Here is a 72,089-nt window from a genome sequence, read left to right on the forward strand (position 1 = left end):
TTGTTCGTTCTCAGCGAAATCGTCAACAGGATTGTGGCATTCCTCACCTCATGAAGACGGTCATCCAGTTTTTGCCAGTTATACGAAAGGCATCAGAGCTTGAAGACCCTCTACTGCACATACATGTATGCATTCGCATACCAATACACAAACATAACCACATAAACCGAAATACGCACACTGACATGTACACAATTTGTTTGCGTAATATATGTGTAGTACACACAACCCCAAAATACGCAAACACACAAAAACCCACGAACCCTTGTAAGCACACCCATTACCACAATTCCTCATCATACTGTGAATACAGAGTAAACGAAGCTGATATAGAGCTGGTGCAATACAATTGACAAACAATAGCCGTGAAACACATCTCGTGACGAGATAATCTGTCGAAATCACGAGTTGGAGAGATACTCAGAGGAGAGGAAGACAAATCGATGATATGGTAGAGCACAACACTGGTGTAGGGCAAACAAGTGATGACGTGCATGTAGACTGCAGGCCATCAGTTTCTTATGACTAAACATTGTGGGTGAATTTGCAATGACGCTCATAGCAGCATAATTATCAAGAAAGATAATGTGAACGAAGAAGGACGTGGACATGACGATGATGGACAGAGGGAAGGTATGACGTGTGAAGAAATGGCATCGCATGCAATGGGTTTGGATGAACAAAAAGCAGACTCCACGCCGAAAGGATTGATGTACAGCTTGTGCGTAGATGCCGAGTGAGTACAAACAGACGCAGTGTGTATGTTTATGCATTTGTGTGTGTTTTGGCATGTATATGTGTGTGTATGTGTGCGTGGGTGTGTGCGTCTGCGTGAAATGTGAAAGAGAGAATAGAGAGAAGAGCAGGACCTGTAAGCGTTGTGAGGGCCAATGCTAGGTGCTTTGTTCTAAGTAATAGGAGGAAATCATCGTTAGACAGAAGATCATAACGTTTACGTGTCACTGCTGTACCTAAAGCCAGACGAACCTTGCATTCCCCACCGATATATGCAATTGAGAATCATTTAGTTGACGTGTCATAACCTCAAAATGAATATATGCAAATTTCTCCATGTCCGCTTCATCGGAGTAAAACCCTAGGTCGCACTCTAGGCTGATAATCATAATACCATCGTCGTCTGGATCGGGATACGTCTTGACAAGACCAGGCTGAAGATCAATATGGAGTCCCGCCTCTTGGCCTTGAAATATCTCCTTCACCTGTGTCATTGTTAAACACTCATAAATATCACAAGGGTTGGCAAGGTTGCCAGCCGTGACGAACGCAAGTAAGAATCCAGGAAGAAAACGAGGAACTCCCCAGAACACATCTTGAGCATTGTCCAACCTTTCAGCGGGACCAATGGGTGCGTTGCCTGTCAAATCTTGTAACGATAATTGTCTTAGAGATTGCCAGAAAAGGTGCGCAAACATGCCTGCTTGCTCGAAGGTTGGCAAAGTCTGGGTGAAGCCATTTTGATGTACCTCCATTATCGCCAGGCGCTTCCAAAGCCTATTGCGTACACGACCAGAACGTAAAACTGAGAGCTAATCTCGTTAGGCGCATCAAGAAATGAAAGAACCTCTATCAGTTTTCTACGCTTAGAGCGCTTCTCTGGTGTTGAAATTTGGTGAAATATTACCACTTACACTACGAAATTGTGCAGTGAGCTTATAATTTATTCAATCATGTCCTTTGTGCTGTTACCTCTTCAGTAGTCTTTAACAATCAAGAATTCATCAAGTCAACCTATCCGTACACAGTGATAACATTATCAAATCCGCTGTACAGTGTAACTATTAAAGTGATTGTGCATTTGTGCTAGCAGTCGTCGGACAAATGCTGGGAAAATCAGCCGCTCACTCACACTATTACTCGCTACTTCTCCTGGTGCGAAAATTGTTATGTTAGCGGCCTGTGTGCGGTCTCTAGGGAGATGAACTACATGCCCAAGCACATGAACATAATAACAAAAACTGAAGACGGACACGGGTGTAGTTCCCGAACCCTATTAAATTTTAGAGGAATTCAAAAATAGCTCTACCACTTTCTGATGGAGAATGAAATTGAAGACACCACTGCAGCTGTACTTATGGTTGATAAATATGGTGGTAAAGACACACCTGGCAATATGGCGGTAAACACACGCCTGCCTACACGCGCTCTCTAGGCTGCAAAGTTCTGGCAGAGAGCTCTCCTTCTCACCACCACCACCATCAGTTCGCGCCTGGCGTCTGGTCGATGCATGGCTGGCGTTATCCGGCATAGCAGGCTGGTACATCAAGTAGCGCATGGCACATAGATGATGACACAGCAATATGGCAGTAAACACACGCCTGCCCACACACGCTCTCTAGGCTGCCACTGATGGTAGTGGTGGTGGTGAGAAGGAGAGCTCTGTGCCAGAACTTTGCAGCCTAAAGAGCGTGTGTGGGCAGGCGTGTTTTTACCGCCATATTGTCAGGTGTGTCTTTACCACCATATTTATCAACCATAAGTACAGCTGCAGTGGTGGCTTCAACTTCATTCTCCTGAGTCAAGCTCCGTATGAAGACATCCAAGAAGAAGATTGCCCGATGAGTCCAGCGGGGCAAAACGTACGTCGCAATCGAGGTATGTCGTTACTGTTTAATCATCTATGTGCCATGCGGTACTTGATGTACCAGCCTGCTATTCCGGATACCGCCAGCCATGCATCGACCAGGCGCCAGGCGCGAACTGATGGTGGTGGTGGTGAGAAGGAGAGCTCTGTGCCACAACTTTGCAGCCTAGAGAGCGTGTGTGGGCAAGCGTGTGCTTACCGCCATATTGCCAGGTGTGTCTTAAAGGGGCACTCCGGCTTCATTTTCGACGCCGAGTTTTCGATGCCAAGACGAAGGTAGGTGAAAGAGAAGACCCCTCGAACAAGAACGAGTCTTCAGAAGCGATCGAGTCGAGCAGGAAGACAAATTTTGAATTTCGCCGAGCGAGCGCTGATGACGTAATGAGGGATTAGCTTGCCAGTGGAAATGCATCTGCGCACATACATTTCACACACTTTTTGGCCAATTTTCAATCGAAGGGGAGGTTGTTTTATATGTTCTCCCAACGTCGTGAGCGATCCCGTCTTCTATACCCTTCCAGGTTCCCTGAAGGTCCTCTAGACGAGAATTTATCTCCAGCAAAGCGTTGTTGATCCGCTAAATTCGTCTCGAGACATATTCAACCAGTGCAGTGCTGATAAATGTAGAATATTGAATCTGTGATAATTGTCGACGATCGGGAGAGAGGTTGATAGCCGCTGTCGCGGGAAAATGAAGCTGCTGGAAGTAACGACGGGGAGCTTGTTAGTATCACATGAGCATCCAGACTTCAAAGCAGCTTGACGGAATCGGGGAGTACTGACTTTTTTTCTCGCCCTCAGTTTAGTGAATGTTATGACCAGAAAATTATTCGATCAGGATCCCTTCTACAAGATGTGTAATGGTATATACAGAAGCCTTGCTTCGTAGTTTAACATGTTTTTCGATTTTTGACAGCATGTTACAAGGCGAGGACGCGTAGTGCTCCTGACTACAACCATAACCCGGTTGGCAGAGTCCCGGTCTTGCGACCATTTGAACCGTATTGGGAAAACCCAGGTTCGGACCCTCGTTACTCTACGGTTGGTAGGAATTCTATAATTTTCGTTTTTGTGTTGTAGAAGTCGTCGTGTTGCCGCCGTAGTATTGTTCACGTTGCTGCCGCTGCAGGGATCACGTCTGGAAGGATTTGTGTTGTTATTTTCTTGTCTTCCTCTGTAATTAAATTATTTGTAATTTATATTTCTTTTTTCTTTTGTTCTTTTGTTCTTTTTCTTTTTTCTTGTCTTTTTCCAACTTCTGCCCATGGCGTCCTTCTCTTATGACTGTTACAGCTGACGAGCTGAGAGAAGGACGCCATGGGCAGAAGTTGGAAAAAGACAAGAAAAAAGAAAAAGAACAAAAGAACAAAAGAAAAAAGAAATATAAATTACAAATAATTTAATTACAGAGGAAGACAAGAAAATAACAACACAAATCCTTCCAGACGTGATCCCTGCAGCGGCAGCAACGTGAACAATACTACGGCGGCAACACGACGACTTCTACAACACAAAAACGAAAATTATAGAAATCCTACCAACCCGTAGAGTAACGAGGGTCCGAACCTGGATTTTCCCAATACGGTTCAAATGGTCGCAAGACCGGGACTCTGCCAACCGGGTTATGGTTGTAGTCAGGAGCACTACGCGTCCTCGCCTTGTAACATGCTGTCAAAATCGAAAAAGATGTGTAATGTAGTACAGGTGATTTCTGAACTTGACGATATGGAGACGGACCAGTAGGCCTACCAACAACGTGTACCTGCAGGAAATTTACCCAAGGCTATTTGCTATCCTCTTCAGTGGCTGTTGTTTTTTAGTAAAAATATGTTCACTTCTCTAAACATACTCCTGCATGGCAGCAAGAAGGTGCGCTATGGAATTCAACACCACAATCTTCGCCCATGGCTGTGGATGAAGCACGGTCAAGTCATGGCAGTACATATACTTGAAACAGATGAGAAATTGAAGTTCATTTGTGATGGGAAGTTTGACAGCCCCAGTGACCGAGTCGAGCGTTGTCTTTTGCCGTGGCACAAATTGCTGAAGAATCCGAGATGGTCTTGGAACTATGCACATGGATACTACCAGAAATGATGGTGGCATGAACCATTGTGGAATGGGACAGCTCACGGAGAATACTGGAATAGCTCAAGTATCTCTAGGTGATTGTAAATCCTGTTCTGGCTGATAGCTTCGGCCTGCTGCGCCAGTCCATGTACAATGATGGGAACATGCATTTCTGCTTTCTACATATTTGCCGGCTACTATACTGTGGTATTACAGTTGCAGGTCCCTTATATAGAAATATGTTCAACCCCCCCCCTTCTACATACCCACATTATAAATATGAACTAACTATTTCACTGTTGGACCCGCCGGTGGCTAGAGAGCAAAGGATTAATTTATAGCAAAGAAAAGAACCAGGGAGCTACAAGTTACGCTATAATGTCCACGAACAATTTCACTGTATTTGAACTAATTTTGTTTGATACCCTGAGAACTCTGAAACTTTGCAGCACTATGGATTATATGTGGATACAACATTCATGGAAGGAAAAGTGGAATAATTTCTAACACATTGTTCAAATAATTATAGCACTGAATTGTTGAGATTATGAGCACATTCCAATCAGCACTCTACATATTTATAAGCGGTGGCAATCGTTAGGAATAGGTCGGGAGTTGTCAAAGTGCTCTAGTATTATGAGAGAATGTTTTGTTTGTCTAATCCACGGCTCGTTTGAAGCCAGAGTTGATTGAACTTGTTTCAGTCGACTTTATTCTAGACAGTAGTTGAAGGAGTACTATGAAGTATACACCAGACGTAATCCGTAAGGTATCTCGTGAGAATTCTGTTGGTACACATCAGGTATCAGCTTGCAAAGATGGCTCCTCTCTGTTTCTTGAAAGCCTGTCCAGTTGGACTGTGGCTCCAGCGATTCCCTTCTCAGAGCAGATACCATGCCCAATACGGTCAATGCATATTGGACAGACCTGTGTGCACAACAGAAATAGTGGAGAGAAATCTCTCAGCTCATAAACACATCAGTGAAGTTTGAACTGCCGTTGTTAGTAGCCATCAGTATAAACCTATCGACTATAAGAATAATGTGCAAAAAACCTCTGTAACTACAGCTGGGGCCGTGGAATGATAAAGCATCTAACTTAAGGAACTGCCAATTCTGGTCTGAGTTGCGTTCGAGGCCTGCAATTCATGATGGCTATCGTATGTTGCATTGACCAGAGATCATATAACTTCCAAATGCCACATTGAAACACGCACCACTTTCGAGTACTTTGGTATCCCCCACTAAATGGGCTTTCGTTCCCGGGGTCACAGGCGTCACTATTCGTTATGCCTGAATCAGATTTCATTGACCCCAACTGTCATGAAGAATCATTTTTATTTTGACTGGATTTCAGTACAAGTTGTAGAACTGCAGAATCAATTTTGTTGTATTTGGGCGACCATTTCTCTACAAACGCTCTATTTGGAAAATAGAATTTTTTTATAAAATACATATCCTTGATCAAGTATTCAGTACTACACGGAATGTTTAGAAAGCGCCAGGGAATAGGAATTTGCTAACGAGAACTCCAGGCCAGGGTACTAGCATACGAACAAAACAAGATAAAAACTCACCAGTATACTTGTAATTGTAGTAATTCATGTCGGTGTAATATTCACGATAAGCAACGAGGCACCCTCCGATTTGGTCAAGCTGCTTTGAAGTCTGGTTGTTCAGGTGATACAAACGGGCTCCCCGTCGTTACTTCCAGCAGCTTCACTTTCCCTGCGACAGCGGCTATCAACCTCTCTCTCAATCGTCGACAATTATCAAAGATTCAATATTCTACATTTATCAGCACTGCACTGGTTGAATATGTCTCGAGACGAATTTAGCGGATCAACAACGCTTTGCTGGAGATAAATTCTCCTCTGGAGGACCTTCAGGGCACCTGGAAGGGTATAGAAGACGGGATCGCTCACGACGTTGAGAGAACATAGAAAACAACCTCCTCTTCGATTGAAAACTGGCCAAAAAGTGTGTGAAATGTATGTGCGCAGATGCATTTCCACTGGCAAGCTAATCCCTCATTACGTCATCAGCGCTCGCTCGGCGAAATTCAAAAGTCGTCTTCCTGCTCGACTCGATCGCTTCTGGAGACTCGTTCTTGTTCGAGGGGTCTTCTCTCTCACCTACCTTCGTCTTGGCATCGAAAACTTGGCGTCGAAAATGAAGCCGGAGTGCCCCTTTAACTGTAACAGGTAGCGGAGTGGTAGGCGCAGTGTAATCAACAAGAGTTAGTTTTATTCTACTTCTTTCAGGTACACACCTGAGATCTAATTATTAGTGAAAGAAGAAGCAGCAAAATAAATAACTTTCTCTCCGGTGCTCACCTATAGGTTGACTACTTCTTCTTCGAGTTAGCTTTCGTTGCTATCTAATCTAATCTAATTAAAACAGAAATGCGCAGACGCTTTAATGCAGCAGACGCCGTACGCTTACATACGGAGATACACTAAAATTTAATATACATCAGGCAAAGCTCCGTATTAGTTCCGTACTACTTCCGTATTGGTCGGGCAGGGATACTGCACCCTTTCTTCCAACAGATAATCACGCCCTCGTGATTTTCAAAAAATTAGTGAAGAGTTATGAACACAGCGTCAACCGGAAGATGGCAAATTAGATCGGAAATGATAACGTTTAGAGTAGACAGAAGAAATGAACTGATAACAAATCATAACATAGAAGTAAAAGCACACCAGGTTCACACGATCTCTCGGGGTCAAAAGGGAAAGAATAGTCCTCCAAACAGGACGTGAAAGACAGCCAAATTTCTGCACATCGCGGGCTCAAACTGCCAGGAAATTCACAATTTCAAAAAATGCACTGCATCGTGGGAACTTACTCCGGTACACACCTGGAGTGTAAAAGGGGATTCTCTCACACTTCTCTCACCAGGTTACTTAGGTAAGCCGTGGCTCACCATGATCAGACGCCTGTCAAACTAAACTGGATTCACACACTCGCATAAAGGAAGACTGAAGAGAACAGGGAGACTGAAGGAAGACAGGAAAGAAAATACCATACCTGGAATCAGCGTTAGTAACCACGGCGGCGGCTGGAGCTACGGCGGAGGGCAAGCCAGGTTTTTTCTTCATCTTGGTTGAGCCGGTCACTCAGAGCGGCTAGCTCGGCGTCAGACAAATGACCTCCCTCCTCGTCTTGAATCATGGTCTTCACATTGTCTATAGCATTGGTTTGCGCGACGTAAAGAGTGATGGTATAGCCAGGAAGAGTGTTGACGAAAATCTGCATCCCACCACGGAGACGAAGCACCAAGTGAAGAGTGGGCTCCTGCTTCTGACTGCGTGCCGGCGAAAATCAAACGCTGCTGGTCCTGGGGAATACCCTCCTTGCCTTTGGGCAGCAGCCTGCCTGTTGTCGTCCTCATCAGCTTCGCCATCACCACCGGTAGTATACATGTAGGTAGCGGGTCGCTTGGAATCGCCATCGGAGTCTCCAGTGAGTGTCGTGCGGAGAGAAGGGTGATCCACGCTAGCACCCTGACTGTGCTGCAAGCTAATGAGCAGGGCTAAGCCCAGGAAGGCAAGAAACATGATTCTTAATTCGTCGCACGGAGCTGCAGCGGGTTGAGCCATGGGGGTCTGGGGTCGAATCACGTTGTTTTATTAATTTTTTAAACACACCGCTGCCACCAATGTAACAGGTTAGCCAGGAAGAGTGTATATTTATCAACTTTCCCATGGCACTAATATTTTGTTTTTATCACAACTGCAGCACATGTTCAATATTGAATGTAGGGCTGTAGTATCCTACAATTCGTGCGAATGGCACGCGGAAATCCAGGTTCATTTGTCCATACTAGGTGGCTGTGCCATTTGTTTGGTTTCAATTCACTTCACCAGATGCAGAGATACGTCTGCCTCTGCTCTTGTTCAGGTAGGCATAATATCATACTAGGGAGGTTTAGTTCCCACGTAACGGAAACGTGTACGTGGGTGATCCACGTAAAGTGGATGAAGGGCATCCACGTTGCATTGTTGTGTTTAGTCACACGGAACAAACAAAAACATGAAGCGAAAGGCCCAAACTTGGTCAAAGACGAAGCTACCCGGGCCTAAGAAGCTCATCGACTATTTTGATTTGGTGCTTCGGAAACTTCTTTAGCTGAGCACCCTCGCAGCTCACAAAATGCACTCCATTCTGATTTTCACCCGCGTTCTGGCGGAACATTGGTGTGCCTTCATACACAGTATGTCGTGAATTAGAAAACGTCTGTACGTGGGTCACTGAGTATCACGTGGTACACACACGTAAAGTACCCACGGATTACGTGAGACTAAACCTCCCTATTATCCGCACGCACGCACATGCACACACATACACACACACATACACACAAACGCACCCCCGGTACGGTACGATGGAGTCGAGATACAACATTGCAATGAATTCAATGTCATAAGCGAGAACGCCTTTTTCACAATTGAGGACTTGTGGTTTTTGACGCCATCTGAGGTATTAATGCACAACTGGTGAAAAACAAACCATACTTATAAAAACACATCCCGGGTGAAGACACTGTTTCAAAATCACGACGTGAAAATTCCAGTAGAGAGGACGACGAAAAGTAGAGGATAGACTTCAATTTGAAGAGCGCTAAAGACTAGGGGGCAAACACTTAGGACAAGAACATGAGGATTGTGTCACACACAAGGACGTAGGAATGACAATTGTAGACAGAGTGAATGTTTGGCATGAGGTAGGGCGGTGCAAGCCTTGGGGTTAAACGGAAAAATGGAACCCGATACAAACCAATAACCCAACTCATGCAGCGGCTGACTTTATGTACTTCAAGTAAGTAAAAACAGAACCAGTGTAACTATGTGTGTGGTCCCGTGTGTGTGTGTGTGTGTGTGTGTGTGTGTGTTTGAGTCAGTATTTTGTGTGTGTAGAAATTTTTTCTCCAACTTATAAAAAGAAATTTTTGAAGAAAGCAGAAATACACAAGATGGGATTTGAACCCACAACCTTGTGAATCTCTGTCACTCTTCCTTACCACCCAGCCACTGTGCTACCGATGCTGAACCTAGTTTAAACAATGATCTTGACTTTCAATGCAGTACAATGCGGTATAGGCTATAGTATAATACTAGAATTACAAGGATATGTCGTATATGAAGAAAAACTATTGCGTGGAGAACACGATAAATAGATTATAGACCTCAAAGTTGGTCTATACAGGATATATAGACCTCGTAAAAGTCCTCGGGGGACCTCGGTCTTTTACTCGGTCTATATATCCTGTATAGACCTCCTAACCGGTCTATAATCTATACGTATAGTGATATTTTAGCTGTATTTTTTGTGATTTGATTTTTGATTTTGGCGAGTTCGATCATTATAGCCGGTATATCGTTACACCCGGTCACTTTATAAACGATACTCACTGTAATCCAAACGTTACGAAAGACTTTATTATTTCGATTATCAAAATGTGTTCCTTAAACGATTTGAATTATCATAGGCTCGAGGACTTGCAGCAGATTTGGAAAGCGTGCTTTAAATTCGTTTTGAATCGTCAGGTGCACCTCTTCAAATGTATGACAATCGGTAATTCCCTGGTGAGGGTCGGTGTTATGAACCCTTTGAGATTCTCTAAATTGTCAGGATCGTACGACCACACGGCACGAGGACAACTCTTTTCCTTCACACAGTATATTTCACTTCATCGAATAATTAACAATGAACACTAATAACACCAGCTATTTATAGCATGCAAAAACAGCGTACATGCAAAAACATACGCATATAAAACTGGACATAACAGCGTATACAGCAAAACGCACACAGCGCATATAGCGTATGCCATGCAGCAACATCAGCGGTACGGCGGAGTCGAAATACAACATTTCAACGAATACAATGCCATAAGCGCGAAGGCCTTTCCCAATTGAGAACTGGTGGTTTGCAACATTCTCCCCACCAAAGGGCTTCTCACCGCCGTACAACAATGCACACAAGTCAAAAACGATCCGGGGCTCTGACTACGCGCCCAGAACGCGTCATCTCCTGCTGCCGTGGTGGTGGTAACGGTGCTGACGGTTCATACGCTGGCTGCTGAGGGACGATAGCAGGTTGAGCGGTATCGGCAAGCCCAGGAGCCACGTCCTGTGACGATACTTCTAATGGCACTAACCTTTGGATCGGCCTCAACAGGGTACTGGTACTCAACTTAACCTTGGCAACACGACGCTTGCCATCTCGACCAGGGAATAACTCGATGATCCGTCCCAAACGCCAGAACTGTTTGCGCTTGGTATCATCGAGAACAAAGACAACATCACCCACAGCTAAAGGGCGTGACATGGTCTGTTTGTGCTTGTTCAGCTGACTTAGGTACTCCACCTCCCAACGATTCTTGACATGCTTCAGTGTCTGACTGAGGTAACGCAATCTCGCTGACATATGCGTAGCGTCCGGGGTACCTGCTGGCTTCGCTGGCGACATCCAAATGTTACCCATCATCATTGCAGGGGTTACTGGTGGCTCATCCAGGCTATCAGACACATAAGTTAGCGGACGACTATTCACCACTGCTTCAACCTCATACAAGATGGTCTCAAGCTCCTGAACCTTCAGAAACGCTGTTCCCATTACCTTTTTCAAGGCACTCTTCACTGTACCAACCATTCGCTCATAGAAGCCTCCATGCCATGGTGCAGCTGGAGGATTGAACATCCATGGCACACTCAGTTTGTCAGATGCCGCCTTGAACGTTGTAGCGTTGTCAGACCTGATCCGAGACGGCAAACTACGTCTCGCGACAAACTTCCGAAATGCCATCAAGAATGACTCGGTACTTAAACTATCGACCACCTCCAAGTGAACTGCTCTGGTGGTGGCACACACAAACAATGCTATCCATACCTTCGGAGATGACTCACCACGGCGCACGTACAACGGACCAGCATAGTCGATGCCGGTAGTTGCGAACGGCCTCTCGTGAACAACTCGGTCTTCTGGCAGCGGCGGGCAGACTTCTGAGGCAGCCTTAGCCTTGTAGCGGCAGCATGTGACACATCGCTGAGTAATGTTGCGTAGCGCTCGTCGACCACCGATAATCCAGAATTTCTGACGGATGAACGACAAGACTCCTTCTACACCTTGGTGCATCCTTTCAACATGCATTTTCTCCAACAGCAAATTGGTCAGATGATGTTTGCCTAACAGGACTGGTGCTTGGCTCCATACGCCAACTCGCTGTGCTGAAGTCGTCCCCCGGCTCTGAGCACTGCATGCTCATCCAGAAACGGTGCAAGCTGATACACCTTCGACCCAGGCTTCACTGGTCGACCTGCTTGATCAGCTCAAGATCCTCAGTGAAACATGGGCTTGAACGATGCGGTACAATACGTTGTCTGCTGCAAAATAGAGTTCAGCACGAGGCTGAGTGTGCTTCCACTGCAACATCCGAGTCACCATGCCCTGTGCCCTGGACCACTTACTAAATCGGAGCCACCATTCCTTATCAGATTCTCGACTACAGGTGGTGGCTGACACTCGTACTTCTACACTGGACTCATCTGTAGCTGCGGTTGAGGATGCGGTGGGCCAGTCATTGGGCTCCGTGATCCAGGTTGGTCCGCCCCTCGAGAACGGACTACGGATCTGCTGTGCACTACTGCCACGCGACGGTAAATCTGCTGGGTTGTGAAGGCCCGGGCAATGGTTCCACACAATGCCGACCTTCTTCGATATCTCTTGGACTTGACTGACGCGGTTAGCCACAAATGTTTTCCATTTATACGATGGATTACTGATCCAATGAACGGTAGTGAGACTGTCAGTCTAGCCATAGACTTGCGTGACGGTCACACGCAGCTCCTTCACCACAAACTCAGCGTAGCGAACCGCTAGACATACTGCTTGTAACTCAAGGCGGGCTAACGTGGGCGGAGACACGGGTGCCACTTTGGCCTTGGCAATTACCAAGTACGACTGTCCATTGACGACTGCATACAAACAACATCCAAACGCTTTCTCACTGGCATCGGCGAAGGCATGAAGCGCAATCGGCGTGTCAAGATTGCAGCAAATCCAACGTGGTATGTCAATGCTCACCACTTCGGCCAACTCTCCCCACCATTGCGCACATGCGGCTGCGATGCCATCAGGCAACTTATCATCCCAGTCGCCTCCGACTTTCCAGGCTTGCTGTAGCAGTATCTTTCCCGGCACAACTGCTAGACCTAGCGGATCAAACACTGACGCAACACACTTGAGGAGGGATCGCCGGGTCCAAACAGACGGCCCATCGGACTCGCCTAGCGCTGCTATGCTGAGCAAGTCATCGCTGGTTTTCATTTCAGACCGAGGACTTTATCTCCGGTCTCTGGATCGCACGGGATTTCGTTGCCTCGCCACTTGCGTAACTCCATGCCAGCATCCGTAAGCACACGCACGCTGAACTCTTGCATCTCCTTGGCTTCCGAGGCATTTGAGACACTAGAGACCAAATCGTCAACGTAGAAACTCGTGAGCAAGAGATCAATATGATCTCGCTCTTTGGGTGCAGACAACGCCCGTAGCTCCTTCAAGTGATGCTGAATCACCGCAGTAAGCATGTATGGCGAGCAGTTTACGCCAAATGGCAGTTTCGTTAGCCTCCAGGTTAACAGTTCATCGCTGTCGCTTCGACCGGGCCACAAGAAACGCAGGTACGGACGGTCTTCGGGATTAACCGCGACCATGAAGAAAGCCTTGCGGATGTCCGCTTGCAGCGCGCTCTTATATTCACGGAACCGTAATAGCATACCTGCGAGACTCGGCAATAGCGACGGTCCAGGGTCCACCATGTCGTTCAACGACTTGCCATCTGGAGCCGTCGCCGAGGCATTGAACACCACTCTTAACTTCGTGGTTGCAGCGTGCTCGCGGAATACACCATGATGCGGTACATAGTACCCGGCATCGCTCTCACATGGCTCCAGCTCAATTGCTCCAAGCTCGCGGTTCTCCCTGATCAGCACATCATCATAGAGCGCACGCTTCCCATTCCTCTTCAGCTTTTCAAGAAGCCGCGTTGCGATGACTCTAGCTTGAGCAAAGTTATCCGTTGGGCGACGCTCATTTCGCCACAAGAGACCCACTTGGTACCCGCTGCCCTGGCGACATAGCGGGAAAGATGGCAGGTGCTGATGTTGTTCTGGAGGTTCATCCAACTGCCATAGTTTGTCGATGTGGGCTGTGACACATGACACGGTCACCGGCTGACTGTTTCGACTTGGTGCAGACGCTGGACCAGATAATACATTACCTATCTCTGTGTTCCACACCGTCTCACCATTAACTTCCTTCTTGCTGTGCAGTACCGCGTTGATATAGTCTGCACCAATCAGCATATGTATTTCGTCTGATGTCCCTTGTTGAGGCTTGTCACTCAGCTCTACTCCCCAACTGTGCCACTGCGCAATGGTCTACGGACTTGCGCACTTCAGGTCCAGCTCTAGCGTTGGTTTCACGAACGCGCGTACCCGAATGCTAGCGGAGCTACCCTGGATCGTGATGGCGTACTTATCCATGCGCTGTTGGATTGGTTCCGCGCCGAACGGCTTCACCTCTACATTTTCAACCCCAACGTGTTCTGCATCGATTGCTGACACCAACGCTGCAGTCACGAATGACGCCTCAGCACCCGAGTCCAGGAACACGCGAACCTTCGCGTTTCGAGTTCTTCCCTCAACTCGTGCCACTCCGGTCATCAGCCGCACACTTGGCGAGTGTAGACAGCACTATCCAACATTCTTCTCCGTTACTATCTCAGTCGGTTTCTCCCGGCTGTAACCTGCTCTATCCAACACATCATATATTAGCAGGTGGTGTTTCCTCTGGCATTTCGTGCATCTCGAGCCTGACCGACATTCTCTGGCCATATGGCCATACTTAAGGCAGTTCCAGCAGAGTCTCTCTCGCTGCAGAAAACCCTTTCTCCCTTCCAGTGGCAGCGACTTTAGCTGCTTCTCTGCATCTGCGACCGATATCGCCATGCACTGTGCCGACGCCGTGGGCCTTGGCACGGATCGTTCTACTGGCTTCCTGGCAGTATCACCCTGTCGTCCGTGCGCGACCTGGTAAGACGCGCCGTGCTCCTGTACCTGGCGCAGAGACATCCCGTAGCACTGCCGTTCGACCAGGTACGTCTTCATCTCAGGTCCGCATTGCTCCAAGATTACCTGCTTTGCCATTGCTTGCAGCACCGGGGCCATTTTACCTATATCGGCGCTATACTTGGTGTCCACCTCGCCATCTTCTGTCATAGCGAGTGTGGCCCACACCTCTACCTCTCGGCAAACACGGACAACGTATTGGTGAAACGACTCATCTGACCGCTGCTTGCCTGTCAGCAATGTCTTCCACGCTTTATCCGGAGTCTTTCCGAGCGAGGCAAGCAACTCTCGCTTTGCTTCCTCGTAATTATTGCATCCAATGCATATCCTCTCCGCTTTGCTACCCGCTAGCGCGATGCGCAGTCGCAGCAGCCATTCGCTTTCTTCGAACTCGTTCTTGGAACAGATGTCCTCGAACAGGTCAAGATAACGCTCCAATGGCTGCGTTCCATCATATGAGGGGATTTTCATCAACGGTTGACGCCCCCCGCTGTGACAGGAAGCTTCCTCTGTACCTCCCATCGCGGCTTTACCATCACCCTCATACGTATTGGCGATGCGCTCGTTAATCTCCTTTAGTGTTTTGTCAAACTCGGTGCGGAGCGCCTCCTCTCGCCGTCTGGCACTGCGCTCCTCACGCTCCTCGTACTGTTGGAGCCTCTGCTCCACATGTTCCATCAACAACTCGCCTTCTAATCCTAACCGAACTCCATTGGCGATAAAGCTGGCTTCCAAATTGTGTAGTTGCTCTGCCATGCTCGCTCCGATCCTGGCGTGGTCGCCAAATGTTATGAACCGTCTGAGATTCTCTAAATTGTCAGGATCGTACGACCACACGGCACGAGGACGACTCTTTTCCTTCACACAGTATATTTCACTTCACCGAATAATTAACAATGAACACTAATAACACCAGCTATTTATAGCATGCAAAAACAGCGTACATGCAAAAACATACGCATATAAAACTGGACATAACAGCGTATACAGCAAAACGCACACAGCGCATATAGCGTATGCCATGCAGCAACATCAGCGGTACGGCGGAGTCGAAATACAACATTTCAACGAATACAATGCCATAAGCGCGAAGGCCTTTCCCAATTGAGAACTGGTGGTTTGCAACAGTCGGTGATGAACAACTTGAAACCAAGAAAGAACCGAGGAATTCGCCAGAATGTATTTGGAGTGATAAACAAGTCATCGGGACCAATAGGAGAGTTGCCTTCCAGATATACCAACTATTCTTGCCTTACCGATGCCAAAAAGAGGTTTATAAAATGCCATGCTTGAAAGAAGGTTGGCAAAATCGGATTGATACCATTTTCAGGTTCACACAAACACCGACACACACGTGTAAGTTGTAACACAGCAATTGTCACTAGACCTCTTTATAATCTTTTATTTTATATTGCACTTTTGCCTTTGAAATGTCTGCTTCACCTCTGCAGTTGTACTTCGAAGTAATACTGCATCTTTAAATACGAACAAACCAGTTAAAAACCTAAACGGCGTCAAAATGATGGCTTCCGCACCGCTGAGCTCCCAGGCCTTCCCATACTTTCCTAAGACTCCACATAATATCACTATTGTTACGATCAATTGTCGGTCCGTGTCGTAAAAATCCCCGAACCCCATGCATTATGTCGATCCAACACACCGACTCTCACATGTCTGACAGAAACCTAGCTCTGCCCGATACAGATGCTCAGTGTACCCGGTTATACGTGCTTTCGTCGAGATAGGCCAATACCAGCGAACCAAAGGGCGGAGGTCCGAGGTTATGGTGGTGTTGCTATCCTTGTACGAGATGGGACATTTGCAAGCAGCCCAGCGCTCTGAGTCTCCCCAATGCGAAAGCATATGGGTTGAGCTTGGAGCTCCTGCAGACCTGGGTGCTAATCCTATACTCATTAGTTGTCAGTATCGCCCTCCTTCGCAATCCCTACCTGAACTCAGCTCCTTTTGTGACATGATGACGGATACCCTACGGTCTGTAAACCTCTTATACGTTGAAACATTCCTCACTGGTGGCTTCAATGCTCACAACTCTGATTGGTGAAGCGGTGACGCTACATCACGCGCTGGAAAGGAACTTTCGCATATATTCTCCCGGTTCGGTCTCTCCCAGCTGGTGGATTTTCACACTAACACCTCTCCTGACGGAACCCTGTCGTGCCCAGACTTGCTCGCTACTAAGCGTCCCCAATCTGTAATCTCTGTCAATGATGTTGCCCTACTTGGTGCGTCCGACCATTCACAGGTAGTAACCACCCTTTTCTAAAGAACTATAACCAGAACGCCTGCAAGGGAAGTGCCATGCTATCCTGCCCGTAGTTCCGCAGCTACTCCATAGAATCTTGCGCAAGTGCCTCCTTCTGTCTGGGTAGCAGTAAATATGTATCTTTCCTCGCGCAACTGGTATGATTTCATAGGACACACCAGATGTCGACTGCGCATTAGCCTGCTTCTCCTCTTCCTCTAATGATGCATTTTCTCAGTACCTGTCCAAAAAAATGTATCTGTCACCTTATCGGAAAACCTCTTCCTCCACCCAGCGAGCTGTATCCAGGCCAGGCAATATCCTCCGTGGGTTAATCGAGATTTTGTCCTTGCCATTAAGTTGAAGTACGAACTCTACAGCCGATATAGGAATTTCCCATCCCCAGCTAACCAGTCTGCCTTCAAGGTTCAGCGTAACAGAGTGCGAAACGTATGTCGATCTCTTCACCGTGACTATTTGGTATTGTTACAGACACTTTGCACATGAATTCACAATTTTTGTATTTGCTGGTTAGAATTTATTTGTATTTTGTATCACTCGCCGTTCACCTTTCCCGAGTTGATCATGTACCTGCGTGCTCCACTCTGCTGAATTTAGAGGCAGCTACTCTACATGCACTTGAGTGGATAATATTGTGTATCTACATGTTTCCTTGACAATATCCGTCCAGCTCTAAACATTTAGACTTAACTATTCTTCTCTTCGATTTTTATTATTATTATTTTTACTATGTTCAGATAAACAGCTCGAAAAACATAAGGAAAGACAATGGCACAGGGACTAGCACAAACGTGACAACAAATGAGCAGGCGCTGCACCGAGACGCAGCAGTGATGGTGGGGCATTGATGACTCTGCCGACCTTAGGTCTCGGCGTCACGGCCAAAAACACGCACCAAAAACAATGAACAAAAAGAAGAAAATAGAGCTGTACAGGTAGGAAAGATGCAAAAACCAAAGGCTTAACACAAGCGATTGTGGGGTAGAAACTGTCTTAGCATCATACTGTTCATAGGGAATCGACTGCCAAGAGCCAGTTTTTGCCGGGAAGATGTCGGTAACCATTCGTTTTGAATGATTGCATTCTCTTGCTTTGGGGAGGCTGGGATAGGAGAGCGGCAGGGAGGGAATTCAAATCGCTGATGCTGCAGTGTGGGAACGACCGCTTCAGCGCCAGCTGGGCAGATGCAGGCAGCTGATGTTGGAGCTGGTGGTCATGGCCACTAACAGCACCGTGCTGGCTGCGAGTTCTGGGGTTGGTAGAGGTCAGGTGGTGCGGTGGCAACACAGAGAGCAGCTGCGGAGGCCCAGGCAAGTAGTGCAGCTTTTACAGGCAATTATTTTCGCTTCTCAGTTATTTTTTGTTTTATTTGTTCTTTGTACTGGGTTGGTATGCTTTCGCTCTATCTGCATAACGCGATGCAGTTTATTGATGTCGTCACTTCTTGGGGCACCTTGCCTGCACCTTTAGGGCGCAGTGCACTGGACCCACAGTGACCTCTACGATGTACGCCAGAGCTAGGCATCTATTTTGGCTGCATGTGTCCTTTTGCATTGCAATCTTTTCTGCTTGAAGCTACATGTACATGTGCAGCTATTTGTTTTTCAGAACTCTTTGAGATATCTTCCACTTGGTAAAGACCAAGAACAAGTAATGGTTCGAAGGAAAAGTTGTCTACCAAGGCCAGAGGGCCGCAACAGGTATCTATACAGGCAAGGATGGCGTCAAGTGACTTTAATAGGTACCAGTCTGTTCGTTCTCAGCGAAATCGTCAACAGGACTGTGGCATTCCTCACCTCATGAACACGGTCATCCAGTTTTTGTTAGTTATACGAACGGCATCAGAGCTTAAAGACCCTCTACTGCACATACATGCATGCGTTCGCGTACCAATACACAAACAAAACCACATAAACCCAAATACGCACACAGACATGTACACAAGTACACACAAACCCAAAATACGCACACACACACAAAAAACCATGAACCCTTGTAAGCACACCCATTACCACAATTCCTCATCATACTGTGAATACAGAGTAAACGAAGCTGATATAGAGCTGGTGCAATACAATTGACAAACAATAGCCGTGAAACACACCGCGTGACGAGATAATCTGTCGAAATAACGAGTTGGAGAGATACTCAGAGGATAGGAAGACAAATCGATGATAGGGTAGAGCACAACACTAGTGTAGGGGAAGCAAGTGATGACGTACATGTAGATTGCAGGCCATCAGTTTCTTATAACTAAACGTTGTTGGTGAATTTGCAATGACACTCATAGCAGCATAATTATGAAGAAAGATAATGTGAACGAACAAGGACGTGGACATGACAATAATGGACAGGGGGAAGCTATGACGTGTAAAGAAATGGCATCGAGTGCAACGGGTTTGGATTAACAAAAAGCAGACTCCCCGCCGAAAGGATTGATCTACAGCTTGTGTGTAGATGCCGGGTGAGTACAAACAGCCGCAGTGTGTATGTATATACATTTGTGTGTGTTTTCGCATGCGTGCGTGTGTGGGCGTGTGTGTTTGTGTATGTGTGTGTGTGTGTGTAGGTGTGTGTAGGTGTGCGTATGCGTCAGCGTGAAACGTGAAAAAGAGATTTCCGTGAGCCAGATTTATAAATTGCGACTATCGCCCCAAGTATCACGTTGTGAGGGTCAATGCTAGGTGATTTGTGCTAAGTAACAGACAATGTTAAGTTCATTGTTAGACAGAAGATCATAACGTTTACGTGTCACTGCTATACCTAATACCAGCCGAACTCCGCAATCTCCAACGATATATGCAATTCAGAATCATTTAATTGACGTGTCATAACCTCAAAATATATATATGCAAATTTCTCCATGTCCGCTTCATCTGAGTAAAAGTCTAGGTGGCACTCTAGGCTGATGGTCATAATACCAGCGTCGTCTGGATTGGGATACGTGTTAACAAGACCGGGCAAAAGATAAATATGGAGTCCCGCCTCTTGGCCTTGAAATATCTCCTTCACCTGTGCCATTGTAAAACACTCATGAATCTCTAAAGGGTTGTCTAGATCGCCAGGCGTGACGAACGAAAATGAGAATCCAGGAAGAAAACGCGGAACTCCCCAGAACACATCTTGAGCGTTGTCCAACCTTTCAGCGGGACCAATAGGTGCGTTGCCTGTCAAATCTTGTAGCGATAATTGTCTTAGAGATTGCCAGAAGAGGTGCGCAAACATGCCTGCTTGCTCGGAGGTTGGCAAAGTCTGGGTGAAGCCATTTTGATGTTCCTCCATTATCGCTAGGCCCTTCCAAAGCCTTTTACGTACACGACTAGGACGTAAAACTGAGATCTAATCTCGTTAGGCGCATCAAGAAATGAAAGATCCACTATCAGTTTTCTACGCTTAGAGCTCTTCTCTGGTGTTGAAATTTGAAATGTTACCACTAGCACTACGCAGCTGTGCAATTACCTTATAATCTATTCCATCATGTTCTTTGTGTTGTTACGTTTTAAGTAGCCTTTAACAATCACGAATTCATCAAGTCAACCTATTCGTACACACTGATAACATTATCAAATCCTCTTTTCAGTGTAACTCTTCAAGTGATTGTGCATTTGTGCTAGCCGTCGTGGGACAAATGCTGTGAGAATCAGCCTCTCACACCAACTTTATTCGCTACTTCTCCTGGTGCGAAAATTGATATTTTAGCGGCCTGTGTGCGGTCTCTAGGGAGATGAAATACATGCACAAGCACATGAAAATAATAACAAAAGGAAAGGAACTTTCGCACACTAGTATAATACTCCAGCTTCGGTTTCTCCCAGCTGGTAGATGTTCCAACTCACACCTCTCCTAACGGAACCCTGTCTTGTCTAGACTTGCTCGCTACTAAGCGTCCCCAATCTTCATTCTCTGTCGACAATGCTGCCCGACTTGGTGCGTCTGATCATTCACAGGTAGTAACCACCCTTTTCTAAAGAACTATAGCCCGATCGCCTGCAAAGGAAGTGCCATGCTATCCTGCCCGTCGTTCCCCAGCTACTCCATACACTTTTGCGCGAGTGCCACCATCTTGGCCCGGGTAGCAGTAAATATGTATCTTTCCTCGCGCAACTGGTATGATTTCATAGGACACACCAGATGCCGACAGCGCATTAGCCAGCTTCTCCTCTTCCTTTAAGGATGCATTTTCGTACTACCTGTAAAAAAATTTACTTGTCATCTTATCGGAAAACCTCTTCCTCCACCTAGCGAGCTTCATCCAGGCCAGGCAATATCCTCCGTGGGTTAATCGATATTTTGTCCTTGCAATTAAGTTGAAGTACGAACTCTACAGCCGATATAGGAAGTTCCCATCCCCAGCTAACCAGTTCAAAGTTCAGCGTAACAGAGTGCGAAAGGTATCTCGATCTCTTCACCGTGACTATTTGGTATTTTTACACACACTTTGCACATGAATTCACAATTATTGAATTTGCTCGTTAGAATTTTATTTGTATTTCACTCGCCTTTCACCTTTCCCGAGTTGATCATGTACCTGCGTGCTCCACTCTGCTGCATTTAGCGGCAGCTACTCTACATGCAGTTGAGTGGATAATATTGTGTATCTACATGTCTCCTTGACAATATCTGTCCAGCTCTAAAAAAGTTAGACTTAACAATTCTTCTCTTCGATGTTTTATTTATTATTTCATTTTATTTTTTTACTATGTTCACATAACCAGCTCGAAAAGAAGATGGAAAGACAATGGCACTGGGACTAGCACAATCGTGACAACTAATAAGCAGGCGTTGCACCGAGACGCAGCAGTGATGGTGGGGCATTGATGACTCTGCCGACCTGATGTCTCGGCGTCACGGCCAAAAACACGCACGAACAACAATGAAAAAAAGGAAGAAGATAGAGCTGTACAGGTGAGAAAGATGCAAAAACCCAAGGCTTAACACGAGCGATTGTGGGGAGAAACTGTCTCAGCATCATACTATTCATAGGGAATCGACTGCCCAGAGCCAGGTTTTGCTGCGAAGATGTCGGTAAACATTCGTTTTGAATGATTGCATTCCCTTGCTGTGGGGAGGCTGGGATAGGAGAGCGGCAGGGAGGGAATTCCAATCGCTGATGCTGCAGTGTGGAAACGACCGCTTCAGTGCCAGCTGGGCAGATGCAGACAGTTGGTGGTGCAGCTGGTGGTCATGGCCACTAACAGCACCGTGCTGGCTGCTAGTTCTGGGGTTGGTAGAGGTGATGTGGCGAGGTGGCAACAAAGAGAGCAGCTGCGGAGGACCAGGCAAGTAGGGCAGCTTGTACAGGCAATTATTTTCGCTTCTCAGTTATATTTTGGTTTTGTTTGTTCTTTGTACTAGTTTCGGTACGCTATCGCTCTATCTGCATAACGCGATGCAGTGTATTGATGTCTTCACTTATTGGGCCACCGTGCCTGCACCTTTAGGGCGCAGTGCACAGGGCCCACAGTGACCTCGACGATGTACGCCAGAGCTAGGCATCTTGTTTGGCTGCATATGTCCTTTGGCATTGCAAGCTTTTCTGCCTTAAAGGGGAAGTTAAGGCAAAATTAAAATTTCACCAGTTGTAGTCTTCGGGGTGCTGAGTCGAATGGTCTTGGTCCGAGAAAGCTGAGACGCTCCCTTCCTACTTGAATTCCAATCGAACTCGCGCACTTCCACCGAAACTGGGTGACTGCGCCCTACTAGATGGGAATTTGTATGCAAAATGTCACTAAAAGCGCCATTTCGTTCTTATAAAAGCACGGATGACCGCGATTGGCCCATATGTTGTAGTCTTTTGGACGCTGAGTCGACTGGTTTTGGTCCGAAAAGGCTGCGATGCAGCGTTCCTTCTTTATTCCCAATCGAACATGGTTGAACAAGCAGTCACGTGCTCCTGGGTGCCCAAATCACCTGGTCACCACGCCAGCAGGCGACAAGTTTCACACCAAGGTTCAACTAGAGTGACAGGATTGCACCCAAAAAAGGTCAAACAGGCTAGTAAGTTGTACCCTGCAGGCACGGTGACCAGGTGACTGGCGTACGCAGGAGCACGTGACCGCTTGTTCAACCATGTTCGATTGGGAATAAAGGAGGAACGCTGCATCGCAGCCTTTTCGGACCAAAACCAGTCGACTCAGCGTCCAAAAAAGTTCAACATATGGGCCAATCGCGGTCATCCGAGATTTTTTAAGAACGAAATGGCGCTTTTAGTGACATTTTGCATACAAATCCCCATCTAGTAGGGCGCAGTCACCCAGTTTCGGTGGAAGTGCGCAAGTTCGATTGGGATTCAAATAGGAAGGGAGCGTCTCAGCTTCCTCGGACCACGACCATTTCGACTCAGCAACCCGGAGACTACAACTGGTGAAATTTTAATTTTTCCCTTAACTTCCCCTTTAAGCTACATGTACATTGTGCAGCTCTTTGTTTTTCAGAACTCTTTCAGATATCTTCCACCTGGTAAAGACCAAGAACAAGTAATGGTTCGAAGGAAAAGTTGTCTACCAAGGCCAGAGGGCCGCAACACGTATCTATACAGGCAAGCATGGCGTCAAGTAATTTTAATAAGTAACAGTTTGTTCGTTCTCAGCGGAATCGTCAACAGGATTGTGGCATTCCTCACCTCAAGAAGACGGACATCCAGTTTTTGGCAGTTATACTAAGGCCCTCTTCAGACTAGGTACAAAGCTGCTGTTCGTTTTGCTACTCTTTCTTTTTCCCTCCCCTTATTTCTATTTATCGCCGTGGTTCGCAATCACCCACTCTCGTAATATTGGCCGGTGTTTCCGCCGAGTCTTGAGATGTTGCAATAAATAAAAATAAAGCAGCCTATAAGTCACATCTACATAGAAGTTTCCAAGACAACAACAAGAATCTGGCGGGAAGCCTAAAAAGCTGCCCAATCCTTTCAGGCAGGGTGCAAACCCCTGTACAAGGCAACTTTCCTGCATGTATCGTACTTTCACAATGCAGTTGTACGAACTTTGTACTCGGGTACGACTGTCCGCTGCTTTCACGTTCCCAGGCCCCTTGAGCAATTTCGTAGGGTCAAAGGTTGCCTGTATATTGCATTATCCATATAAAAATCGCTCTGTGAGCGGTTCTGAAAAACCTTTACTGGTACTGCCCCGTCGTAAAAGTAAGAAATTAGAACTGGCCCATTGTCCCCCCAAATGCGAACTGATCCACCTAAATCGCGAATGACGGGACCCGAACGCACCAGTAGCACGAGGTCGGGAGGACACAGGATCACGGCAATTATAATAGGGTAACACCAGTAGTAGTAGTAGAATTTATTATTTTGATAGGGAAGCCTACCGCTAGTACAGTGCATGGCCTATGGTCCGGACCAACGTCCCCATCTGCATCCACAGGTAGGAACCTCGTGCTACTGGTGCGTTCGGGTCCCGTCATTCGCGATTTAGGTGGATCAGTTCGCATTTGGGGGGACAATGGGCCAGTTCTAATTTCTTACTTTTACGACGGGGCAGTACCAGTAAAGGTTTTTCAGAACCGCTCACAGAGCGATTTTTATATGGATAATTTCAGTTCTTTTTCCGTTCCCTCCCCACCCCAACCCCGAAGGTAAACATGATGACCACGCGCGCGATGTACTGTATGTAGCCATGCGACTGCAATAACACACTGATACATACCAGCCCTCCCCGCCTCGCTACCCCGCACACAGATACACAAACATGTGTATGCACACGGCACACACACGTGGCCACGCACACATACGCACATGCACACGGCACAAACAGGAAATTCTTCATGTATAATGCCATGCAAAGCAGTGGCCACCGTACTTCAGGAAGTCAGTTGTGAAAAAAAAATAATTCAACTACAGCGTGTAGACAAGCTGACGGCCAAAGCACAACATAGCAAACATGACATTTGCCGAAGGATTGCAGTTTGCAGACCATGCCATGGAAGCAGCGAATACAGAGTGTAATATCATACAAAGTGACAAGCAAGGATGTTGCCATCATACACCAGAAACTTGCAGAAAGTCACATATCCAACAGATAGAGAAGTGAACAGCAATCTGATACAGCCCACACAGGGCAAAGCGGACCTGATACTCGTCCCAGGATCGCAAGTGGCAAACCCTTTTCAATGCATAACATGCAGGTGTACGTTAGACGCATGAACATCTGACCGTGTCGCCAGCATACAATGTCATCACATGTTTACCCCACAAGTTACACACATGCACAGTAGAAGCACAATGAAAGCAATGGAAAAGTACGATGTGGTTGCTGAAGCATCTTCACACTTCAAATTCAGACTTCAATGTGGTCGTCATGGGATGATATACCTGCAAGATACAAGTGATGAAGAAAGAAAGCAGAAGGTCGTGAGGTAGGCTATGAGACACCACAAATGGTTCACCTACATGTCTGTTCAGGGCTAGTGCACTCACACGGAGAATTGTCATAATCGAGCATTTCCCAAACTGAGAAGTGCAATGAAATCCACTTGCATGCACAGGAGCAATTTTGCAATAATTATGATGCGCAATTCGACACGATCTGCGATGCTGCGTGCGATGTGCCCTGCTGTCATGATAGTGACAGTCACCGCGGTATGTTTTGTCAACGTCGCCCATGCACTCTTCTGTCAAGTCCAAAGTGCTCACATGCTTGGCAATGTTTTTGCAGTGATTAACTTTTATCCTAGTTATGTCACGGGTAACTTTAAAGGGGAAGTTAAGGCAAAAACTAAAATTTCACCAGTTGTAGTCTTCGGGGTGCTGAGTCGAATGGTCTTGGTCCGAGAAAGCTGAGACGCTCCCTTCCTACTTGAATCCCAATCGAACTCGCGCACTTCCACCGAAACTGGGTGACTGCGCCCTACGAGATGGGGATTTGTATGCAAAATGTCACTAAAAGCGCCATTTTGTTCTTATAAAAGCACGGATGACCGCGATTGGCCCATATGTTGTAGTCTTTTGGACGCTGAGTCGACGGGTTTTGGTCCGAAAAGGCTGCGATGCAGCGTTCCTCCTTTATTCCCAATCGAACATGGTTGAAGAAGCGGTCACGTGCTCCTGGGTGCCAAAATCACCTGGTCACCACGCCAGCAGGCGACAACTTTCACACCAAGGTTCAACTCGAGTGACAGGACTGCACCCAAAAAAGGTCAAAACAGGCTGTAAGTTGTACCCTGCAGGCACGGTGACCAGGTGACTGGTGTACGCAGGAGCACGTGACCGCTTGTTCAACCATGTTCGATTGGGAATTAGGGGCGAACGCTGCATCGCAGCCTTTTCGGACCAAAACCAGTCGACTCAGCGTCCAAAAGACTACAACATATGGGCCAATCGCGGTCATCCGTGCTTTTATAAGAACGAAATGGCGCTTTTAGTGACATTTTGCATACAAATCCCCATCTCGTAGGGCGCAGTCACCCAGTTTCGGTGGAAGTGCGCGAGTTCGATTGGGATTCAAGTAGGAAGGGAGCGTCTCAGCTTTCTCGGACCAAGACCATTCGACTCAGCACCCCGAAGACTACAACTGGTGAAATTTTAATTTTTGCCTTAACTTCCCCTTTAATGAAGTACCCGCAGGCCGTGTCGATCTGCACATCGTCCACTCTCTCATGTACTTGGCCTGCTTTGTCTGTGTATCCATTTCATGTGCGATCCACAAAATCGACTAGACAGTGGGTGCAATACGCTCTCTACCTGAAGACGTTCTTCTGGCGACATCTCGCCATGTACTTGGCCTGGCTTTGTCTGTGTATCCATTTCATGTTCGATCAACAAAATCTCAATGCACTACAGAGACTAGACAGTGGGTGCAATACGCTCTCTATCTGAAGACGTGACCCATTAAATTTTTGTGAAAAGTTATACGTACACCTGAAACGTAATTAAGTACAGGAATAGAGAGAGTGACTACAATACGCTCTCGACCTGATATAGTGATAACGTGAGTACAAGACACTCTCCACCTGATAACGTGTTAGAAGGTAACATGTCTACAGTCCCACCGTACCCTTCCGACACGACTGTGGACCATTAAATTTTTTTGAGAAGTTATACGTACACCTTAAACGTAATGAAGTACAGGAATAGAGAGAGTGACTACAATACGCTCTCGACCTGATAACGTGAGTACAAGACACTCTCCACCTGATAACGTGTTAGTAGAAGGTAACAGGTCTACAGTCCCACCGTACCCTTCATCATTCCTCATTCACCATCGTGCGATACCCTGGCACACACTGGCAACATATCAATGGGGTGCCTTACCGTCGTCTAGAGAAGACGTCTTCGCAGCAATATTTTCCCTCCTGCGCATTCAGTCGCCGACGCGACAGCGTTCACGGGGCCGTTCCAGTTGCGGAAGACATTCGATTCATCGGGCCAATTCAGAAACAGGGCCGTGGACACACAGGGGGCAGAGGAGAGACATTGTTAGTGGACAAGAAATATGCAGTGGCAAGTGGCGAGTGCCGCATGGGTGTCAAGTTGTCATGCACAATTCAGCTATTACTTACGGTCCAGCTAGTCCTGCCATTGCTCGCTCGTCCTGGTTCCTGCACGTCTGCACTTCTCCTTCCCCACCGTTGGCTTTGCGGTACGGGGGTGCCGGAAGGAATTCCCACCATGTATCCATGTACATGAAGTCCCACCATGACTCTCCATGTACATGTCCACGGCCACGTCAGCAGTTTGTATAGTACCGGGAAGAGTTCCCACGATGTCTCCAAAGGCCTAGAGCGGACGTCTTTGCAGCAATTCTTTTCGCCCTGCGCATTCAGTTCGCCGACGATGTCTCCAAAGGCAAAGGCCTAGAGCCTAGTTGAGGGGACATCTTTGCAGCAATTCTTTTCACCCTAGTACCCTGCAGTGCACATTCACTCCGCCGACACGACAGCGTTTACGGGGCCGTTCCAGGTGCAAAAGGTCCACGTCAGCAGTTCTCAACTATTTCGCGTACGGGATAGTCGCCGCGACAGCGTTTAAGGGGTCGTTCCAGGTGCAAAAGGTATCCATCAATGGCACTTTGCAGTATGGGGTACGGAAAAGGGGCCTCCTCGTTCGACTTCGTCGACTTCTGCAGTTCTCCTTCCCGTCAGGGGTACCGAAAGGGGCCTCCTCGCAGTTGTCCTTGCCGTCAGGTCCACGTCATGCAGTTCTCAACTATTTCGCGTACGGGATAGTCGTCTTTGTCGTACGCGACATCGGCGTTTACCGAGTGGCATTGGCACAAAGCAGACCGTTGACGGGGTCACGTGTCAAAAAAGTATCAACAAAGTGTCGACTACGTGTCGACCACGTGTATAGCGGTACACTCAGCGGTACACTAATTCTCGTGCCATTCTCGTGTCACAAAACTGGAACATCGAGTACCAGTATGGAAAGGCTTCAGACAGGAAGCCTTTCCAATGTAAAATGTGTAGTCTGAATGCAGGCATGGAAAAATGTTGCCTTTTAGGTTTTATGTGATTTTGTACTGGATTTTCTATGTACGCAGTCTGATGAGGGCCTAAAGGCATCAGAGCTTGAAGATCCTCTACTGCACATGCATGTATGCATTCGCATACGAGGTTATGCGATAACGTCAAATCCGCCATATATAGGAGCCAGTTGGAGTGGCAAAATGCCCAGAGCGGGCACAGAAACCCCTTATATAGAAGAATTTGGGGTGGCAATGACGTGCACAAACACAACCACATTATCCATATAAAAACCGCTCTGGGAGCGGTTCTGAAAAACCTTTACTGGTGCTGCCCTGTCGTAAAAGCAAGAAATTAGAACTGGAACATTGTTCTCCCAAATGCGAAAAGATCCACCTAAATTGCGAATGACGGGACCCGAACGCACCAATAGCACGAGGTCGGGAGGGCACATGATCACAGCAATTATCATAGGGTAACACCACCACTACTATAGTGCAGTACATTGCGCATTGTATCAGTGGCAGTGTCTTGCTAGTACACGTACAATATTATTATCGACGACCATGCATGTCTGGACCAACGTCCCCATCGGCATCCACAGCTAAGAACCTCGTGCTACTGGTGCGTTCGGGTCCCGCTATTCGCGATTTAGGTGGATCTGTTCGCATTTGGGGGGACAATGCTCCAGTTCTAATTTCTTGCTTTTACGACAGGGCAGCACCAGTAAAGGTTTTTAAGAACCGCTCATAGAGCGGTTTTTAAATGGATAATTTCAGTTCTTTTTCCGTTCCTTCCCCATCCCAACCCCAAAGGTAAACATGATGAGCACGCGCGATGTACTGTATATATGTTGGACTCAGTAGAGCGTCCAGCCCCTATATGATGTCCAACCCCTATATAGAGTCCATTGGTCCAAAATCCACTGTACAGAGTCCAAACTTGGAATCAACTGTGAGCTCAAAGTTTAGATGGACATCACTCCCTGTATAGAGTCCAGCCAATTGGCTTCACCCCTATATAGAGTCCATTGGTCCAAAATCAACTGTATGGAGTCCAAACTTTGAAATCAACTATAAGGAGTCTTTATGTGGACAACACTCCCTGTATAAAGTCCAGCCAATTAGGCATCCCCTATCCTGAGTTCGAAATTAGACAAAGGATCTGCTGTAAGCAGTGAATATTAACCAGAAAACGGCCTCTCCCTTTAATCCTTTACATCATTCACTTCTCAAGATAAAAAATAAGTATTGAGGCGCCACTGCAGCCACTTCATTACATGAAAAACCCTACAAACACCATCCTCAAATCAAGTGGTCTTTTCGCAGACACTGCAAATTACAATATCTCAATCATGTAGTGTTGCCAAATTATTGTGCACGCACACACACACATGCACATACCCACACAGCGCCAAGAAAATACCTAGAAAAAACCAAGAATCGAAAGAGAATAATGGAGAGCCAAGGATTAATTATTTGTTTTCAAATTATTGTGCACGCGCACACACACACACACACACAAACTTATACAACGCCAGGAAAACACCAAGAAAAGAGTAGAGACACAATACACACGCAACTCCAACAGCCATGCAAACGTCCACCCATTTACACGTAAAGTCAAGAGGGATAACAAATAATTATACGAAACGAATGCATACGTGGGCGGATGAGCGCATGTTTACATACGTGTAGTAGCGTAAGAGAGTAACATAGTGCAGTAGTCAGCATAATACTAGGACATGCTGAGAGTGCAATAGCAAGCTTCACCATTGCTCATGGCCATGCAAATGTTCAGCAGCACTCAGTTCCGCAATCTTCTGAAGATCAGCACACCTGCAACAAATAGATAGCACAAGGATACCCGTATTACCGTAATGATGCATGGAAGCACACAACTACCAAGTTCTCAACGAATGTAATGCTCAATGAAAATCCATCCACTCAAAGACCTGTGAACAGGTGACGGTGGGGACAATAATCTATTAGTAATACGAGGAATACTGTAAGACATGTATAATATTACGAGGAAGCAAATCTAACGTTTTAACGGATGACATTTCTTCGTTATAATAAGATCCGTTGAGGCCGTACTGATTCATATTATGATGTGTGTGGATATGGCAGAATACTGCAAGATCGTTAACATATCTTCTCGTTAACCTATGAATTTTGGACAATCGTTAAATTTGCGACTCGTTATAATAACATGTCTTACAGTAAGATCGTTTGTGCACACTCAAGATGCACAGACACACCACCATAAATGTAGTGTACACAATGTTTCACTTCACTGCAACTAAATTGAAATGAGATGATTTGAACAATCTGTACAGCGTTGCCGTCAGTCAGTCTTCCCCAAGATGGAAATGCAATGATTTGTTGTCACGAGGCAGTTTCACTGACACAATGTCATGTTTGTGACATCAAAACGGTTACTTCATGGAATACGAGTACATGTATTAGCTTGAGAAGCTTTTTCTTGTCATCGGCATACGAGAAATCCTCCTACTACTACTACTAGTAAACTGGCACTGCGTTTGTGGATCCCATTGTATTTGACATCATACTAGAGCCTAGTAGAGGAAGAGTGTCGTGGAGTTCACATAATTATCACAGGGATAAAAATACATTTCTCATGAAATAAAATAATAATTGATGATAGCTAGACGATCGTATACGATTGATGCAAAGTCCTTGCAGTCCTTGAGGACTATTACGAAGTGGTTGATTACTTTTAGGGCATTCATTCAAGCAACATCAAACAAACGCGATACGATCCTTGAAAATGGAAAAAAAATTCAAGCATAACGACAGAACAGCAGACCAATCGAAACGAGTAAAAGCTTCCTTACCTCAGTCATCGTCCTGCCATGTAGTTGGACAGCCTTTTGACACGGTGGTGCAGGCAGCTCTTGTCCAGTCAAACAGGGTATCCTTGTGGCGTCGAACGAAAGAGAGTGTCAGTGTATCTGACTCGTCAGATTGGAACTGTGCTGAACTTTTCTCGTTCTCCGCTCTCTGCTTTCATCCCTCGCTCTGATGAAACCGTTCAAACGCCTTACTGGAAGCAATGGCCAGCCAAACAGGGGATCCTTGTGGCGTCGAACGAAAGAGAGTGTCAGTGTACCTGACTCGTCAGATTTGAACTGTGCTGAACTTTTCTCGTTCTGCAATTTCTGCTTTCATCCCGCGCACTGATGAAACGTCTTCAGAGAACCACAAGACGCTTTCCAGATTTGATTTTGAACGTCTCCTTATCCTCCTTGGTTACCTCGAGACAGATTACTGTCAGCAACTGCACAGCAGAACTGGCAGCCATGGCTGAAGTGAAGAAAGGAATGCGCTGCCACGAGGCAAGCAAAACTGAAAAGGTGTTTGTTCTCTTCAGTTTCGCGCACAACACACAGGACGGCGTGACTGGATAAACTGGACTCCTGGACCGTGAATAGGGGACTTGTAGAAAAAGTGTACTCCTTATAGGGGATTGCGCGGCAGGATGAAGCTGATCAAAACTGAGTGGACTCCTGGACTCTGTATAGTGGATTTTGGACCAATGGACTCTATATAGGGTGCTGGACATCATATAGTGCATGGACTCTATACTGAGTCCTACATATAGCCATGAGACTGCAATAACACACTGATACATACCAGCCCTCCCCACCTCGCTACTCCGCACACAGATACACAAACACGTGGATGCACACGGCACACGCACATGACCACGCACACATACGCACATGCACACGGCACACGCACGTGGCCACGCAAACATACGCGCATGCACACGACACAAACAGGAAATTCTTCATGTGTAATGCCATGTAAAGCAGTGGCCACCGTACTTCAGGAAGTCAGTTGTGAAAAAAATAATTCAACTACAACGAGTAGACAGGCTGACTGCCAAAGCACAACATAGCAAACATGACATTTGCCCAAGGATTGCAGTTTGCAGAGCACGATATGGAAGCAGCGAATATAGAATGTAATATCATACAAAATGACAAGCAAAGAAGTGGCCACCATACACCAGAAACTTGCAGAAAGTCACATATCCAAGAGATAGAGAAGTGCGATTAATAGTATTAGTGAAGCGGACATTACAAAATGATGAATGAGAATACATGTATCTAAAATGGTTGTTCCTAATCGATTTTCTTGAGACTATCATCAGGGAAAATCGTCTCACAATAGAGGCTATACGGAGAAACAAACTACTTATAGGTTATTGGATAGTGGGAAGTATACAAGGTGAGGTGTGAAAAAACTAAAGTGGGAGAGAAGACGAAAGAAATTAGAAGAAAAGATGTGAGAGTGTTCCCGACGGTGTGAGCTACTACAAAAGGTGAGTGAAATGAAGGCGTGGAAGCAGGTGAATGTGATAGAGTGAGGAACTGTGAGGTGTAGGTGTATGCGAATGAATACGTGTGTGAATGCTAGGTGAAGAGTCTCAGTTTTGTGACATTTTCTTTCTGAATGCATAGATTAGGATTGTGTTTACGGATGAAAACAGCCGGACTGAATGACCGGATGAACGGACTGAAGGTGAGACCACAACGAAAGGGTCAGCCATTAAGAAACACCTCTTGTCTAGTAGCTAATGCCGCTCAGTGTATGATGATTTATGCTTCACTGTTTTGTGTCGTGCTCGTAGGTTTCGTGAACTTCAGGTATTAGAAGCTGTTTTCACACCTCACCTTGTATACTTCCCACTATCCAATAACCTATAAGTAGTTTGTTTCTCCGTATAGCCTCTATTGTGAGACGATTTTCCCTGATGATAGTCTCAAGAAAATCGATTAGGAACAACCATTTTAGATACATGTATTCTCATTCATCATTTTGTAATGTCCGCTTCACTAATACTATTAATCGCATTGATAAAATTATTGTCTCCTCGTCGCCTTTTCAGATAGAGAAGTGAACAGCAATCTGGTACAGCCCACACAAGACAAAGCTGACCTGATACTTGTCCCAGGATCGTAAGTGGTAGATCCTTTTCAATGCATAACATGCAGGTGTACGTTACACGCATGGACAAAATCTGACCGTGTTGCCAGCACACAATGTCATCACAAGTATACCCCACAACTTACACACATGCACAGTAGCACAATGAAAGCAATGGAAAAGTACGATGTGGTTGCTGAAGCATCTTCACATTTCAAATTCAGACTTCAATGTGGTCGTCACAGGATGATATACCTGCAAGATACAATTGATGCAGAAAGAAAGCAGAAGGTCGTGGGGTAGGCAATGAGACACCACAAACGGGTCACCTACATGTGTGTTCAGGGTTAGCGCACTCACACGCAGAAGTATCATATTTGAGCATTTCCCAAACTGAGAAGTGCAATGAAATCCACTTGCATGCAGATGAGCAATTTTGCAGTGTGATGCGTAATTCGACACGATCTGCGATGCTGCGTGCGATGCAAACTCGCGCAAAATATAATTCACGGAATGACTGCAAGAGGTCAGTGATGCAACAACGCCCTGCTGACATGTGTCTCAAAGCTCAATAAGAATGGGTTTGTCACCATGGCACTCGCATAGCCAGTACAACTGGTACAAATGTGCAAGCAATTCATGAAACTTTCGTCTGGCCTCCTCAGATAACCACTGCTAGGCTGCGACGACAACCTTCGGCCTCACAAGGCGCTTCCAGACAATCTTCGCACTGGTTGGTACACAGTTCACTATGATGCTTGTATTGTCAGCACACAAGTCATGCATGAGACGCGGGTTGCCGTCAATTGGCAATGGAAGGTGAAGAATTTTGTTCTTGGCACCTTACTCGCTTTGAATGCGGTCGACTGCCATTCTTTGGGTCTAGCTTGTAACATGTCTGGAAGGGTTCCACTTTTTGAATGAGTAATTTTTTGAATGAGTTAAGTCGCGACAAGCACTGGGGTACAGGGTCAAGGTGCAAGTCATTGGGAACGCAAGGTGGCGGCATGCTGTCTTTCTTCACGTACAGTTTGCAAACCCTGGAAATGAACATGGCGTCTGTAGTGTGCGACTGTACACTATTAACTATTGGCCAGATATACACACACATACCTTAAACGTAACGAACTACAAGAATGGAGTGAGTACAATGCGCTGATGACCTGATAACGCGTTGGAAGATAACAGGTCTACCGTCCCACCTTACCATACCCTTCACGGCTGTTTCGAGTGCGACATTTATCAATATGGCGGCGTACCGTAGCAACCCGCCTCGCAACAGCTCATTTAGGGACGCGTACACACAGCGTACTGACGCGTTCCGTGTTTTTGCACTTTTTTCAAATCTATCAAAGAAAGTTTTTGTTTTTCTGGCGATGGATTTGTGTCTTGGAGAGGTCGTCATTGGGTGTTCTCGAGGAGAAGAAGTCTACGAAGACCTGGAAGCCCCCTTCTATGAACTACCGAACTGAGTATGTCCAGGAGTCAGTACAGGTATTGTTTTGAAAACGATTGTAGTGTAGCAATGGAGTGAACATGAATCGTGCTGTTGCAGCAGTTGTGTTCGAAATAATAAAAAAGGCACGTTTGTTTGCCCACTTCCATCATAACGTGCAAAAGACAGAACCCCAAGCCCGCTCTGTTTCCAGAGCATTGTCCTCCCATGAGGACAACCAGATCTGCATGCACAAGAAAAGAGCACAGATGTTAGAGGTGCAATTCATATTGGAGAAGGAGAGGGATGGAAGTCGATCTACTACTTCTCCAGTGCAATGTTGACGGCATAGCAGCTACGTCTCCTCATGCGTGCGCTTTCTGGACTTCACTCTGGGAGTCAAAGTGAGGAGTTTGGGATTGGTTGAAATGAAATGCTGTTTAGTAATGGACAGCAACTTCTGCACTGGACATGCAACACCACCGTGCCTATCTGCAAGGTGATTGAATTCAGCGTGTATCCCTTCACCACCCTGCTCTCCATACAAACCCAGCCCCACACCGAAATGTTTCATTTGGGGCACAACGTGTTCCTCCAATAGATGCAGCTTAGGAGTGATATTACCTCTCTTGCGTGCAACAATTTCGGTGCGGACTGTGCTCATGAAAGTAGCAATGGATGCTTCCAAGTCAACCAGCTGGCCTGCAGTGATGCGCGAAGCACCAATATAAAATTTGCGGCATTTTGCAAACTGTGTGAGCAAGTTGTTATAGCGAGCCAATACGCTTCTTGCTTCATCTGCCAATTCCCCATCTACTTGCGTTGTCTCAAGGACACTTAGGGGTGCCTGTACCAGTGCAGAGATAACATTGGGCTTCAGCGCACGGTGGATGTGGTTCCCCACAAAGCTTCCACCATGGTATTGTTGGCGGCAAATGAAGTGTTTCTGAAGTACATCGTCTAAACTCGCCGCGCATGGACCGGATAGACTCGTAGGTGCTATGCCATCAATACTTGTCTCAATTTGCAGAATTTCTGTCTCTAGTTTCTTGCAGCTGTCATCTAATTCTCTGTATTGCAATTGATGGACACCTATCAGTGCTTGTAGCTGTTGAACTGCATTGCCATGCTCTGCTTGTTGCAGATGAAGTGCAAGATAAGTAAGCTGCTGCATGGTTGCTGTTCGTCGCTGCTCGGTTTCAGTATGGCATTGTCTTTTCTGACGCAACAGTGTGTGCTTTTCAGCAAGATCGTCGAAAGACTTATGCCCTGAATCTGCAGTGATATTAGTGTGTGCTGCAAGTTTCAAATCTAATGCCTGTGCATCTGCTAGCAAGGCCTCATATAGATAGGGAAAGATGCCTAAATCCAAGTGAAGGGCAGGGAGGCATGCATCTTCAATAGGGACAGGTAGGATTACTGCACGGATTGCGTTGAAATGTTTCTTCGCATTGCTCAAGTTTCCGCCACTGTCCACGAACGCAGTGTGATTAGCATTGAGAGTCTGCAATGTTCTAGGCTGTTGGGGGGTGGTCCTATCAGACAGTGGCAATTGAAAATCTCTCTTTGCTGTCTTGCAATGCAAACAAGGGTATACGCCACTGCTACCCGACAGCCCATAGTTGTGCGTCTGAAATTCATAATCACCAAACAACACTACCTGTATGCTGTGAGACCTCCACTTCGTAACATTCAGCTGCGTGATCTGTGCTGAAAATACAGCCAATGCTGTTGCAAGATTTGCTGGAGAATCCTTAGCAGCAAATAATACAAATGGTATTGTGTTTCTCAGGGAGTTGGGTGCCTTAACATTGGCAATTTGAAAGCTCAGTTTGAAAGTACCCCATCTTCCACCATGATCACCACCAATCTTGACAACTATGGTGTTTGAAGGAATTGCATCATGCCAAACTAAGTTGGATGCCTCCATATGTTGTTCAAGGTAGTGCAGAACCATACCAACAAGATCAATGACTGCAACCATTGGTGCCAACTGCACATTTCCATGTTTATCTGTCATGGGCACTTTCTCTGCTGTAAGGTTGAATGGCATGTCCTCTTTGAGCTGCTCCCGCATGCAACGCTCTGATTCCAAGAATACACCAAACTCCCGCAGCCACACTCTCATTTTCCGTATTGCAAACCATGACATGTGCATGTCGGCTTTTAGTGCTAGACCAGCCGCATTCTGTGAGCCTTTGGGGAGCATCCCTGCATCTGCAAGTAAGGCATTTCGTTCAGACTTAGGTAGCACTTTAATGGATGCAGCTGTCTGGGCTGCAGCACTTTCTTTCGAGCTACACACCTTAGTGGCTACGCGAGACATCAAACTGTTACGTCTCTGTACAGTCCTAGTACTGACTTCTTCAGTAGACTTAGTGCCACTTGCTGCTCGTATCCAGGTCTGAGATCTACCACTAGAATTTGATCTCACTTCTAGTACACCATCTTCGGCCATGTTTTGCACAAGCTTGTTCAACAGTTTGCCACTACAATCTCCTCGAATGTGAGATGCTGGAGCATCCAGAACATCCTGGACAGTGAATGATGGACTGACGGTAGGAGGCAAAGGAACATAAGGGGTCGTGGGATTAAATGGGCACTCCTTTACATGCGCCTGCAGACCATCTAACTTCACTGTTGCAGAGCACCCGTCATACTTAGAAAGGTAGAAATCACAATGCACAGTGCTTGCCGCTAGAGCTTTTGTGGTAAATGGGTGTGGTGCAGTCAACTGAGAAGCCTGAAGAGGGGTCCAACAGAAGGGACAAGTGTCTGCCCCAGAAAGCCAGTGCCAAATGCATGTAGAGCAAAAAGAATTATTGCAACATGGGGCCTCCACGGCTTGGTTGAACACCAGAGTACAAATTGAACAGCATGCGTGTTGCACGTCATGTGTAAAGCGGCTTGCATCAAGCTCTACATCTGCCTTGAAGCAGGGTGTTGCTAGGCCTTGCAATTTACTCACATCTTGTAAGTCCAGGCCAGACGATCTGGATGCTTCACACCTACTATCTAAAATGGAGTTTGGGGCATTTGTATTTACACTCACAGTAAGTGGATTTCTTTTGTCTTTCTTTTTGGGTCTGCCAACTTGGCTGAACTCAGCACAAAAAGAACAAGACGACCGTTTGTGAGGTGTCCACTCTACAGGTGATCCACACCCTCCATCTCTAACAGTGAAATCTTTATCAGATTTCCTATATCTACATACAATTTGATTGCATGAATTACAGATATTCAGAGGATGCACGTCTGGTTTGTCCCTGCTGACATCCAGACCAAAGCATGCATGGATCTCACCTATGGCAGACGCAACAGGGGTCTTCCTTTGACGTTTTAGGCTGGAGAACTTTGCTCCACCTATCCTGCAAACATCAAGCAGACGCTTGACATGTACGTCCAAGGACGCCATGCAAATCGATTTGGGCACGAAAACAATAATCTGGGCCGCAATGAAAATTACACTACGACAAAGGAAAAGGACAGACCTGTCAATGAAAATTGACTTGGGGGCTGCCAAAAATTCTGAACCTCCTGCGAGGAAGCCTCGAAAGTCAGCCACTTCTGATAATAGCCAATGGCTGGCACCACGAGGAAGAAGGAAACGAAAAAGATCGTAACTTCACTTTCCCATTTCGCATTCTGACGATCGAAATATCTGCGTGCGCAGTTTCTAATTGCCCATGCGAATTCGCTTTTTTAGAAATCGGGCCCACAAGACGCCTGTAATCGATAGAAATCTAAGCGAAACCTTGCCAAATATTTCCAGGGATTTGAAAATGACAGCAAGGTCGCGTACGACAGCATCAAAAATCACTGTGGTGACCGGCAAATGTCGTACCGTACATAATGTCGCTGGATCATGCATGCATAACAGCCGTGCCTTCATCATTCCTCATTCACCATCGCGCGATACCATGGCACACACTGGCAACATATCAAGGGATGCCTTACCGTCGTCTAGAGGGGTCGTCGCAGCAATGTTTTTCGTCCTGCGCATTCAGTCCGCCGACGCGACAGAGTTTACGGGGCCGTTCCAGTTGCAGAAGACATTCGATTCATCGGGCTAGTGCAGCAACAGGGCCGTGGGCACACAGGGGCAGAGGAAAGACATTGTGAGTGGACAAGAAATATGCAGTGACAAGTGCCATGAATCCTGATTCCTCCTCTTTCGTCTGCGTCCACTTCTGCCGTTCTCCTCCCCGTCACGGCGTCAGGTCAGTGCATTCTCATTCATTTCTCAATGGCACTTTTCGGGACGGGGGTACCGGAAGGAGTTTGCACGATGCCTCCAAAGGCCTAGAGCGGACGTCTTTGCAGCAATATTTTTCGTCGGCGGACGGGACAGCGTTTACGGGGTCGTTCCAGTTGCAGAAGACATTCATCAATGGCACTTTGCAGTACGGGGGTACCGGAAGGAGCTCGCACCATGTCTCCAAAGGCCTAGAACGGACGTCTCTGCAGCAATATGTTTCGTTCTGCGCATTCAGCCAGCCGACTCGACAGCGTTTACGGGGTCGTTCCACTTGCAGAAGACATTCATCGATCATCAATGGCGTCCACTTCTGCCGTTCTCCTCCCCGTCACGGCGTCAGGTCAGTGCATTCTCATTAATTCCTCAATGGCACTTTGCGGTACGGGGGTGGCGGAAGGAGTTCCCACGATGTCTCCAAATGCCCAGAGCGGACGTTTTTGCAGCAATTCTTTTTGCCCTGCGCATTCAGTCCGCCTACGCGACAGCGTTCCAGGTTGAGAAGACATTCATCAATGGCACTGTGCAGTACGGGGTACGGAAAGGGGCCTCCTCGTTCGACGTCGTAAACTTCTGCAGTTCTCCTTCGCGTCATGTTAGGGGTGTCGAAAGGGGCCTCCTCGTCCGTCTTCGTCGACTTCTGCAGTTCTCAGCTATTTCGCGTACGCGACATCGACGTTTACCGAGTGGCATTGGCTCAAAGCAGACAGCTGACGGGGTCACGTGTCAAAAAAGTATCAACAAAGTGTCGACAATGTGTCGACCAAGTGTATACGGTAGCGGTACACTCAACGGTACACTAATGGTATGGTATGGTATTGATTTATTCGAATTCGGTAATCTCAACAGCACAATGTACAACTTGGGAACATTCAAATGACATAGATACATAAACATAAAAGTGGAGTGGGTGCTACAGCTGATCATTTTATCGCAGGTCGTGGGACTAAACTAATACCAGTATGCAAGTACACAAGAAATAAAAGCTGAATAAATACGACTAATTCTCGTGCCATTCTCGTTTCACAAAACTGGAACATCGAGTACCAGTATTGAAAGGCTTCAGACAGGAAGCCTTTCCAATAAACCCAAATACGCACACAGACTTGTACACAAGTACACACAAACCCAAAACACGCACACACACAAAAACCCACGCACCCTTATATGCACATCCATCACCATAAATCCTCATCATACTGTGAATACAGAGTAAACGGAGCTGACATAGAGCTGGTGCAATACAATTGACAAACAATACCAATGAAACACACCGCGTGACGAGATACTCTGTCGAAATCACGAGTTGGAGATATACTCAGAGGAGAGGAAGACAAATCGATGATACTGTGGTATTCAGTAAAAAAAAAAAAAAAAAAAAAAAAAAAAAAAAAAAAATAGGGTAGAGCACAACACTGGTGTAGGGCAAGCAAGTGATGACGTACATGTAGATTGCAGGCCATCAGTTTCTTATAACTAAACATTGTGGGTGAATTTGCAATGACGCTCATAGCAGCATAATTATCAAGAAAGATAATGTGAACGAACAAGGACGTGAAAAGGACGATTATGGGCAGAGGGAAGTTATGACGTGTGAAGAAATGGCATCGCATGCAATGGGTCTGGACGAACAAAAAGCAGACACCACGCCGAAACGATAGATGTACAGCTTCTGTGTAGATGCCGGGTGAGTACAAACAGACGTAGTGTGTATGTATATACATGTGTGTGTGTGTTTTCGCATGTGTGTGTGCGGGCGTGTGCGTCAGCGTGAAATGTGAAAGAGAGATTTCCGTGAGCCAGATCTGTAAATTGCGACTATCGCCCCACGTATCGCGTTGTGAGGGTCAATGCTAGGTGCTTTGTGCTAAGTAATAGACAGAAGATAATTATTAGACAGAAGATCATAACGTTTGCGTGTCACTGCTGTACCTAAAGCCAGGCGAACTCCGCATTCAACAACGATATATGCAATTCAGAATCCTTTAATTGACGTGTCTTAACCTCAAAATAAACAAATGCAAATTTCTCCATGTCCGCTTCATCTGAGTAAAACCCTAGGTTGCACTCAAGGCAGATGATCATAATACCATCGTCGTCTGGATCGGGATGCGTGTTGACAATACCAGGCAAAAGATTCATATGGAGTCCCACCTCTTGGCCTTGAAATATCTCCTTCACCTGTGTCATTGTTAAACACTCATAAATATCACAAGGGTTGTCAAGATCGCCAGCCGTGACGAATGTAAGTAAGAATCCAGGAAGAAAACGAGGAACTCCCCAGAACACATCTTGAGCGTTGTCCAACCTTTCAGCGGGACCAATGGGTGCGTTGCCTGTCAAATCTTGTAACGATAATTGTCTTAGAGATTGCCAGAAGAGGTGGGCAAACATGCCTGCTTGCTCGGAGGTTGGCAAAGTCTGGTTGAAGCCATTTTGATGTGCCGCCATTATCGCTAGGCGCTTCCAAAGCCTATTGCGTACACGACCAGAACGTAAAACTGAGATCTAATCTCGTTAGGCGCATCAAGGAATGAAAGAACCTCTATTAGTTTTCTACGCTTAGAGCGCTTCTCTGGTGTTGAAATTTGGTGAAATATTACCACTTGCACTACGCAACTGTGCAGTGAGCTTATAATCTATTTCATCATGTCCTTTGTGCTGTTAGCAATCCAGAATTCATCAAGTCAACCTAATCGTACACAGTGATGACAATGGAGAGGTTCCGCATAACATTTTTACGTTAGTAAAAAACGTAGTCGATCTACGGAAAGTCTTACGTAAACTGCATGCGGATCTGGGTTCCGCCATACGGAGTTTTCAAATCACGTAGCCGCCCTTGGCAACTCCGAACGCGGCAGTGTACGACCAGATCGACCTGGGGAGAGAGTCATAAATTTGTGCTAGCAGTCGTCAGACAAATGCTGTGAGAATCAGCCGTTCACACCCACTATCACTCGCTACTTCTTCTGGTGCGAAAATCGGTATGTTAGCGGCCTGTGTGCCGTCTCTAGGGAGATGAAATATATGCGCAAGCACATGAACATAATAACAAAAACTGAAGACGGACACGGGTGCAGTTTCCTAACCCTATTCAATTTGAGAGGAATTCAAAAATGGCACTATCACTTCCCTATGGCACATGTAGGTTTGCAACGGGCAAACCAAAGTTATCATGCCACAGAAGCACTCGTGGCCAGCGCCTCGCAGGCAGTCTGGAACTGCAATGTCATCGTACATCGTCTCCAAGCGTGGGAAAATGGCACATGCGCCAGCGTGGGACTCGCAGCCTGGCTGGCAAAGAACAGCAGCAAGACCTTTCTATGCAGATATTTTTTGCAGCCACGAGTGTGGCACGCGTTTTTCAAGCTCGTATCTTTTCGTTTTTTGGACATCCCAGCCGGCATCAGGCCGGACTGGAGATAGCTAGGTGGGTAGTAGTAGTAGTAGAAATAGTGTAGGATAGTCTAGATGGTTAGGTAGGGCCATGCAGGAACCCTTCGCCATGGGCGAGCTCTCTGCTGAGGCCGTGACGAAGCTGCTTTGCACCCTCCCGGGGATTGAGCAGGGTCTCCTTGCAGTGATGCAAACGCTGGCAAAGTTCGCGACCGAGGATGCTGATCGCGAAGCGCGTATGAAACGCAAAATTGGTGAGCTGGCAGCGGAAGTAAAAGATTTGAAGGAAGAGTTAGTTGTTTCAAAAAACTCCGCCATTGCCTGGATGCAGTCGAAGACGACGAGAAACAGCTCACCAGTTCAAGCAGACGTACATCGTACGCAAAGTAGTACAGGTAGTACCCGTGCCAGCAAACGCAGCGCCAAGCAAGCTGCAGCTCACATTGAACCCAGCAGCACCGTATCACGTACTGGCGTCACAAGCGCGGATCGAATGCCCCACGGCCCCCAGGCCCCAGGGAAGCGGTGGCTTGGCAAAGGTAGAGTGTTCTGAGTCACAGCCCAAGACAGATGTGACAGAGTCCAAGTCTCAGACAGATGTGACAGAGTCCAACGGCAAGCCAATCTTCCATGTTATCGAGGATGACCCATGGAAGCTTGTCTCCTCAGAACCACCCAAGAACAAGCGTGCCGTAGTGTACGTGGGCAATATCGCCACAGATAGCACTGAGAGCCACTTCAGGCAATTTATCAAAACCAGGAGTGAGTTTCTGGGCGCCTCTATTCCTGTCCACACCTGCAGTGTATGGCTGTCAGAAAGTGGGCGTGCTTCTGCCAGAGTGACCATCGATGCCACTTCATTCTAGACAGTTACAGCGCCGTACTTCTGGCCAAGACCCCTATACTGCAGGCCATGGAGGTTCTCTGAAACCAGCCCTGAGGGCAGCACCAGCAGTCGCTGCCACAGTAGCAGAAACAGCACCTCTGCAAGTGTTCTGACTAAACAGCAACAGCAACAGCAACAACAGCAGCAGGGCTCAACCTCCTCCCCGCCGCCGCCACCGCCACCACCGGCAGACATCATCTCCACTCCACTGCCTGGTGGCCAAAAACGGAGAAACTCCCACCTCTCCCCACCAGAGGCTGGAGACCTGAAGAGATCAAACGGATCTGCGTCACAACATGACCTACATGGTCACCAATGAAGCGCTTCCTCAGGCTCCTACTCACCAATGCTTTTGGCCTAAAGTCAAAGCTTGGTGAACTTGCACATGTTGCAAAGTGCTCCTCACCTGATGTCATCGCTGTTACGGAGACAAAATTCTCAACCGCAAAGGTCACTGACACTGAGGTCTGTCTGTCCGGATACGCTCCCCCAATCCGACATTACAGAAACGCTCATGGAGGCGGAGTTGCCATCTGGGTGAAATCAAACATGGCCTTCCAGCACCTGGACCGGTTCAGCACGGAACACCTCGAAGTGATATGGATATCTGTATCAACAGCTAGCCGGTCCAAGATTGTTATCTGTGCACTCTACCGATCAGGCTCCACAGCCGGGACAGACACCGAGCTGATCGAATACCTTGATACCCACCTAGATAAGGCCCGCAGCCACGGTGACTATGTTATCCTCGCAGGGGACTTCAATGTCCACAATGCAGCATGGCTAGGGAGCACCAAGACTACCTCGGCAGGAGAAGCAGCCGAGGAACTCTGCTATGTTCATGGCCTGGAGCAACATGTCAACATCCCCACATGTGGAGACAACACCCTGGACCTTGTGATGTCTGACTTCAGTGAACCGGCTCAGGTGAAATGCCATGCCCCACTGGGGTCCTCTGACCACGCTGTCCTCACCATGGACTTCCCTATCTCTGCGTTCCGTGAACCAAAAACCACACGCACTGTCTGGCGGTACAACCAAGCAGACTGGAACCGCCTCTGTCACTTTTTCCTAGCCTATGACTGGTCAACTGCCTTCACCACCAGCGCTGATGAGTCGTGCGCTAACATCACCGAAGTTATCCTCCAGGGTATGTCACGTTTCATCCCATCCCGGCAACTCACATCCCGGCCGACGGATCCAGCTTGGTGGACCCCTGAGTGCACGGATGCCATAAAAGCAAAAGAGAGGGCTTGGGCTACTGCCAGATGGCAGAAGTCAACAGCAGCGCGACAGACAGCCTCAGCAGCCACTCTACGTTGTAATGACTTCTTCCAGCATGCCAAGGTGGCCCGCCTGGCTACCCTGTGCACTAAGCTCTCCAAAGCTAGCCTGAGTGACCGCTCGTGGTGGTCTACCATCAAGCAAGCAGGTGGCAGCAGCAGAAACACGTTCATCCCAACTCTCACGCCGCAGCCTGGTTTGGAATGCGTATCGAATGCCGAAAAAGCTGAGTGTTTTGGGCAGTATTTCGCCTCAAAGTGCAGCCTGGGCGCCGACGACTTCCCTGCCAACCAACCAGCGGCTGATTTCCCCCACGTTGCTCAGCGCACGGCTGAAAAGCTCTCAACGGTTCGGTTCCGCCCTGCCACTGTCAAGAGAGAACTCCAGCGCCTACAGCATGGTTATGCCGACATCCTGGAAGACAGCTAGAGTCACACCCATTCACAAGAAGAAATCCAAGAACCTGCCTCAACACTACAGACCTGTGTCTCTGCTGTCTATCATATCCAAATTGATGGAAACAATTGTCAATCGTCAGATAACCAGTTTCGTGGAGTCCCACAATGTCATCTCTGCGAAACAGTTCGGGTTCCGAAAGGGCCTGAGCACAGCCGACGTCTTAACCAAGCTCCACTGTGAATGGTCCAGAGCAGCCGGCCTAGGAGGAGCCGCCCATGTTTTGGCGATAGACATAGCAGGTGCCATTGATAAAGTCAGCCATGCTGGCCTGCTGCATAAGGCTTCCGTGTACGGTCTAGACGGCCCGCTTCTCAAATGGCTGGAAAGCTAACTGCACAACCGGCGCCTGCAGGCTGTTGTGGGCGGCCAAGAGTCCTCCCTGCACCATATCCAAGCAGGGGTACCACAAGGTAGCATCTTGGGACCAACGTTATTCCTCCTGTACGTAAATGACTGCGAGGACACCTTGCCTGCCGGTGCTGAGCTTGCCACGTATGCAGATGACACGACACTGTATCAGTGCATCTCTGCCACCGCCAGCATATCCGACTCTGCAGCACAACTCCAGGAAGCAGTGGACGCCGTCTCCCACTGGGGTTCCAAGTGGAAGGTCACCTTCGAGCCATCCAAATCTCAGGCCCTCATCATCGACCACCGCAAGCCTCCCCCAGGGTTCCCACCAGTGCTCTTCAATGAAGTGACTGTTCCTGAAGAGAAGGAAATTAAACTTCTGGGCATAGCATTCGACTCGCAACTGTCCTACGCAGCACACCTCCGGGCCATGGCCTCAAAAGCTGCCCAACGCCTACACTTCCCGAGAAAGGTTGCGCCCTTGTTGGACTCCAGCGGCCGCACGGCATTCTACAAAGGCTTCGTGCGGCCAACAATAGAATACTGCTGCCTGGTGTGGATGGGGTCAAGTACATCCAGACTGGACAAAATCCAGCACAAGGCACTGAAGGTGATGGGCCCTGGCGCCTGGCTCCCCAGCCTGAAACACCGCCGACTGGTTGCTGCGCTTTCGTTCACGTTCAAGCTGTCTTACCTTCCAACAACAAGCCCCCTGAAGCCCATCCTCCCACCTCCAGCCAATCCCCACCCAGTGGGTGATCGATCCACTAGGTTAGCCACGGAGACTGCCCACTGCCACCCGCTCCAGCTCAAGTCGACGCTACCCGTGCGCATTCGTAGCAGCCTCCAGGGTTCCTACCCAGACTGCATTATTCCCTTGTGGAACAGCCTACCAGCGACCATTCTACCAGCACGGCCGCAACTCAGCCAGCTCCAATCATTCAAGGAAAAATGCAACAAGTATCTGCTGCACCTGAACTGGCAAGCAGCCACCGACGCCCTATGAAACGGTTTAGACCAGTGCCTCACTAGCATCCTCCCCCCCCCCCCCTTACCACAATGTGACGTTATCTTTCACTCTGCTTCTCTCACAACCATCTACCCATTGTCCTTGTTTCTCACTATTATTCATTTCCCCTCTTCCTCCTCTCTACATGGTTTTACTGCATTATGGCGCGCTTTGTCTGCGTAGACGCCGAGACCTTTGAGGTCGGCAGAGCAGCCTGGCCCCGCCACCACTTCTCGCACATATTCGGGAATATAGTGGACTTTCGTATAAAAAAATGCAAACAACATTGTTTGAGAACCTTGGCTTGCAATATCAGCAGTGTTGTGTGAATTTTCTCACGCCCACCACAACCCACTTCTAAGTTCTAGCGCCTCCTGAAGGGGGGGGGGGGGAGCAAGCAAAGCCCCTCAGCTGAATGCATTTTGGAACAATTCTCTGCATGAGCTTTCAAGCACTGGCGGCACGCCCTGCCCAGCAGCAGGACCATATGGTCCCAGCAGGAGCATAGACACATTGTGTCCAGCAGCCGGGCCAATTGGCCCCAGCATACAGCAGGACCGTCCCGTTCCAGCAGTCACTTGACTACCTGCGCACAGCCGAGCCCCACATTGGCACAGCAGCATTAGTTAGGACCACATGGTCCCAGCAGGACCAGCTGGTCCCAGCATAGACACATTGTGTCCAGCATCCGGGCCAATAAGCCCCAGCATACAGCAGGACCGTCCGGTCCCAGCAGTCATTTAACTACCTGCGCACAGACGTGCCCCACAAGGACACAGCAGCATTAGTTAAGACCTCATGGTCCCAGCATAGACACATTGTGTCCAGCAGCCGGGCCAATTGGCCCCACCATACAGCCGGACCGTCCAGTCCCAGCAGTCATTTGACTACCTGCGCACAGCCGTGCCCCACAAGGGCACAGCAGCATTAGTTAGGATCATTGGCCTTAATCTCTTGCACTGCCTGCCATCTACCAGCATTGCAACAGAATTTTCTCCAATCCCGCTTTGCGGGGCCGCCTGGTATAAATGCATTGTTGCAAACAATTCGCAGATTACAAATTCTGTTACAAAACACTTGATATGATCCAGCCGCAGCAAGTCGGCAACCCCAACTTCCACTTGCTCGATGTGCGGGTGGGTGATAATAAATTTTTGGTTTTATCACAACTGCAGCACGTTTTCGCCAAATTTTGGATGTAGGGCTGTAGTATCGAATGGCACGCGGAAATCCAGATTCATTTGTCCATACTAGTTGGCTGTGCCATTTGTCTGGTTTCAATTCACTTCCCGAGATGCAGAGAAAGATCTGCCTCTGCTCGTATTCAGGTAGGTATAAGATCATACTACTAGTATCCGCACACACGCATAGATATTATATATATATAATATTATACTCAATCTGCGGACAGAACTGTTTCGTCCTTTGTGGACTCGTCAGCGCAGCACAGAGGAAATGAGGCCGAACCTGATAGCAATGGAAATAAAAATTTCCAATCAGGCCCGAACGTACCTTGCCAGAGTGCTCAAACTGACAAGTCAGTGAAACAGTTCTGTCCGCAGATTGAGTAATATATATATAATATTATATATATTACTCAATCTGCGGACAGAACTGTTTCGTCCTTTGTGGACTCGTCAGCGCAGCACAGAGGAAATGAGGCCGAACCTGACAGCAATGGAAATAAAAATTTCCAATCAGGTCCGAACGTACCTTGCCAGAGTGCTCAAACTGACAAGTCAGTGAGCTCTGCATAACGCAAACAGCAAAGGCACTACCCCACGCAAGAGTGCTCAACTGCTACAAGAGCAGGAGCGAAATACTCAATCTGCGGACAGAACTGTTTCGTCCTTTGTGGACTCGTCAGATATATTATATATATATATAATTTAGTAAGACTATGCCTGTAGCTGCAGAAAAAGTGCTCAACATCCAATTTCTTGGGGGAGCAATGACACATGTCAACAAACAATGGATCACTCGTAATATTTCGCTACTCCGAGTTTCATGCACTGTGTGCAATCATCAGGCAAACAATATTCAATGCAGACTGGTCAAAGCATAATGGGAATTTAAGGTGGATGCAGGCGGAAGCAAGTGTAAGGCTTAGCGGGACCCCTGATACGTAATCAATGGGCTAACTTGCCGGCTGAGAAGTGTGTGAAGCTGAGTGCTAGATGACTATAGCATAGTGGGACAGTGCAATTTGCCAAGGCGCTAGCTGTTGGATGCCTGTACTACAGCAGAGCCAATTTGCAGTGGGCGGGGGGGGGGTGGGTGCTAGCTGTTGGATGCCTGTACTACAGCAGAGCCAATTTGCCAAGGCGCTATCTGTTGGATGCCTGTACTACAGCAGAGCCAATTAAGTCCGACGAGTTACAGTTAGGTGCAATGGCGGCACTTGCCTCTTTGGTTGTGTTAGGATTCAGGTGTTGGGTGCTGGATGCCTGTACTACAGCAGAGCCAGTGAAGTCTGAGGAGTTACAGCTGGGTGCGACGGTTGCACTAGTCTTTCAGGTGTGAAGATTCAGGTGCGTGCTGGATGCCTGTACTACAGCAGAGCCAGTGCCACACCAGGACATGCCTTGCTTAGCAAAGCATACTGGATGCCTGTACTACAGCAGAGCCAGTATGCGCTATTTGGCTAAGTCACACCTGAATACTTACTCAGCTGGTATCTAGTGCTGTGCCGGCATTTGGCGATGAGGTCACACCTTGTGTTCAGGAGGGTTGCTTTGTCGGCCGTGATAATTTCTAGCTTCTCTGTTAGACAGAGGTTACAGCGCTTAGTTGTTGGGCTGTACGACTTGGCTCTGCGCTTGACGTTCCATGACACGTTGTACTCCTGACCCTGGTTTTTGAGCGACCAAACGTAGCTTGACAGCTTGGTGGAGTTGCGGTATTTTTCGTGCCGCATTGAGGTCTTGTGATTGGCGTGACGAAGTTTGAAGGGCGTCTCAGCCGAACCAATGTAGTACTTATGGTCGTTTGCGCCGCCCACGGCTGCTTCGTACACGACACAATCGGTCTGGCATGCTCCACGCAGCGGGCAGTTGGCCTTGTCACGGCAGTTGCACGGCTTTTCTGGAGGGGTGGGGTGCAGCTTAGCTTGGTTGTGTCCCTTGATGATGGCAGAGACGTTCGGGAGGCAGCTGTAGCTAATCTTGATTGAGTTCTTGGGAAGATTTTGCCGAGGGGGGAACCTGCAGGGAAATGTCGCCTGATGAGTTTTAGGAAGACTGCCCCAACATTTGTCTTGACATTTTTGCTGTATGGTGGGTTGAACCATATGATGTTTCTCTTTCTCTTCTTTCTCTTCTTCTCCTCGGCCCGTGCCATGCCTTCACCTTCATCAGCGCGGTACTGCATGGCCGGCAGGAATCCACTCTTGGAAAGTGCGGCTGCGTATATTGGTTTGGCCTCTTCAAATATGTCCTCACTGGCCGAGATTGATGTCAGGCGCTTGTTGATCGACTTTGGTAAGTTTTTGATGATTGTTGGCGGGTGGTTGGAGGCCATGTTGAGATACAGGAGAGTGTCGCCGGGTTTCCTGTATGGCTTGTGGGTTCCTGTTGTTAGATCCAGCGTTACGTCTAGGAAGTTTGTTGTCTTGATGTTGGTGTCAATTGTTATTCTAAGGCCAAAAGACTTGAACAGGCTGACAATGTTCTTCCTTGTGCGGTCTGCGACACTGCCGGATGCACCCTTCAGTGTGGCGAGGCCATCGTCTCTGTACAGGCCAATAGACGCCGGATCCACAAAAGCAGCAAGCTTCGTGAGGAGGAAAGCACCCACAAGCTGGCAGACCTCAGCTCCGTCAAAGGATCCCATCGTCACATCAAAAGCTCCCCCGCTGCTTCTCTTCACCCACGTGTTCTGTCCGTCGAACAGTAGCGACCTTCGCGCGTGCAGTACCATATCAACTTCTTGCTGGCTGATGTTGGAATACTGCTTTGCGAATTAGATGGCACTTGTCAAGAGCTGCTCCGTGATTGATGGGTAGTACTCTACAATGTCGAAAACCACGAAGGTTCTTTGGTCCTTTGACTCCAGAGCAGAGAACCAATCTAGAACTGAGGCAGTGTTTTTCCATAGGTTGATTCGCGTTGCAGACTGCACATCCTTGGTCACGCGCTCCAGGATTGCCTTGCTGACTCTTCCCATTTCGGGCTTGGCCGGGTTAATCAATCGGCATGGAAGGTCGTTTGTAAATCTTTCCTTATGATCCTTAAGGGTGATGAACGCTTCGGACTTCGCCATGACTTCCATTCGCTCGTCGAGCGGCGGTTCCATGCTCTGCGCAAGCTGCTTTGCGTCCGTATTGATGTCTTGATACATCCCATCATCTGCGATTCTGTAAGTCTTCGTAATGTTGTCCCGCAGGAGCTTTGAGTACTGGTCCTTCGGGAGGGCGTACATGTTCCTCGTTTTATCAGCCTTCACAACGATGTTATCTGAAGATGTCAAGGATTTAATGTCGTTTGATAACTTTGTCTGGAATGGCTCCGTGACCTTCCGGAATGTCACGTTATCCACCAGGCTGGTCAGGTCGTCCTCAAAAGCCTTCATCTCGTCAATCCTTGGAGGCGTGGCTTTGCTTTTGAAGCCGTAGAATTCACCACCCTCCTCTGCTTCGCTCTGGGGGTTCAAGAAGAAAAATGCCTTCCATCGCATTCTCCTCACTAGTGACTCTACCTTCTGCAGCAGTCCCTTCCTGTACACATGTTCCGTTGGTATCGGTATGTTCTTCAAGGAGTAATCAACATCCTGCACCCAACACCTGAATCCTAACACCACCAAAGACGCAAGTGCTGCCATTGCACCTAACTGTAACTCGTCGGACTTAATTGGCTCTGCTGTAGTACAGGCATCCAACAGATAGCGCCTTGGCAAATTGGCTCTGCTGTAGTACAGGCATCCAACAGCTAGCGCCTTGGCAAATTGCACTGCCCCACTATGCTATAGTCATCTAGCACTCAGCTTCACACACTTCTCAGCCGGCAAGTTAGCCCATTGATTACGTATCAGGGGTCCCGCTAAGCCTTACACTTGCTTCCGCCTGCATCCACCTTAAATTCCCATTATGCTTTGACCAGTCTGCATTGAATATTGTTTGCCTGATGATTGCACACAGTGCATGAAACTCGGAGTAGCGAAATATTACGAGTGATCCATTGTTTGTTGACATATATATATAATTTATATACACACAACAACAAGGTTGTCAATTTCATAATACTAAAAGCTTTTCACCAATTTTCATCAGTAGTTACATGGGAATGAGCAAAAATTTACTATTTTCAAGAGTTGGTGAAACATCCTTCGCGATAGACCTGAATGCGGGTCTGGTTGTATAAATTACAATGGGGGATACTGTAGGATAGCAGTATAAAAAATAAACATCTGCTCAAAAAATGCTCAAAAACATCTGCTCACCATCACTATTATCAGCTGAAATTGAAAAGCTAGAGGATATTCTGTGTTCTAACGGTTACCCACTCAAAGTACTCAGGCGAGTCATGACAAGCGTTCTTGAACCTAGCCCAGATACAGCTTCTGCTCAACTTGAATCTGCAACGCGTATTATCACAAAATTGCAGTGGAAAGGGCAAAATTGCATTGCTTTCCGCAAAAAGATTAAAGCTGCAATTTTGAACTGCTATCCTACAGTATCCCCCATTGTAATTTATACAACCAGACCCGCATTCAGGTCTATCGCGAAGGATGTTTCACCAACTCTTGAAAATAGTAATTTTATTTATAAGTATGCGTGTCATGCGTGTCGCTGTGAGCGGACGTACGTTGGTGAGACATGTCAGCGATTCTCGGAAAGGATCAAGCAGCATATCCCAGACAAGCTGTACAAGAAGCCGCCTGACAAACGTGTGGCAACAAGTGATAGCGCCATCACAAAGCATTTGCAAGCGCAACCTGAAAGGATCCTGCAGGAACGCAACAGCAGCTTCAGTGTCATCACACCAGCCCGGAACAGCGCGCATCGATTCACACTGGAGGCGCTGTACATTCGCAGTTTGAGGCCAGAGCTGTGTCGACAAAAGAAGCACATCAAGGTGCTACGGCTGTTCAAGCTGCAACCGGACTGACAACTTTATCACGTGTTTGTTCTGGTACTGCAGTTTCCCGCATTTTTCCACAGCTCCATACATTCTTATGGTAGTGTAGTGTGAACTTGAGGCGCGTAAGAATATTCTTGCTGATTCTCTACCCCCAATATAAATTCTGGCTTCGTTTACGTTCTTGCTCATTCCCATGTAACTACTGATGAAAATTGGTGAAAAGCTTTTAGTATTATGAAATTGACAACCTTGTTGTTGTGTGTATATAAATTTTGTTCGCCTACGTCTCTATTTATATATATAATTATATACACACTGTTGTGAATTCCAGCAGAAATACAAGAGAGCTCGATACCGGGAAGGTAGAGCCGTGACACACTAGTCAGAACAACAGATGGCTTGATCAGTCACAACTTAAAGTTTCATGCCATCTCAGGCACTCATCAGGTGATATGAACATCAAGAAAAATAACCCACGTTGTTGACTTTTATCCAAGCATCACCGAGCCTCTCCTTCGGTCTGCACTGGCATTTGCTGAGCAGTTTGCCGCACTGACCCAAAGTGACATCGACATCATCATGCACTCCCGTAGGTCACTCCTGTTCCAGGGCGGCCGTCCATGGATAAAGAACAACGCACAATGCAACTTCGACGTGGCGATGGGATCGTACGATGGAGCAGAGATATGTGAGCTCGGTGGTGCTTTCCTATTGAGCAAGTTGTCTGTGCACGTCGATGAGGCCGGAATTGGACTTTACAGAGACGACGGCCTCGCCGTGCTGAAAAATGCACCAGGGCCAGTTGCCGACCGCACGAGGAAGTCCATTATCGAAGTATTCAAGCAGTATGATCTAAAAATCAGTATCGACGTTAATCTTTCGACAGTGAATTTCCTAGATGTCACGCTCAGCCTCGACACAGGGAAATTCCAGCCGTATCGTAAACCTGGAGACGCACCTCTCTACTTCAACGCCATGTCCAATCACCCACCATCCATACTACGGAACATCCCTGATATGATCGCTCGACGTGTCTCAAGCATATCTGCCGACAGCGGCGTATTCGCCGATGCTGCCCCTGCATATCGCAATGCATTAGCGGCCAGCGGATTACCTGCCAACATCAAGTACATTGACCCAACGCCGCCTGCTGCAATGAACGGCAGCAAGCAAAAAAGAAAAAGGAAACGGAATGTGGTGTGGTTTAACCCGCCATACTCCAACAGTGTCCGGACCAGCATCGCCGGCACCTTCCTCCGGCTGATCGACAAGCATTTTCCTAAGGGGTCCAAATGAACAAAAGCTTCAACCGCTTCAATGTGAAGGTGAGCTACTCCTGTTTGCCGAATATGGCCCACATTATCAGTGGCCACAATAAGCGTCAATTGTGCGTCCAGGAACCGGACAAGCCGTGCAACTGCCGTCGCAAGGATCAGTGCCCTCTCAACGGAACGTGCCAAGCAACCAGCATAGTCTACGCGGCGGAGGTGTCGAGTGATGGCCACAGCGATGGGCCCAAAACCTACATTGGCAGTACGGAGCCTCCATTCAAGCTTCGATACGGGAACCACAAGACATCAATCAAGCTTCCTGGATACCGCAAATCCACGGGCCTCTCAAAGCATGTGTGGGAATTAAAAGATAATGGCAAGACGCACGACATCAAGTGGCGAGTGGTTCAGAAGGCCAAGGCCTACAGCAACATAACAAAAAGATGCAGCCTGTGCCTCGAGGAGAAGGCGAGAATAATCACTGCCGACAGGAGATCGAGCCTCAACAAGCGGTCGGAGTTAATATCCAAATGTCGACATCAAAACAAATTCATGCTGTCAACACGGATAACATGATCTTCTCGGCACCCTGCCTCCAGGCAGTAGGGCCAGTTGATAGCTCTCTGCCGCCTTGTCACCATCATCATCTTTGCACTGCGGAACTCACTAGCTAGGCCAGCTCAGTTTTATCACCTTTATCCTTTATCACCTTAGTACCGCGATCCTTACTGGCTATGACACTGAATCGGATATGAGTTGATAGCGCCCCTAGCACTTTCTGTTATCCTTGTCCGGCCATACTGGGCTTTAAATAGTGGGTTATTTTTCTTGATGTTCATATCACCTGATGAGTGCCTGAGATGGCATGAAACTTTAAGTTGTGACTGATCAAGCCATCTGTTGTTCTGACTAGTGTGTAATTATATACACACATACACACACAAACGCACCCGCGGGACGGTACGGCGGAGTCGAGATACAACATTGCAATGAATACAATGTCATAAGCGAGAATGCCTTTTTCACAATTGAGGACTTGTGGTTTGTGACGTCATCTGAGGTCTTAATGCACAACTGGTTAAAAACTAAATACCGGTATACTTATAAAAACACATCCTGGGTCAAAAAAAGTAGAGCATAGACTTCAATTTGAAAAAAAGTAGAGGATTGACTTCAATTTGTAGGGCGCTAACAACTAGGGGACAAACACTTAGGACAAGGAAATGAGCATTGTATGACACACAAGGACGTAGGAATGACAATTACAGGCAGAGTCAATGTTTGGCATGAGGTAGGTCGGTGCAAGCCTTGGGGTTAAACGGAAATATAGAACCCAATACAAACGAATATTCCAATTCATGCAGCGGCTGACTTAATGTCTGTGAAAACAGAACCAGTGTAGCTATGTGTTGTGTTCCCGTGTTTGTGTGTTTGTGAGTGTGTGTGTGTGTGTGTGTGTGTGTGTGTGAGAGAGTGGCTTGGTCATGTGGCTCGGATGTCGGAGGACCGTGTCCCATTGCAGCTTTTCTTTGGTCGTTTGTTGGCTGCGCGCCCCTTCTGCGGTCCCAGGCGCAGGTGGAGAGACGTTGTGGCTACTGACACGAAGTCCTTTCCAGGCTGGTTTGATTGCGCACAAGATCGGTCAGCTTGGCGAGAGCAGGTTCTGGTTTTCAGCCTCCTCGGGCAGTAGAGAAATCCGTACTCTGCTCCTCTTGCAACCGGGCTTTCTCTCGTCCTCAGGACAAGGCACGGCACAAGTGTTTAGCTGAGCGCCAACGTCCGGTCCACCAACAGCGTGGTTCAGCACAGTGAGTCAGTTGCGGCCGATTGTTCCGTAGTAAGGGTGGGCTTGCAGTTCATCGCTGCCAGTCTGCACCCCCTGAACATGCAGATACGGCATTGACGGCGTCTCTCGCTAGTTGCTGCTGTCAGCATTGTCAACGCTGCAATCGCTGCTTCAAGTCCTGGGCTGGTTTTAACCGCCATAACTGCAAACGTGGAAAACGTCTTGCTGCAGCCGATAGGGAATCACTGCCGTTGATCTGCATGCATTGCGCAAAGCGTTTCCGACGACAGCAAGACTTGACGAGGCATCAGAAGTCCTGCCAATGACGGTGCCCTCCAAACTCTGGCCCCCTCTGGGGTGACATTGCCCAATGGGCAGTCATACTATAGTAGTAGTAGTAGTAGTAGTAGTAGTAGTAGTAGTAGTAGTAGTAGTAGTAGTAGTAGTAGTAGTAGTAGTAGTAGTAGTAGTAGTAGTAGTAGTAGTAGTAGTAGTAGTAGTAGTAGTAGTAGTAGTAGTAGTAGTAGTAGTAGTAGTAGTAGTAGTAGTAGTAGTAGTAGTAGTAGTAGTAGTAGTAGTAGTAGTAGTAGTAGTAGTAGTAGTAGTAGTAGTAGTAGTAGTAGTAGTAGTAGTAGTAGTAGTAGTAGTAGTAGTAGTAGTAGTAGTAGTAGTAGTAGTAGTAGTAGTAGTAGTAGTAGTAGTAGTAGTAGTAGTAGTAGTAGTAGTAGTAGTAGTAGTAGTAGTAGTAGTAGTAGTAGTAGTAGTAGTAGTAGTAGTAGTAGTAGTAGTAGTAGTAGTAGTAGTAGTAGTAGTAGTAGTAGTAGTAGTAGTAGTAGTAGTAGTAGTAGTAGTAGTAGTAGTAGTAGTAGTAGTAGTAGTAGTAGTAGTAGTAGTAGTAGTAGTAGTAGTAGTAGTAGTAGTAGTAGTAGTAGTAGTAGTAGTAGTAGTAGTAGTAGTAGTAGTAGTAGTAGTAGTAGTAGTAGTAGTAGTAGTAGTAGTAGTAGTAGTAGTAGTAGTAGTAGTAGTAGTAGTAGTAGTAGTAGTAGTAGTAGTAGTAGTAGTAGTAGTAGTAGTAGTAGTAGTAGTAGTAGTAGTAGTAGTAGTAGTAGTAGTAGTAGTAGTAGTAGTAGTAGTAGTAGTAGTAGTAGTAGTAGTAGTAGTAGTAGTAGTAGTAGTAGTAGTAGTAGTAGTAGTAGTAGTAGTAGTAGTAGTAGTAGTAGTAGTAGTAGTAGTAGTAGTAGTAGTAGTAGTAGTAGTAGTAGTAGTAGTAGTAGTAGTAGTAGTAGTAGTAGTAGTAGTAGTAGTAGTAGTAGTAGTAGTAGTAGTAGTAGTAGTAGTAGTAGTAGTAGTAGTAGTAGTAGTAGTAGTAGTAGTAGTAGTAGTAGTAGTAGTAGTAGTAGTAGTAGTAGTAGTAGTAGTAGTAGTAGTAGTAGTAGTAGTAGTAGTAGTAGTAGTAGTAGTAGTAGTAGTAGTAGTAGTAGTAGTAGTAGTAGTAGTAGTAGTAGTAGTAGTAGTAGTAGTAGTAGTAGTAGTAGTAGTAGTAGTAGTAGTAGTAGTAGTAGTAGTAGTAGTAGTAGTAGTAGTAGTAGTAGTAGTAGTAGTAGTAGTAGTAGTAGTAGTAGTAGTAGTAGTAGTAGTAGTAGTAGTAGTAGTAGTAGTAGTAGTAGTAGTAGTAGTAGTAGTAGTAGTAGTAGTAGTAGTAGTAGTAGTAGTAGTAGTAGTAGTAGTAGTAGTAGTAGTAGTAGTAGTAGTAGTAGTAGTAGTAGTAGTAGTAGTAGTAGTAGTAGTAGTAGTAGTAGTAGTAGTAGTAGTAGTAGTAGTAGTAGTAGTAGTAGTAGTAGTAGTAGTAGTAGTAGTAGTAGTAGTAGTAGTAGTAGTCTCGTCCGGAAATCCTTAGCCACCTGAGAACACATGAGAGAATGAAGAAGGCGGCGTATGGTGCCAGAGTCAACCAGGTGGAGAGGGCATCATTCACCCCACTGGTGTTTTCGACCTCGGGTGTGGCGGGCAAGGAAACTTCTATATTTCTGAAGTCGCTAGCTGCTCTCGTTGTAGACAAAAACAAAGACTTGGTATATTCTGCTGTGATGGGTGAGTTACGCACCCGAGTTTCATTTTGCCTGCTGCGATGGGCAGTCACGTGCTTCAGGGGCTGCAGGGCCTCTTACATTCGCCGCAGGGTCGGGAGCCCCTTTGCGGCTTATTGCCGCCGGCTCTGCTGACACGGCCAGAGCTCTGACCGTTCGCCTTTGCATGCCCGTAGGCATTGTTATTAGGTGATGATTTCGTGTGAAGCTTTTGAGTTCAAAGTTTTATATTTCAATTGAGTGTTCTATTTTATTCCGAAATTGGGTTGTCTTTTTGCTTTGACTCTTACTTCATGGTGTTGTGAATAAAACCGTTCTCAAGTAGTAGTAGTAGTAGTAGTAGTAGTAGTAGTAGTAGTAGTAGTAGTAGTAGTAGTAGTAGTAGTAGTAGTAGTAGTAGTAGTAGTAGTAGTAGTAGTAGTAGTAGTAGTAGTAGTAGTAGTAGTAGTAGTAGTAGTAGTAGTAGTAGTAGTAGTAGTAGTAGTAGTAGTAGTAGTAGTAGTAGTAGTAGTAGTAGTAGTAGTAGTAGTAGTAGTAGTAGTAGTAGTAGTAGTAGTAGTAGTAGTAGTAGTAGTAGTAGTAGTAGTAGTAGTAGTAGTAGTAGTAGTAGTAGTAGTAGTAGTAGTAGTAGTAGTAGTAGTAGTAGTAGTAGTAGTAGTAGTAGTAGTAGTAGTAGTAGTAGTAGTAGTAGTAGTAGTAGTAGTAGTAGTAGTAGTAGTAGTAGTAGTAGTAGTAGTAGTAGTAGTAGTAGTAGTAGTAGTAGTAGTAGTAGTAGTAGTAGTAGTAGTAGTAGTAGTAGTAGTAGTAGTAGTAGTAGTAGTAGTAGTAGTAGTAGTAGTAGTAGTAGTAGTAGTAGTAGTAGTAGTAGTAGTAGTAGTAGTAGTAGTAGTAGTAGTAGTAGTAGTAGTAGTAGTAGTAGTAGTAGTAGTAGTAGTAGTAGTAGTAGTAGTAGTAGTAGTAGTGTGTGTGTGTGTGTGTGTGTGTGTGTTTGTGTGTGTGTGAGAGAATGAATGGTGAATGGTGCAATCCCAGCACAAGTTGCTATGGCTTCTGCCGTAGCATTGCTATCATCGCCTCCGGCGATGGGCGTCAACGGTCAAAGGTCAAGGTGTGAGAGAGAGTTCGTCCGTATTTGTGTGTGTGTGTGGTGGTGCATGTGTGTTGGTGGTGCGTGTGGTCGTGTGTGCTGTGGGTGTACTGTATAGTGGTTTTTGTGAGGCATTAGACACCCTTAGCAAACAACGGTAACGCTATTTTTTACGGTACTCGTACCTTGATCACCCAAATAGCGTTGAAGCTGCAGCGTATAAACGTTATGGGGGCTGATTTATCGTTGTGACCAACGGTACGTGTTTTAGCCAAATATTGCATAGTCCGTACGCATTTCACCTTGTATCGCGTATATGGTGACAAAAATGGTTGTACCGCGCGAAATCAAAGGCAACAGCGTACTAAAAATAGCGTGCATCTTGCTAAAGGTCGAACCTAAATCACGGTATTTTCCCCCTTACGACAATACCGTTACAACATAACGTTTTTTGCTAAGGGTGTCTATTGAGGTGAATTGTAAATATTTCCGTCAGTATGACGATCTGTGAAGCGATCCCAAATGCGTATTGCTGGACAATGGGCAGGAAGCGAAACTAAGTACTGAAAGAGATGTGATGGAGAGCCAATAATTAATTTATTGTTTTCAAATTATTGTGGGCGCGCGAGCGTACACACACACACACACACAAACTTATACAACGCTTTTGCGTACTGGCTCGCTTGATGACTTCTTCGCCAACCTGATCCTTTGCAGTCTGGCCGCCTTGCTCACTTCTCTCCGTACTGAGCAGCATTTTCCTGAGCCTTGCACCATTAAAATAGTAGAGACACAATACACACGCACTCCAACAGCCATGCAAGCGACAACCAATTTACACGAAAAGTCAAGTAAAAAGGGGGAGAAGAAAGGAGGGGGAAAGAGGAGAGTCACAAACGACTTACCCTGGCGACTGATTGTTTTGTTTTTTTAACAGTGCAACACAATATTGTGGAAAGGTCACAACAATAAGAGACAAGATCAAAAGGAAAGCTATACATTAATAATCTACGTGGAGATAATAATAATTATTTTAGTATAGCTATGAATAGGATGAAGGCCGCAGACATCGCGCAACTACGTTTGTTGTGAACCCTCTAAGATTCTCTAAATTGTCAGGATCGTACGACCACACGGCACGAGGACAACACTTTTCCTTTAGACAGTATATTTCACTTCATCGAATAATTAACAATGAACACTAATAACACCAGCTATTTAAAGCATGCAAAAGCAGCGTACACGCAAAACATACGCATATAAAACTGGACATAACAGCGTATACAGCAAAACGCACACAGCGCATATAGCGTATGCCATGCAGCAACATCAGCGGTACGGCGGAGTCGAAATCGCGAAGGCCTTTCCCAATTGAGAACTGGTGGTTTACAACAACGTTACTTGTTTGACATGCATTTACCGTGTATTTTATAACAAAAATATTATTGAAAACCCATAATCGATTTTCTTGTTCCTATCATAAGCCTGTATAGTGTAAGCAGAAGGACCACGTTGTTGCACTGAAGTTGTATTCGTAGGTTGACACTTCGTTTAGTGCCTTCTCGCCTTTGGTTACGTAATCTTGTTACCTTTTTGCGTTTTCTCTAGTAGTTTTATTGCACTTGTATCTTGTTGTTATTTCTAACACCTTTCTATTTACAGTACTTAACTTCAGTTTCTTTGGTTGTATCCTTAGTTCCGTATTTTTTCCCACTGATGATAGGAACAAGAAAATCGATTATGGGTTTTCAATAATATTTTTGTTATAAAATACACGGTAAATGCATGTCAAACAAGTAACGTAGTTGCGTGATGTCTGCGGCTTTCATCCTATTCATAGCTATACAATAATAAAAATAAAAATAATAAAACGTAGCCTGTAAAAGGTAAAAAGTCACTGAGTACAGTTTAATTCAATATCCCTGTCCAGTATGTATAATAAAAATAATCTGCTGTAATTTATAGATTTTCACATGCGAGCTACCTGGGCCTCAGCAAAAACCAGCTCAGCAGACTCCGGATGCCCAACCGATCGCTCACGGAAAAGACCCCGTAAACACATGATGCATGATCGCAACAGGGCAAATGAGAGACGGCATCTGATGTAAGATATTACGTGGGAGTACTGCTCCTTCCTCCTTTTCGCTCTCAATAACGCGATTCGGCGATAGAGTGATGTCGCCGCTCTTCCTATGCCACCACTTGCCGACAGTACAACAGGCATGAACGTCGCATGCTCCACCTCTCTCACTCTGTCTTCATAGCATCGTCGCTTTCCTTTTTCATGGCGCCGATAGACAGTGGTGTGTGTTGCAGATCGATTTGAGCGTGCATGAGGATTAAAAACCCGTATATCAAGTAAAGTACGCTCAAAACGACTGCCCCAAAAACACCCTGAGTGCTACATAAAGCCGCGCCTGCTCCTTCACAATAGCAGACCTCGACAGATCAACCCGGCCAAGTCAGAATTGGCGAGAGTAAGCAAAGCCATGCTGGAGAGACTCGTGCGTGCCGTGCGTGGTGGAACGGGTGTTAAAGTATGGAACAATACTGCGGTAGGCATCTAGTGGTTCAAGCCCATTGGCAGGAAGAATGAGTTTACATTTCTCTGCTTCGATGTAGTCGAACTATATCCGTCGATTTCTAAACAGCTTCCTAATTTTGCTCCAAGTCCAAAAATCACGTTTTTTGGCCATGTACGGCGGCAAGACTTTTGCCAGCACCCTCGTGACGTTCCAGATATGTGTCTTGATTATTGTAGTTGACGTTGATACAGTGACTTTGGCAAGTTTGAGTCGTGTCAAGAAGTCAGGTAGGATTCAGTACTAGGCCGTAGTGGAACGTGAGTGGTAGTCTTTGTCGATTTTTGAGGGTATCCTGGATTTGGTGTGCAGCGCTGTGCAAATGGCTTGCTGTGGACGTCCCAGCACTGGATGTTGTATCAAAGGTACGACCTGGTAGCACGGCCTAAACCTTTAAAAATTCAAAAATTGACTTGGGTCTGTGGGAGTCTGTGAGAGAACGCCCACTCGTACCGGTGTTAGCCCTTTTCCCAAGGCGCACAGCGTGTCACCTCAGGCAGTACAGCGGGTCCGAGCTCAGAGAAATACTCGGTCGGTGAATCTCTGCGAATTCCGTCGGGATGTCAGCTCCGCAGGGCTGGATGTTTTTACTAACACACGGGTTGTGGACACCATGTGCGCGTCGTGGCACACCAAGTTCTTGGCTGTCTTTGACAAGCATGCACCCATCCTCTATGTATCCTCCAATCGCATATCCCATCCGCCCTGGTCCGACAGAGAGCTCCACAAGCTCAACCAACGTATAAAAACAGCTACACCGACGGTGGCTACGCGATAAGGGAAACCAGAATCTTCACGTACAGTTCAAGAGAGCACGCTCAAGCGCCAGAAATGCCTATCGCCGAAAGCCCAAAGATTTCTTCCGAGCGAAATGTGCCGCATTCAGTCAGAACCCGCGTAAGTTCTAGAACGTCATAAACTTCGTTACGAACAGGAAGAGAGTACGTGTGGAGCCTACTTGCCCCATTGAAGAAGTTTCGTAAGTCTTCCAGGCAGTAGTAACAGACAAGGCCCATCCTCACAGCATCCCGCTACCGCAAGGTCCACAGCCTCAGATTGCAATGTCAGAATTGCCGAAAGTGTCTTTTGGCGAAGTAGAACGGCTTCTCCGACAAATCAACCCTGCCAAAGCTACAGGAAGCGACGTGATACCCGGTCACCTTCTGAAGTGCTTTGCCGATATCCTAGCTGCGTCCGTGGCCACGTTGTTTAATGCCTAGTTTGTCAATGGCACTGTCCCCACAGCCTTCAAACTCGCACACGTTATCCAGCTGTTCAAAGCTGGGGACCCGCCTATTCCCACTAACTTCCGTCCAGTGTCCCTACTTCCCAGATTGTCAAAACTCTTGGAGAAAGTCGTACAAAAGAAGCTAGCCCAGTTTCTGGACACATCTGGTAACCTCCCCGCGCCTCAGTTTGAATTCCGCGGAGGCCACTCAACGGAGGATGCTCTGGTACTTAAGCCAAATTTGTATTCTTATTTGCACGGGACAAGCGATTGTGTACTGGTATATGCCTTCTAGATATGTCAAATGCATTCGGCAAGGTTCGTCATGAACGGCTACTCCAGGACCTATTCAATATCGGCATAACTGGAGCAGCCCTAAAGTGGTTTTCTGCCTATCTGTCGGGCCGTACTCAGCGTATCTGTATTGGACGGGATCAGAGTGCCATTTCTGAATCATCCTGTGGCATTCTGTTCTAGGGTCGAAACTTTTCTGAATCTTCACCCGCGAAGTTCCAACCATAGCTAACCAGTCTTCATCGGTTCAATTTGCCGATGACATAGCGCTGATCAGCAGCAGCACATCCCTCGACACGGTATCTGCTACGAGATCGGCCTCTGTTTCTGCACTTACTGACCAGTTGCAGACCCGTGGTCTCATTTTGAATGCAGCCAATAGCCAAGTTATCCCTGTATACCCCAACAGGCAGCCTCAGCAGCCCCAGCACACGATCAATGTAAACTGTCATGAAACGCAGATTCATGTCCTTATTACGGCCAGGTGTCTTGTAGTGCTCCTCGATTCGGATCTGTCATGGACGCCCCATGTTGATCGCTGCATCGCTCAACTGGCCCAGAGGATCGGAGCGCTATGGAAGCTTGACTCATCAGAGCCGAGTTCTCTACTTTAAAGCGATCATCATGTCTGACCTGATATACGGATCCAATGCGTTTTTCCCACTTCTTACTGCCAACCAATTCGATCGGCTACAAGTCATGCAGAATCGGGCGGCAAGGGCGGTTTTCGAACTCTCGCATCACATCTCCGCGCGTTCCCTCCTGCGAAATTGGACACCTACATAGTAAACGAGATATTCAGGCAGAAGTTCATCGTTCTTGTCTGGAGGTCTCGGAATGGGCACGCAAGTTCTGATCTGGAAGCCCTCCTAGTTCCTTCGTCAGCTGGCCCAACTAGGTTGCACTCCACCATGGGTCTGCGCCAACCGCCAGTTTGCACCATGTTCGGCAGGGGTTGCCTCGCGTTTCGGGGCGCCCAGCTGTGGAACACCTTACCCAGCGATATACGTGCCATCTGCACGCTCCGCCAGTTCCGCGCCAGCATGATCCCGCACACCCTTAGTACCTAGAGTACCAAACGTTTTGTTTGATGATCAGCTGGTTTAGTTTTTCTCCACCTCTATCCTTATTACATCCCTCCCCAATTTCTTTTATTACTGCTTTCTATCTGCATTCGCCACCTTTTCATTGGGCAGATCTGCCCGTTTGGTTAGCGAATTAAAATAAACAAAACAAAACAACAACAACAACAACAACAACAACAATAACAACAACAGCAACAACATAAACAACAACAACAACAACAACCAAGGCTCAAAAGTGGCTCGAAGCCTACTTGACAGGACGCAGACAGCGGGTGCAGGTTGAAGGCACAACATCCGCCTTCATACCAATACCAACGGGAGTGCCCCAGGGCTCGGTCCTGGGACCACTTCTGTTCCTGGCGTACACCATTGACCTGCCCGCTGAATGTGAAAATGCTACAAAATCGTGTAGCCAGTTCGCGGACGACACCGCACTAATTGTCATTGCAGACAGCTACATTGAGTGTGAGGCTGCGCTACAAAGAAGCGTCGATGCCGCAGCAGAATGGCTAGAGCGCTGGCACCTGCTAGTCAATAAAACGAAAACCGTCATCCTCCCGTTCTACCATGCTAACCGACCCCCACCACGACTACCCGAAATAAAACTTGGGCAAACCCTACAAGAAACAGTAGCACAACATCGTCCCCTCGGCATCATCTTTCAGCACGACCTAAGATGGTCAGCCCACCTTGATTTTGTGCTGAAGAAAGCCGTAAAATCTTTCAATATTCTCTTTAGGCTCAAATCAACTCTACACACTAAATCACTCTCTCTCATTTACAAAACATATATCCTGCCTATAATTGAATATGCATGCATTGCTGTCACCCCGCTCTCAATCGCAGCCCTTGACCGTCTTGAGCGAATCCAGCGCAAGGCGGCCAGAATCTGCCTCCGTCTCCCCCTCTACACTCCTCTCAATCATTCAACACTGCTCCATCGGCTCAAATGGCCGACAATATTCTCTCGCCGCAAAGTGAAGCTCACCCTTCTTGCTCACTGCATAAAATACCAATATGCCCAACAACACATACGCATGCTCAACACCCCCGCTCAAGTTACGGCCCAGTACAGCCTTCGACACGCACGCACTTGGCAACTCCCACCCTCCAGAACCGATCGCTGTAAAGACTCCCCACTGTACAAGTCCCTAGAATACTACAATGCCCTCCCTGCTAGCATTCGTGACGTCTCCTCCCGACCTGCTTTCAAACAAGAAATCTGCTCACTGCTGAATAACTCAATCTGCTCCTGCAGCGCTCACCCTCTCCCATACTTGTAAGGTTCAAAGTGATGTAAATCACTTTCCAACTGTTTAACCCACAATCTCACCTTCTCCTATATTTATCTCTTGTTGGCGATGGTGCCATCGTGAGAATAAAGAATTCAAACAACAACAACGACAACAACACTTAGCGCTTTTCGCGTCCCTCAAAATATGCTGAAAAAGTGGTCATTTAACAGTGAAAACAGGCAAAAAGTGATGTTATTCAGTGTAGCATAGCCATGGTACAAGTTCAGATATAAATTCAAGCTGAGGAATGAATACGTACTCTTCCATTTATGGGTCCACTAAAGGCAAAACAGGAAATAAAGTAAAAAAACCTTTTTACAGCATTGTGTAGGGTACAAGCATCACCAACTTGTTGCCCCCCCCCCCCCCTAGAAAAGTGGCGTGCCAAGGCCCATCGAGCACTCTGAAACTGTGATCGCATGTGTAGTATCCCTGCCTGGCTAATACGGAAGTAGTAATGGAACTAATACGGAACTTTAGCTGTTGTATATTTAGTGTATCTCCGCATGTAAGCGTGCGGCGCCTGTTGCATAAAAGCTAAAAAGGGCGAGCTCCTTTGGGAAAGGGCTAGCCATTGTGACAGATTCCAGGGCCACTTTGAGGGGCCCTACCCCACCACCGATGGTCGCTGCTGGACTCTTTTTAGGTTTGGATCCCGCGCCCCGACAGATCGACACCAACATAACGGTCAATTGAATGCCAAATGAAATTCACGACCAGGCTGCTACCTTTAGGAAGGACTCGAGAACTGTCAACAGTTTGTCACGTCGTACACAGTCAAATGCTTTGGACATGTCGATTCCAAGAATGGCCCATTTCCCCGCCGATAATGCTGACATGTTGCCGCAAACCACCCATGGCTCCAAACAAGGGTCGCTGTAGATCGGCCTGCGCTGAAACCACTCTGCGTCGGAGACAAGTACTCACTGACTTTCGACGATATTCTTCCCAATTTGATGATGGAGAGTGTTTTGCGTAATGATGTAAGGAGTACAATAGGGCGCAAATGTCCAGGCGGTCCAACCGTCTTTCCTGGTTTCTGACACGGTACCAGTGTGCCGCCTCCCACGTCAAGGTCCTGGTGAGTTGTAAACATGTTGTTGAACAGACAGGCACTGCTTTCCGCAGATTGAGTATTTTCGCTCCTGCTCTTGCAGTAGTTGACCACTCTCATATGGAGTAGTACCTTTGCTGTTTGAATTGCACAGAGCTCACTGACTTGTCGGTTTTTAGCACTCTGGCAAGGTACGTTCGGGCCTGATCTAAGTCTGGCTTTGGAAATTTAATTTTCATTGCTATCAGTTTTGGCCTCATTTTCTCTGTGCTGCGCTGAGGAGTTCACAAAGAACGAAACAGCAAATCTGTGGACAGCAACTGTTTAGATCTGTTAGAGCTCCTGAGCACAGCTCAGAGGACCGAAGCGCAGCTCTTCGCAATGAAATACGTTTCCGTGAATCAAAGCAGTTTTTTAAAGAGCTGCACACCCCGCCAAGATTGCTCGAAATGCTCCAAGAGCTGTGAGCGTTGCACAAGCCGAGCGGCAAGGGTTCGCGCTATAGTAAGAGGGATCAACCTAATGATATAATTATTTATTTTTTAGATGCCACGAACCTCGAGAATAGAATACTGCATGATAGGGGCGGCACCCTATGGTGGTGAAACTGGAGCTTTTTCACCGACCTGAGGTCTCGGCTTCAGCGACACTTCAGTGCACCAGATATTTTTGTAAACTAAATGGCAAAACTGTGGAGTCATGATTCGTTAATTTTTGGTCCTTTCTTCAAACCTGATACCAAGAGTACATCGAGTACTCTTGCTTATACTAAAGGCATGAGAGCTTGAAGACCCTCCACTGCACATACATGCATGCGTTTGCATACCAATACACAAACATAACCACATAAACCCAAATCCGCACACAGACATGTACACACGTACACACACAAACCTAAATGCGCACACACAAACCGACACACCTTTGTACGCACACCTAGTGCCACAAATCATCATGGTACTGTGAATAGTAGAGTAAACGGAGTTGACATAAAACTGGTGCAATACAATTGACGAACAATACCTGTGAAACACATCTCGTGACGAGATAATCTGTCGAAATTGAGCGAGTTGGACAGATACTCAGAGGAGAAGAAAACAAAATGATGATAGGGTAGAGCACAAAAATAGTGTAGGGCAAGCAAGTAATGACGTAGAATGCAGGCCATCAGTTTTTTTCTAACTAAACATCATGGGTGAATTTGCAATGACGCTCATAGCAGCATATCGAGAAAGATAATGTGAACGAACAAGGACGTGGAAAAGACGATTATAGACAGAGGGAAGTTATGACGTGTGGATGCAATGGGTCTGGACGAACAGTAGAAACAGACGCAGTGTGTATGTTTATGCATTTGTGTGTGTTTTCGCATGTGTGTGTATGTGTGTGTGCTTTTGTGTGTATGTGGGTGTATGTGGGTGTGTGGGTGTGCGTCAGCGTGAAATGTGAAAGAGAGATTTCCGTGAGCCAGATCTGTAAATTGCGACAATCGCCCCAAGTATCACGTTGCGAGGGTCAATGCTAGGTGCTTTGTGCTAAGTAATAGACAGAAGATCATTATTAGACAGAAGATCATAACGCTTACGTATCACTGCTGTACCTAAAACCAGACGAACTCCGCAATCTCCAACGATATATGCAATTCAGAATCATTTAATTGACGTGTCTTAACCTCAAAATGAATATATGCAAATTTCTCCATGTCCGCTTCTTCTGAGTAAAAACCTAGGTTGCACTCTAGGCTAATGAGCATAATACCATCGTCGTCTGGATCGGGATACGTGTTAACAAGACCGGGCAAAAGATGAATATGGAGTCCCGCCTCTTGGCCTTGAAATATCTCCTTCACCTGTGCCATTGTAAAACACTGTTGAATCTCTAAAGGCGTGTCAAGATCGCCGAGCGTGACGAACGAAAGTATGAATCCAGGAAGAAAACGAGGAACTCCCCAGAACACATCTTGAGCGTCGTCCAACCTTTCAGCGGGACCAATGGGTGCGTTGCCTGTCAAATCTTGTAATGATAATTGTCTTAGCGATTGCCAGAAGAGGTGCGCAAACATGCCTGCTTGCTCGGAGGTTGGCAAAGTCTGGTTGAAGCCATTTTGATGATCCTCCATTATCGTTAGGCGCTTCCAAAGCCTATTACGTACACGACCAGGACGTAAGACTGAGATCTAATCTCGTTAGGCGCATCAAGAAATGAAAGAACCTCTATCAGTTTTCTACGCTTAGAGCGCTTCTCTAGTGTTGAAAGTTGGTGAAATATTACCACTTGCACTACGCAACTGTGCAATGAGCTTATAGTCTATTCCATCATGTCCTTTGTGCTGTTACCTTCTTTTGCACCCCGCGCTCGAGTATACTCGTTCTGTAGCATGCCCTGCTTTCCCAAGCCCGAGTATACTCGTTCTGTAGCATGCCCTGCTTTCCCAAGCCCGAGTATACTCGTTCTGTAGCATGCCCTGCTTTCCCAAGCCCGAGTATAGTCGTTCTGTAGCATGCCCTGCTTTCCCAAGCCCGAGTATAGTCGGGTAGAAAATGTACTGTATGTACAGTGAACTCGGATTGCGTATACCTCACTATTCAAACCTTCGTAACTCTGCTATACTTTCTTCGATTCTCACCCTTGACGGCTCGTTGCAAAGCTGAAAGAATACGATTTCCAATGTTATGTCGTTTGCTGGGGCGAAAACGTGAAATACAGGAGCGACGAAGGTGGAAACGCAATTCACGGCCGAAATACAGGGCACAACATTTCGCACCTTGGATTTTCGAGTGGACAGCGGCAAGGAAGGGACTTTCCCAATGACTGAAAGGCTCACAGCCCATGCGTGTTGGGTACCAAAATGAACGCTTGAACTCGAGTCGAGAGAGTTTGAGTTTTTGCTCTGCGCTGAGTAAAACTGTAGAAGCGAAGAAATTTTTGACTGGGTGTGGAACATCTCTTCGAGGCGCGATAGAGGACCTCTCAACGGCGTGTGAAGGCAACTCTATTGTTCCTGCTGAGTGATTATTCTTTTCGTTTGGACAGAGAAGGCTTCAAGCTTTCCAAAGAGCCCGAGATGATCAATTTCCGTTCCTGGTGAGTGAAGTTAGAATTTTTTTAAATCACAGGTCTGCTCTGCAGGGCGACAGAGAGAGAGGTGCAGCGAGCGGACTGGGAATTCATGGGTTTTCAGGCCGGGGTGGAAAAAGTTAAGTAGTCTTTAGCAATCACGAATTCATCAAGTCAACCTATTCGTACACAGTGATAACATTATCAAATCCTCTATGCAGTGTAACTCTTCAAGTGATTGTGCATTTGTGCTAGCAGTCGTGGGAAAAATGCTGTGAGAATCAGCCTCTCACACCCACTATTACTCGCTACTTCTTCTGGTGCTAAAATCAGCATGTTAGCGGCCTGTGTGCGGTCTCTAGGGGGACGAACTACATGCGCAAGCACATGAACATAATAACAAAAGGAAAGGAACTTTTGCACACTAGTATAATCCTCCAGCTTCGGTCTCTCCCAGCTGGTAGATGTTTCCACTCACACCACTCCTAACAGAACCCTGTCGTGCCTAGATTTGCTCGCTACTAAGCGTCCCCAATCTGTAATCTCTGTCGATGATTCGATTTTTCCGAGAATTTTTTTATAGTCTGCCATCTTAATAAGGAACAATGATAATGACATCATAGTGAAGCCATGTATGACGTCATGGATTCGTGCTGGTTACGCCCTAGAAACAGAATAGCAGAAAGGATGGTGAGTCTGCAGTCACGGCTCTGAAATGTACGCGTGATCAGTGATATTACCAGAAGGCAATATTGCAACACAAGAGAAGTGTTGTTAGCGCAGAGAATACTTCAGCGCAAGAATCGCAGTGACCTCCAGCTTATACACGTACATTTACACGTATAGCAAGGTACTGAAAGAGACTCTTTCACTTCAATCCGCTTACCAAGATCAGACATTAGATTTTTTGTTAAACCACTTGGTAATACGTCAAAGCATTTGGAAACGATGAGCAATAACGGATGGACTCACGAATGGATTCACCCGGAAATGATAACCTCCGCACATGCCGATACGTTTATTCGTTTCTTCTGGAGCTCAGTGATGACTTGTAACCATTGTGTGGACGGCGACTCTCCACTTGGTCCTGCTGTATATTTCGACAAGGGTCTAGTCGTGGACTGGGGATTTCCCCGGTTTACTCCCGACTTCTTGCTGAACACATCCCATCTCGTTCCGGGGAGTACACCATCAGAAATAATAGCATCGCTGCGGCACCTATTTCTTTTCTTTCACCCAGACGCGACTCTGCATGACTTGACCAGTACTGTCAAGGTAATACAGCCCTTTAGAAACCAAGACCCGTGGATCATCTACGTGACTTCCAAGCTAGAGTTCGTCTCGCCTGATGATACAAAGAAGCATAAGGCATGTTTATGCATTGGTGTTGTGGCAAATAGAGTTAATGATTTAACCATACATTTTTCGGTGAAATCAGTGTTTTTCCACTGGAAGTGAAATTGGAATTCCTTATAGAGGAATTATTAGTGAAGAGGAATTATTCTTTTAAATAAGCGGTTCACTTGAATGTTTTCACTTCCTGCCCAATGTCCTGCACTAAGCATTTGTGATCGTTTCACACATCGTCACGCTGACAGGAATATTTACAATTTTCCCAAATGCCTCCCAGAAACCACTATACAGTGCACCCACAGCACACACAACCACACGCACACTCACACACGTATGCACATGCACGCACACACACGTATGCACAGGCACGCATGCACACACAGGCACATACACACCACACACACGCATGCACATGCACGCAAATACACAAACACTACAAGCACACACGGGCCACCCCCATCGCCCCCCAGACACACACACACAAACATTTTACGAACGAACTCATACATGCAAACTAATTCACACACACACACACAAATACGAACGCACTCTCACGCATATTAACACGCATATATACCCACACGCACACACACACACACAACTACGAACGCACTCTCACGCATATTAACACGCATATATACCCACACGCACACACACACACACACAGAAACTGCTTCTGTTTGTACCTACCTTAATAATACAACGCCTGCATGACTTCGGTTAGCCATTTGCATTGTGTTCCATTTTCGGTTCTACCCCGAGGCTTGCACTGCCCTACCTCATGCCAAACATTGACTCTGTCTTTAATTGTCATTCCCACGTCCTTGTGTGTGACACAATCCTCATTTGCTTGTCCTTAGTGTTTGCCCCGTAATCGTTCGCCTTGTACAAATTGTAGTTTATCCTCTGATTTTCGTCATCCTCTCGACTGGGATTATCACCTCGCAATTATGAAAAGTGACTTTTCCCGGGATGTGTTTGTATAAGTATAGTTTGTGTTTCACCAGTTGTGTTTCAATTTTTTCCTCTAACCACGTCAAACGTCAAGGAAATGTCAGCTTCTGTAGGAATGTGTTCCCGTACAGGTGTTTGTTCGTGTACTCTGTTCGTGTACTCGTGTGTGTGTGTGTGTGTGTGTGTGTGTGTCTGTGTGTCTGTGTGTGTATGCGTGTGTGTGTGTGTTTGTGTGTTAGAGGGGAGGGGTGCGATTGTGTTTGTGTTTGCGTGTGTGCGGGAAGTGTGGTCATAATTATAATGAATGCGAGCAGAGGAAGACCTTTCTGTGCATCTGGTGAAGTTAATT

The 72,089-nt window shown here is 46.8% G+C and overlaps 1 protein-coding gene across 1 annotated transcript; it reads left to right on the plus strand.

Annotated features, from left to right (window-relative positions):
• Positions 1-43,976: 43,976 nt before the first annotated feature.
• On the plus strand, positions 43,977-45,140 carry LOC135826695 (uncharacterized). The gene has a single exon (XM_065339295.1). It carries the CDS (start codon positions 43,977-43,979, stop codon positions 45,138-45,140), a length of 1,164 nt encoding a protein of 387 aa, XP_065195367.1.
• The last annotated feature ends 26,949 nt before the right edge of the window (positions 45,141-72,089 follow it).

This window comes from Sycon ciliatum, chromosome 10 (assembly GCF_964019385.1).
Source record: "Sycon ciliatum chromosome 10, ocSycCili1.1, whole genome shotgun sequence".
NCBI classification, from domain to species: Eukaryota; Metazoa; Porifera; class Calcarea; order Leucosolenida; family Sycettidae; genus Sycon; species Sycon ciliatum.

Excerpts from the sequence above, each read along its gene's own strand:
- LOC135826695 (XM_065339295.1), top strand. The coding sequence starts at position 43,977 with ATGGCCTTCCAGCACCTGGACCGGTTCAGCACGGAACACCTCGAAGTG.